Source organism: Lutjanus erythropterus, chromosome 13 (genome assembly GCF_056507025.1).
Source record: "Lutjanus erythropterus isolate fLutEry1 chromosome 13, fLutEry1.hap2, whole genome shotgun sequence".
Lineage (NCBI taxonomy): Eukaryota > Metazoa > Chordata > Actinopteri > Lutjaniformes > Lutjanidae > Lutjanus > Lutjanus erythropterus.
In genome coordinates, this window is record NC_139329.1 from 29515127 (window position 1) to 29576074 (window position 60948).

At 38.7% G+C, this 60948-nt stretch overlaps 3 protein-coding genes across 3 annotated transcripts; 1 reads left to right on the forward strand and 2 right to left on the reverse strand.

Moving 5' to 3' along the window:
• Nucleotides 1–3654: 3654 nt before the first annotated feature.
• Nucleotides 3655–34486, forward strand: LOC146316801 (alanine and arginine rich domain containing protein). Its single transcript, XM_084733819.1, has 45 exons — nucleotides 3655–3792; nucleotides 4902–5190; nucleotides 5972–6086; nucleotides 6221–6394; nucleotides 6855–6961; nucleotides 7071–7208; nucleotides 8330–8490; nucleotides 8611–8646; nucleotides 8900–8936; nucleotides 9020–9089; nucleotides 9208–9259; nucleotides 9636–11950; nucleotides 12960–13155; nucleotides 13473–13534; nucleotides 13619–13718; nucleotides 13972–14076; nucleotides 14732–14799; nucleotides 14885–14954; nucleotides 15592–15636; nucleotides 16209–16478; nucleotides 16582–16680; nucleotides 16769–16839; nucleotides 17918–18859; nucleotides 19918–20093; nucleotides 21410–21625; nucleotides 22285–22315; nucleotides 22421–22559; nucleotides 22690–22903; nucleotides 23065–23248; nucleotides 23428–23574; nucleotides 24258–24720; nucleotides 25138–25643; nucleotides 25788–25940; nucleotides 26151–26326; nucleotides 26787–26880; nucleotides 27057–27083; nucleotides 27487–27564; nucleotides 28509–28643; nucleotides 28751–28863; nucleotides 29496–29643; nucleotides 29776–30066; nucleotides 30291–30526; nucleotides 31422–31653; nucleotides 33872–33917; nucleotides 34070–34486. Exons 2-45 carry the CDS (start codon nucleotides 4991–4993, stop codon nucleotides 34198–34200), a joined length of 9369 nt encoding a protein of 3122 aa, XP_084589945.1. The 5' UTR covers nucleotides 3655–3792; nucleotides 4902–4990; the 3' UTR covers nucleotides 34201–34486.
• Nucleotides 34487–39272: 4786 nt separating this feature from the next.
• Nucleotides 39273–43761, reverse strand: LOC146316802 (myoD family inhibitor domain-containing protein-like). Its single transcript, XM_084734365.1, has 4 exons — nucleotides 43468–43761; nucleotides 42881–42966; nucleotides 41531–41791; nucleotides 39273–40361 (listed from the first exon to the last, which is right to left on the reverse strand). The coding sequence occupies exons 1-4, from the start codon at nucleotides 43530–43532 to the stop codon at nucleotides 40090–40092; spliced, it is 684 nt and encodes a 227-aa protein (XP_084590491.1). The 5' UTR covers nucleotides 43533–43761; the 3' UTR covers nucleotides 39273–40089.
• A 3291-nt stretch (nucleotides 43762–47052) lies between these two features.
• On the reverse strand, nucleotides 47053–60693 carry LOC146316803 (forkhead box protein P4-like). Its single transcript, XM_084734500.1, has 15 exons — nucleotides 60534–60693; nucleotides 57490–57594; nucleotides 56112–56198; nucleotides 55051–55162; nucleotides 53441–53618; nucleotides 52856–52960; nucleotides 52420–52507; nucleotides 51886–52023; nucleotides 50994–51183; nucleotides 50822–50892; nucleotides 49829–49930; nucleotides 49596–49717; nucleotides 48088–48157; nucleotides 47883–48004; nucleotides 47053–47770 (listed from the first exon to the last, which is right to left on the reverse strand). Exons 1-15 carry the CDS (start codon nucleotides 60687–60689, stop codon nucleotides 47641–47643), a joined length of 1776 nt encoding a protein of 591 aa, XP_084590626.1. The 5' UTR covers nucleotides 60690–60693; the 3' UTR covers nucleotides 47053–47640.
• Nucleotides 60694–60948: the final 255 nt, after the last annotated feature.

Sequence of the window (60948 nt, forward strand, 5' to 3'; positions counted from 1 at the left end):
TATTCTCTAGATTGTGTCCAATTTTGTCGCAACAGAGATTGCGATCTTAGAAAGCCCAGCTCAGTATTACAGCAAAAGCTCTCATTTGCAGAGGCATAAAGGGATCAAAACAGGATAAGTGCTTGTCATTCATAATCCTGATTTGCAAAGACATGATAAATTGTAGTGTCAGCACTTGTTCATCAAATATAGGCAACACTGATTAGAGAATATTGTTCCGTGGCATAGAATCCAGGATAATCCTTTTAAAGAGATATGATAATTACTGAGTAATTGACTTAAAATGCTATATTACTAAAACTTAAACAAGTAGATGATTGATGGACCAAGGTGTGTGAGGTATATCTAAGAATACAAGTCTTTTAGAGCAGGTGGTCTCTTTCATAGTCTGTGAGTCAATATTTGATGGTGTTCTCTCACCAAAACACTCTGATTTACTGATGGATTTGGTGGGATTTACTGTAGTGTGGAGCCTTTTTCTATGACATCACAAATAACTTATCATGACATATGGTGTCAAAAGTAATACCGTAAAAGGTCTCAATGAATTCCATTATTTGCATGTAGACGGCGTAAGGATAATACTTACAGTCTGGGGCCAGCACATCTGTTTCACAGAACCAAGGACTCTAAAATATGGGACTAAACATTTTGTAGCAGTTCTACCTAAATCATTTAAAGCAATTTAAATCTACAAAGGATTTTTTTATATCTTAAGTTTTAAATAACTTGATAATGTAAATACATTTACGTTTTTTAAAATCACAATCTCATATGTCCAATGATACAATGGAATGTCTGCACTTCCAAAAATTATTTATTTGGGTATGAGCCAAAGTTGTTGCAGAATCAAATTACTATATTTAGTTTGTCTTATCATTTAATTAGATTGCATATAAGATATGGCTGGCATCATGACGGTGTCCTGTCACAGCAGTTTCTTAATGGTTCACATATAACAGGCACCTGGCATTTGAATTGAATTATGAGTCTGACTCATTGATTCCTGGCTCAGAAATACCCCAGATTCCAGCAACTGACGGCATCAGAAGCATGGATTGTTACTGAGTGTTGACTTCAGATATTGCCTCTCATAACAGGGTGGTTTATCACAATGGGTCTGCAGTGCACAATTCAAGTGTTCCTTAACAGTTGGTATGGTCCTACAGCATGAGCTGTACTTTGTATTTCTATTACATTTATGTTTAAATTTTGATTATATTGTATTTATTTCTTTTATAATTTATTTCTTTAATATATGTATAAATATTTGTATGATTTGAGCCTAAAAAACTTAATTTCACACTCATTACCTAGTTTTTCTAGGGGTTTAAATGAATCTCAGTCTAAAAAGGAAAGATTTATCCATATATTGGGTATTATTTTTCTCTGAAAGCAACAATGGAAATTTCTACCTTCATTAACTGTGGTGTGCATAATTTGTCTAATCTTGTAACTGAATCACTTAGAAGAAGGTTCCTACACCTTTTCCAAAGTCAACTTTAAGCATTTTCAAGCAGTTTCCTGTGAATTTTGAAATATGAAACAATCACTAAACAACTAACTTCAATTTCAGTAAAAGTCCTTTTCCTCTCCTTTTTTTTCATTTTTAAGCCAACGCTATCTGAAACAGCAACCTCCCAGCATGTTGTCGTTTGTCATCACTTGCTGTTCGATCAGAGGGCACACATGAACCCAGACTGACAGAATAAATTAAGTGTGGCCACACATGCAGAGTGGGCTCAAGCAGAGTTGTCTTCATTTTGTGCAAAAGGCAAAAGCAATTAGGTTCTATCCAACTTCTTTTATTTCTTAAGCTATTCAGTCAGAGAGCAACTTATTAGGCGAGTAATGCAACTACAATTTCAATCAGTTTCAAGCATGTTATCACAAATCTGAGCACTTTTTCAAACCATGAAAACACTACATTAAAATTCAAGCATTTGGATTCTCAGCATCTGTAAAAACCGTGTTAGAAACAAAATCCACAATATGCAGTTTCCTCACATGCAACACTGCTTCGCAACACTGAGCCATGATTATCTTATAATATTAATTTTCCAACAATTCTGGTGGAACATGGATGGCTGCGGTACAATGTAATTTTGAACAGCTGTGCTCCAGTGGAGGTGAAAGAACTTTGTGCCAATTTAATGATATGTATCACAATAATCTGTAACATTTTGTTCTATTGTAATTCTAATTAAGGTAAAATATTATCCGACGGCTGAACAAAGCCAGTCAGGGGTGGCTTTTATTATGGTTCAGCATTTGGCTGCAATTTTCAACCTTTCTTTAAACATCCTTAAAGGTGGACATAGCTGAAAGCAACAATCACTTAACTATGCTGCATTCATCCTATCAGGGCTGTAATTGTATTCTCTGTTGGACTCAGGAACTAACCAAAGCACATGCATATGCAAATAAGAATTAATTCCCCATAATGTCACACAATCAGACAAGGAAGCAAACATCCCATTTTGTAAACATGTCAGCAAATAATTGAAATAACAAGACTAAAAATGAATTTAACAATAATCTTCAACTGACTTGGAAACAAAAAAAAACGGCTCCTAGATGATTGTTTTGATCTCTCATATTCAATGGACTTTTTGGTAAGACAGTAGCCATTAACAGGTGAGATTAAAATGAATGATTTGGTTGTTTGGAAACAGTTGATACTTTTGTTACCTCATGTTTCAAGGAAATATCTCCAATCACAGTTTTAAAAGCAGAACATTAGGCATAGTTGACATGAGACAGTGGATCCCTGTCCTGGAATGAATATGAACATTGTCCATGTGGATTGTTAAAAGCAGTAATGCTTAAATTAACCTCCACTTAATTATAATCAGCACTTACTGCTCTGCTTTTAAAGTTGCTTACATGTCATACTTCAATACAATTTGACTCAGCTTCATGGCAGGATAAAAGCAGGGCACTTAATCAGCACAACACAACTTCACTTAGTGCTAGGCTACATCTATATGTGATGTAATTGAACCCATGGAATATGATACCTCTTAATTGCTTTTATCATTGTATATGTTGCAGGTCTAACTCATCTCTTTGGGATTCACAAAGAACTTACTTAATTCATTTGCTGTTATTTCCAAATAATTATTATCCCGTTACTCCATCGGATCAGTTTGAAAAACAGACTCACATATTAAAAAGTAGTGAGCAGACAGGGGCTCTCTTTTTAAACATAAGCACATTAGTTTTATATATACGATTATAGCTTGATGCACATGTTTGTATATAATTCTTGCATTGCACTATTATATATGTTACTATCCTTATTTTCTATTCTTGTACCTGTAATGTCAACAATTTCCACCTGGGGATCAATAAAGTATATTTTATTCTGAAAGGGGTTCACTGTAATAGAAATCAAATTTAGAGAATCTATTAGTCTACTATTTTTGTGCTGTTATCTTTTTTAAGTCACGATATTGATTCATATTCTGCTGTATTTGGGTTTACCACGACAAATGTACGGACCAAGGATCGCAACTGGCAAATATACTGTATGATTTCAAGACAAATGTTACCATCCAGTGGTAAACCTCTGCCATTACAAGGCTTCTTCGCCTCCAAACAACCATTCGTGGCATGTAAACCAACCTTTTACACTCACTGAAGCCGCCTATTGGTCAGTGAAAGCAGTCGTTGCCTCGAGCTAATTACCGATTGGTTCGTTGAAAATCCAGACGCTAGCAAGTTTTACTGAGCATACGTTTGTTAGCTTCTTTAGCTATTTGGTGGTGGTCTGACTCCGACAATCAACAGGTTAGTGTTTGAGTTAATATATTGTAACATGCATTTATTGCACACATGCTTACATAAATTTGAGTATTATAGCCTCACAAACCTCCTTTGCATTCGTCTCACAGTTATCGTTCTTTGTAACTTAACCTTTAGTTAATATCCATCTCGCCTTTGATTTTTAGCGTTTGCTAATTAGCACTGAGTTAGACTAGCAGGGTTAAGTTAGTTTCATTTCGTTACCGTTAGCTAACAACAAGCATATTTTAACCGAAGCGAGTCTTGCACGTATTGCCTTGGTGTTGCAGCGCTGTAGTGACAATCCCCACTGTGCTCGGCTCCGCTTCAAATCCAGTTTAAATGTGGCGGTTTGCATCATTTGTGAAGTGACGACGTGGGAGGCGCAGCACGGAGCCAACTGAAGCTAATGTTGCTAGGCAACATATAATTCTGAATATGAACATAGATTTTACACTTGGGTTAAATTGTTATTTTTGACATGGCAGTACTAGATGTTATAATGTGTCTGTGTATTAACACTAAAAAACAGCGAGTTTATTGAATTCTCAACATTAGCAAATTGGGTAACCTGTGGTAGTTACGTTAGCATACCATTTGCACAGTCAGTTACCATAGTAACAAGCCACAAGCTATAACGCTAAGTACGTTCATATAAACAACGCTGAGTAACGTTAGCCACTTAAGACTTGTTCGGTTCTGTGTATCGTAATCGCATCAAAGTCGGTGCCCTAATGAAACGCTAAAATGCTTCGTCAGTCTAAGGTGCTAAATAACGTTATAGAGGACGTCCTGGTGTAAGGTATGGTCAAAAAATTAGCGCACACGACACGTAGCCTTTACTGAAACAGTGCTATTAGCATGACAGCTGTGTTTTGCCGTCACCTAGCGCTACGTTTATTTAAGTAATTCCATGCCACACATTATGCGTATTACCTCCCCATATATGCATTTGATTATTATGTCTTATGTGCATCAAAACTACTTCACTTTATATTACTGAAAGGATGGGACAGCATTTGTCGTACTTGGTTATATCTTAGATCAAGCAACACCGCAGTGTTCTCCACACGGTTTTATGGGCTCCTAATCCGCTTTGCACGTCTTATTTTTAGGGATGGGACAGCCGCCTGTGGTGATCCTCCAGCACCAGATGAGTGGCAGGTAGTGACGGTGCAAAAGCAATGGTGTGCTGCTGTGTACAATGAAGAAGATATTCAGCTTTACAAAGAAAAAGAAAACCCCGTCCGGTACACCTGACAATGGGAGTGTGCTTTCTGTTGGCTATGAACTAAAAGACAAGGACCTCGGGAAGGTTCACAAAGCTGCCTCGGTGGGTGATTTGGCAAAGTTGAAGCAGCTTGCTAAAAAGAATGATATCAATCAACTTGACAAAGAGAACAGGTAAGTGGAATTAAAGTCATATCCTTGAAAGTGTGTCTTTGCTACATTCATTGCTGTGCACAATATACCTTAGTAATGCAGTCTGTGTTTAATAAAATGCAATCATGCAGATGGATATCTTTTATTCTAGTGCTGTGACAGCAAACTAGCAGCTGCTTTAAGCACCAAGTAAAAATGTTCATGACGCTCATTGTTTCTTTCCTACTTATGTTTCAAGGTGGGGTCTAGTTACCTTTTACAATTAGTATGTCACAAGTAACTGAGTGGTGTAAATGGAGTACTTGAGATAATTTACATAGTAGCTTGTAATGGGAAAAAAAAAGTTAAACATGTCTGAATTAGTGAAATGTATCATCACCCTATATTGATCAAATCATTTGAAATTTAAAGCTGCACAAATGATAAAATCTGTTCTGTGGTTACATATTAGTATTCAAACTGAAATTGTATACTAATATAACAGTTTTAATTTCTGAAAGGAATTCCTTTTTTGGTCACGATTAATGGAATTGTTCTTTATGATGACATTGTCACTGAACTTCTTTTAAGTCACTTCAGAAAACAGTATCTGTCATCATGTAACTGATGAAGAAGATTGAAGAACTCTTGCATGGAAGAATGGCACTCCAAACATTATTGATATATGGCATGTCAGGTGCTGCAGTGAAGTAATAGAACTTTCAAAACAACAAGTTCTTTGTCCTTGGTTAAAAATAGATGTAAAAGGACAAGAAAAAGAAAGCTTGCATATGACAAAATACTCTCTCCTTTACTGTTACAGAACTGCCCTTCATATTGCCTGCGCCAGTGGACATGTTGAGGTGGTGCAATTCCTTGTTGAGAGCAAAGCCAAGCTTAACCTATGTGACAATCAAAACAGATCCGCCTTAATGAAGGTAAGCCAGGATGATGAGACCCTGACACAGTGATTCTTCATCTAATGTTAAATATATAATGAAGATCATTCCTTATACATTGTTTTAAGCCTTGTTCAGATCTCTGAGTACATGTCACTTCTCCACTATATTAGGCAGTGCAGTGCCAGCATGAGCGCTGTGTTAGCATACTGCTGGAGAATCATGCCGAGCCGAACCTGGTGGATATCAATGGCAATACAGCCTTACATTTGGCAGCAAACATCCCATCCATTTCCACTGCTGCCTTACTGTTGGAACATGAGGCTGATATCAATGCACAAAATAAGGTGATTCTGTCTTTTTTTTCTACCATAGTACAACTTTTTAGCCTTAGACCAAACATCAGGATGATAATCAGTTAACACAGACTTAGTATTTTGTTACCAGATGTTTTTGAGGCTTGAGTAGACCCAGCTAAAATCCCAGGGGTTGGACAATATTTGACACACCAGTTTATCTTAATCAGAAAGTATTAGCAGTTATTATGTCATCACAGCTCATATTATCATAATAAGAGTTCATTGTCATAATCAAAAATGGCAATCAGGGGAGGACCTCTTAATGTCTGCTGGGTTTAGAACACAAATGGTATTGTCCACAACTCCAGGCACAGAGAACATTACAGTGAAAAAAAATGGAATATCAGAATTCCACCTATGACATTTGATAATGGGCTTATGATGAGGTATTGTTATTCTGAGGACATCTGTCCAATGAATGACGTGATGATTGTGATCTAATTTTTAGGAGGCATTCACACCTCTGACTGTGGCAGTCCGGGAGGATCACATAGAGATGGCTGAGTTTCTCCTCAAGGAGGGTGCTAATTTGAACTTTATAGACCAAGATCAAAGGTCAGTAGTAAAAAAAAAAAATCTAGCATTCATCACATCTAATATTTTTAGTGTAGTTGAATTGACTACTTACAATCGATCATTTTGCTGTCAATGATTTTACCTGTAGAACCCCATTAATGATAGCTGCCGGAAATGGACAAATCGCTATGTTGCGGCTGCTGTTGCGGTTTGATGCCAATATCACGCTAAAAGATACCAAAGGATGGTCAGCTGATGACTACGCAGTGATGAATGGACATCATCCGTAAGTTGTGCTTCTTTTCTTTGCACTCATCTTCTTAGAGTGATAGAACACAGAACTGACATAAACTAGACAACCACACAATATTTAAAGATTAAATGTGCAGCAGTCTCTAGACCAGAGGAGAGCAGTAGGGCTTAATGATATGCAAAAAAAAAAAAAAGCCATTATTTTGACGGATATTGCAATTGCAGTACTAGTCCTGATTTTAGTGGGAGTGATTTTAGCATTTAATTTTCTCTGAAAAAAAAATATTAAAATGATGATATGATTTTTGCTGCGGTCTGTACCAAACAAACATGTTTCCCTACATTTACAGGATGTAATTTGTAGGCTGGGGTATTTCTGCAGCATCACAAAGCTCCATTTAAAATGGTACATTGTGACATATCAAGTGACCAAGTGCAATAACCGATTAGGAGAGGCTTCTGTTTGTTTGTTTTTTTTGTTTGTTTTTTTTGATAGAGGGAAAAGTGTGAATAGTGAATCATTTTGCTATATCTGCTGAAGTAATTGCAATAGATTTTTTTTTGTTTTTTTGACAGCCAAAACCTGATGCCAAACCTGTAATCAAACATACTCAGAGACTCTATTTAAGTGCACTGCTTAACACCTAATGGTCAGGACTGGTAAAACTTTGAGTGTGATGCATCAGTCAACATGCATGTATCAGCTGACAAAACAAACAAGAATGTCAGTCTAAAGGTCAAAAGACATGGTAGTTTTCCTAGTTTACAAATAATTACTAGCATGGACATTAATGTTTACAATATTCACAGTTTACAATAATTTTGTGTTTGTATGAGCCATGTGGTCAAGGTAGGTATATACACCACTTTTGCCACTTTAAGTGAGCCGGTTATCCAGCATATGAGCTGAGACGCCAATTAAATGGTGTGCATACTCTACCTACTTGGCACAGGCATATGTTGGCATGGTAAGGGTATGGGCCAACTCAGACAGACAGAGAGTAGCTCCTGGCTAGGATAAAGCAGATACAGAGTATATTACATTTATTTCTCCTTTTCTTCTTTTAGTTCCTTGTACATTCTGACACCACATTTGCACAGATGAAACTACAGAAGCAAGCCCATGACATTTTCAATGTCTTGACTCTCTTGTAGTTGTTCCCTCCTGATCATTGAGCACAGTACCCAGAAGAACGATGGGCAATCCTTTTCATATCAAGGTCCAAGCAAAAAGAAGAAAAAAATGCTGTTGGGCAGTCCAGCCCAAGATGTTGAAGCAGGCTTCTCTTTGGGAGGACCAGCCACAGACAAAGATGGTAGGGATATAAGTTTTCATCAAATAATCGTGAATGAAAGTGGTATTAGGATATTATCATTGTGTCTGTTTATCATTGACTTTGATTATTTCATTTATTCCTCATGCATTACCTCTTGACTGGATCTAGAGCATGGAGCAAATGAAGCAGGGGGAGGTATTACTTTGCATAGTGAGCTTTGTTAGCAAAATGAGTCAAAGGCTGTCCTTTTCTTGCCAGTAAAGATCATTAACAGTTACTAAGTATGGATACGCAACCTATTTCTGTTGTCAAGAAATGCTGCTTAGATTGTAGTGTGTTGTGCACCATACTTTTTCTGCTTTTTAGGATTTAAATGCTCTCCAGATCTTGCAGTTTTGAAGTTTTGAAATTCTGAATGGACAAAACAAGTTCCTCTGCTTTGTTTCAGATTTTGAAGACAATTCTCAGTCGGAGTCACTAAGTCGGTGAGCACAGTTTCCTTCTTGTGATCTGCAACTTTCAGTTACAATTGAGTTCCAGGCTCAACCCATTCTTCTTCACACCACAGGGTATCAAAAAGCGCTGCAGATGAATGGCCTTCATCAGAAGACGATGATGAATCAGTTTTAATTGAAAAGGTTGGTGTTGTAGGTGTTGATGTTGGTGGTGGATTTTTTATCCTTGCAAGGTGTGTGTTTTGCAAAGTTTGTCTTTCTTTGTTTTAATCTGACCTTCACTTGATATGCTGTTTTTCAGAAACCTCAGAAAGTAAACCTCAGGAAAATGATTGCATCTAAAAGGGGAGAAGGTACTAAGAATTTTCTAACTTAATTCACTTGTTAGTGTCCCTCCATAGTTTGTGGTTTTTGATAGTAATCTTTTATCCTTGCCTGCCTTTAGCTTCTGCACTGCCTGACAGATCATTGAGCGGTACAGAATCTGAGCCAGAGAGTGACAATAGAGTCCAGAGAATCCCATCCCTCCCAAAGGTTTTACCATCCAACAAAGCTCTACAGCACCCAGTAGATCCCTCTCCCGCTTCCTTCCTTTCCAAAGCACCCCAGATGACTTCCACCCCTCTTCCAATCTACAGAAAGGTAAAACATTTGTTTTAAAGTTTTGCCACGTGCATTTCTGTGACATCTTTGTCTCTGTTTGTTTTCCTCCCAAATGCTTAAAACAAGCAGACAGTGCAGCTGAGCAACCTTCAAGTAGTAAAGCAAGATCAGACTCTCAAGAGGGAAGCCCAGAAGCTGAGGACTCTGAGGAGGAGGTTGGAGAAGAAGAAGAAGAAGAGGAGGAAGAGGAAGAGGAAGAGGAGGAGGAGGAGGAGGAGGAGGAGGAAGAAGATGATGATGATGATGAAGATGAGGAGGATGACGAAGAAGAGGATGATGAGGAGGATGATGAAGATGATGAGGAGGACAGTGAAGAGGAGGATGGGGAAGAGGATGAAGAAGAGAATGAACTTGAGGAGGACAACGAGGACAACTGTGTGGCTTCTGTCGAGGCCAACACTACTCAATTTGAAGATGTGCAGAAACCCTCTGCTGCTGGTGCCCTTAAGATTACTGATGGTGCTGATGCTCAAACCACACCTTCCGCTGACAGTTCTCACGACAGTGAAACTAGTACCGGTGTTGTAGGTGAGAATGTCGATGACTCAGGCAAAGATGCCAAAGCAGAGACTCCAAAAAATGATATTGATTGCCCAGTTGGACCAACAAGTTATGCAATACCAGTAACATTAGATGTAGAGGATGATTGTGTTGTGTCAGCCGTTAGGGTAGAATCCAAATTTTCTGATGAAGATGAAAGCCTCGGGAAGGATTGTATTGGTTCAACAGGAGGCCCCACACCTTCCAGACGTCACCCAGAAACTTCACCCACTGAGGTTAAGGAAGAAGAGTTTGAAGGAGAAGTGGAAAAGGATGATGATCCCTGGAGTGATAAACAAAACAGTGGTGATACAGCGTGGAATGACAGTGACGATGAAGAGGATAATCAAAAGGGGGGATTCGGTCGCAACACTGTACTTGCTAATCGAAGAACTGTGATGGCTGAGGATGAAGTGGAAGATAAGGACGGTTCCTCTGATGCTGAAGATGATGCAGAGTCAAACACAGAAGCTTTCAAAGAAGCAAAACGCAAATCCTCATGGGGCTCCTCATTAGAAGACAGTGACCCTGACCTTCCCGAAGAAGATGGGGTCAACAAGGAGACGCGTGATCAGAAAAGTGATATTGAAGCATCAGATTTACAACCAGAAGCAGCAGCACTGCATTCAAAATGTACATCACCTCGACCAAATGAAGACCATCTGGATACCTCATGGGATTCTTCATCACCAGTAGTACTATCTCCAAAATGTCTCTCACCTCAGGCAGTAATAGATGAACCTATGCCCTCTTTGGGATTATCTTCAACAGGCAATGAGTCGAAAAACATACCAGCAAAAGCAACAGTAGATGAATCAGAGTGGGATTCTCCTACTGAAAATAATGACCAAAATGATAATGGCTCCTTAACTAAAGGTGATACGCTGTCACCAGTTTCTAAAACAAATATTATAACATCGAACCAGACTGGAGAGCAGCAGTGTTCTGATGGCTCTGGGGAAGAAGAAGATAAAGAAAGTATTGAGAAAGAGTCGAATGACCCCTCCGCTGCAGTGTCCCCAGTGCCTGAGGATGAAGAAATAACCAAACATCAATTATTAGATATCGATGATATTGAATCAGTTGGTCAGTCATCACAAATTGAAGGAAAATTAGACTCAGAGAATGAGAAAAGCAATGATAGTAGCTGGGATGATGAAGATGAAATTGATGTGTCAGAAAAGCAGAAGACAACAGCAGAAGGTAACATCTTGAAGACCCATTCTACCCCAACCAAGTTGTCACCAAAGTCGAGGCCTACAAGTGCAATAGACAAGAAGTTAGAGGAAGAGGCTGAAGCAGATGATATTGAAGGAAATGAAGACAATGAAAATATTCTTCAATCTAATATTTATGGAAATGATAAGTCAACAGAGGAGAAAAAGCTGGTGGGTGACAATAAGGATGATCCCAAAAAAGACAATGATTCAAGTGAAGACTCTGACAGCAAGGACCAAAAGCTGCAGTATGATTTCGCCAGCGCCACAGTCAAAGTGTCTGACCCAGGAGATGATTCTGATAACACTCTTGATGGATGCCTGTGTGGAGACAAGTTAGACAATGAACATGAGGCTAGATTAACTGCATATGTTCCACTAGATGATAGAACCGCTGTTGTTCCTGAAACAAGAGTGTTATCAGGTGACTTCAATGACGAGCCAAGCCCTCGCACCAAATATGATGGTGCTGCTGGTCAACGCCGTGATTCTGATGGAAACATGTCTGATGAAGCGTTACCTCAGACTGACATTGATGATGTTGATCTAGACTCACCTGATGAGGCAGAGAGCATAGGCAGGAGAAGTCAAGAGCTCAGAAGCCCTGAAGAGCCTGTCGTTCAGGTAAAACAGGAGTACAACAAGTAGTTTTTAGTTGTAGTGTGACCTCCGTAGGTACTCTAACCCGTAATTTACACCAGGCGCGGCTGCGCCACGGTTTTGTTCCATCATGCATGTGACTTCAATTCCCACCAGCAGCATTTCAGAACCGCTTCAGCAGTGGAGCATTTTGCCTGTCTGATTATGTTTACTTGCTCTGATTTTGTTGATTAAGTCCTCTTTCCTTGCTCTTTGTGCTTCTACCATGGATAAGCAGGCTACGTAGTTAAATTATTTATTTTCCGTCTGTCTTTATGATTGCGAGTCTGCACGGGGTCTTTTATTTTGAAAATCAGCTGAATTCTCCCTACCTTTTCCGTGCCTGACTTCCTACCCGTTCAACCTGGTCTGTGCCAATTGATGCACCAACCGTCAAAAATAGACTTGCTGCGTATTCTCGTATTCGCAGCCGTGAAGCGGCGCAGCTGGGCCTGGTGTAAATTAGGGGTTACTCTGCCAACACTTTTGTCACCTTTGATTGTTTTGTATGCGTGAGCTCTGTTTGCTTAGTGCTTTTTTGTTCATTAGGAATGCCTTGTGGACACACGCACCAGTAGGACTGGACGATTTTGAAAAAAAAATCTAATTGTGATTATTTTGACTGATATAACAGTTGCAATATGATTTGTGATATTAGACGTAATGATAATTTTTACGTCATTATTCTTATTTGATTTGTGTGGTTGTGATATATAATTTTTTTTTGCAGGAATCTGTACCAAATGAAGATGTTTTTTAAGTCTGTAGAAACACTGTAGGACAGGACATCTCTGTCTCACGACACTAATTTAAAAGTTTTTTGACACACATTTTCCCATTATCATAATTTGTACCCCCTGCAATTTGAAAATTACAAAAAGCCACATTACAATTTCAATAAAATTTCGATGAATTGTGCAGCCTTACGCACCAGTAGAAATAGGTTTTAAAGTACATGATTATAAGTTAACAACATTTCTTTCTTTTTACACAGAAAGAAGATTCCACTGGGGATGAGGATGATGATGATGATAAAGAGGAGGAGAGAGATGATGATGATGATGATGAGGAGGAGGACGAGGAGGAAGGAGACATCTCAGATGAAAATGATCAACCTGAAGAGAGTGGAGAGTCCCTTGATGCTGCCTCACCTGCTCCTGAGACAGAAGTCTTTAAAGATAAGAAAAGAGGTAAGGAGCAAATAATTTATAATAGATGTTCTAAACATGGTATGAACAACTATACTATGTATATACTATGTATATACTACACTATGTATATAACTACAAAGTCAGGAAACAAAAAACAAAGTAGGGAAATCAAAAATTTAAATGTATACATAAAAGATCATTTTGAGTTGAATCGTAGAACCATGAATCAAAATTAAAAATAAATTGTGAGATTTATTCTGCATCTGCTGCTCTTATCCAACACATCCTGTATTGCCCTGCAGCTGCCGTTGCTTTTCACTTATATCAGTGCAATTGATCTATATCTGTTAAAATAGATTTCCTGTCTGAGCTGGGTCTAGAGAAAGAAGAGGAAGACCCGCATTCTTGGGACTCAGAGGTAGAGTAAAGGCGTATTTTGATTGAATACAATGTAGGATTACATGTTTGCTGTACAGATTCTGACAGATTGTTTCTCTTTCAGTCCCACTCTGAAAACCCCAATATGCCACATGAAGACAAACAAAGCTTGCATACTCAAGATCAAGAAAAGATTTCCATTGTTGAAGAAGAGGTTAAAGAAAGTAGGTCTATTTTATATATTCCTTTTTTGTTTTTTGTTTTTCAAAGCAATCAAATCATTCCAGGCACCATTTCATGCTGCAGAAACAGTGTGACCTTATTCAATTATAATTATAGAAAACTGTGCTTTAGTGTATTAATGCATGCAGTAATTTTGTCTGTGAGTAATGGTTCAAGCTTTCTCTTTTCAGTCAAAGTATGGTGGAGAATATAATTCCCATCGATCAAAGCCACCTTTGTATGTTTCTTTTGTAGACTTGTTTTATATTCCCTCTTTTTTAAGAGGGGAAGGAGGCAATAGAATGGCAGTGCTAGAACCTCGGAGGAATGTAGGCAGGCCAAGAGGCAGCCAGGGAGAGGGTATGAATGTCTTGACTCATAGAGGCCTGACCATCATCTCATGAATGATCACCATAAGAAAATGCATGTAGCATATTCTACACTACTCCATCCTGTCTGTTAACCCATTAACCCTTTTCCCCACATTTGGGACTGAAAGGGCCACAGGTTCTTCTTAGCTCGCTTGGTTTCGGCAGTTTTTGGCTCAAATAATAGTAGTAAGTGAGTACAGTACTTAACAGCAGGACCAAAGAGAATCTGAAGATTTTCTTTTTTCCTATGATTCAATATATACAAACAAATGCATGAATAAATAGCTGGTAAGGTGCTTGTTAACACTCCTGAGTTTTACAAACAGCATCTCTCCTTAAAATCCACGGAGGTGTCATCAGAATTCTGCAGATGCAGTTTCAATGTGGGCCTGCTTATCAGCTTTCTTGGCTGATGCTGAACTTGTGTCTCAATAAAACCTGTGCGGGGAATCCAGTCGCTTGGCTGATGTCTAACCATGTGTTTTCATGCTGATTAACCATGAGCTCATTTGCATGGGAATGCTTTTTACACTGTTTTGGCAAACTCATTCAGCTTCACCAGAATATTGTTTTGTTTTTTTACAGAAGAAATTGTGCTGTAATTGTGTTTCCCAAGCATGACAGACATGTCTTGTCTCTTGCAGTTGGAAACAACAATACTGTTGATAATGGAGATGAACAGGTTGATAAAGATGATACCATAAAGAAAGAGGTAGGTTCAGCAAATAAATGCCCTACAAGATCAGGTAAATTGTGACCTGTTAGAATGAAATAACAATGTGTTTTCTTTCTGCCAGACTGACAAGGCAAAATGGGAACCGCTTAGTGTTTTGAGCAAACTTGAAGGAGACAAAGACAAAAAGACAGGTAAACAGACTTATCTAGAGAAGTGGTTACTGTTGGTAAGGGATGCACAATAAATATTGGGGCAGATAAATTATCAGCCAAGGATGGGATATTTACATTATTATTACTTATTATTCCGATGATGAATTAATAAAATAAATAACAGCTATAACAATATCTGATTTGGTAGACGATGTCTAATCATTTCATTTGAATTGAACAAAATGCTATATAAGAGCCAAATTTATGGTTTTAAATGATTTTTTTCTCATGTATTTTACTGGATAAAATAAACAAATGTTTGGAGAGTCAGAACTGGTCTTTGTTTTTGTTGTAATAGTGATGTCAGTTTGATTTTGTTTGGTCAGAGCTGTGGAATATTAAATCCTCCATCTTTGCTCACTACATCTTAGCCTTTTTACCCTCAGGAGAGCATAAACTGCAGGTTATATTAACTTCTTTTTACAAAAATACAAAAATGTGAAATTATCAGTTATGTTATCAGAATATTCCATGAGAAGCAGGTAATTGTTTGTTATCAGTAGCGTCTGAAAAAAGATCCATATTGTGCATCCCTGCTGTTGGTCCAAAATGTAAGAATTTATTTGAAGATAAATTGTTTGTAATGGGTGTGTGCGACTTTGTTTATCTTTGGCAGACTTAATGGAAGAGCTCGGCCTGGGTGATGTTGATGATCTTGAAGGTAAGATGACATCTCCACTTCAGTTTAATACTTTTGAGTCTATTTTGCTATACATGTCTTTAACTTTGAAATTTAAAATAATTTATGTGGTCACAAGATAGTTGTTTATTTTCATCCAGTGCCTCAGTCTGCCCCAAGCCCAATAAATACGCATCCTTAACAGGGTCACTTCTAATAAATTGTGTCATGTGTACAGAGGAGCACCCAGTATCACCATTCATTTTGAAATACTAGCATCTTTTTTCTAAAATTTTGATTACAGTGGTGAATCCACATGCAACACTGACCATAAAACCCTTTTTGTTTCTGTTGTCACCCTTTTTGAAGCTCAAAAACCAGGTCAGTAAACATAAACTAGCTGATTAGACAAGGTGAACTTGATGAACTGATCGTGAACTGATAGCTGTAGTTTCTTCTTTGAAACCTTGAAAGAGTGCAACAGCACAGTACCCTTTTTGTATTGTCATTCATGTGTAGTGGTTATCCTAGTGTATCCCAAACTGACTGCCTACCCTCAGCAACATCATCATATTTTGTACATTGACCTCCAGCTTCTTGTGTTCATAACACAGATGCATCAGACTGGGACTCGGCCAGTACTGCCAGTAAGAGAACCCTGCCTGGCCGCAGGATAGCCTCCCCTGGACTTGAGGAGTTCCCAGAATGCGCCAATCCATCTATTAAAGAGCAGGAGGAAGACAATGCTTCAGAAACTCCGCTGACACCTCAGAGAAGCATCACCAACACCAGCAACAGACTGCCCAACACACCCCCTCAACCCATGCCCCACCCTCAACCGCGAGCAAGGAAGATGGTGCCTCAGAAACCAGAGAGTGAAGAAGGTATGGCATATTAAGCCCTTCCATGATTTTCTTTGAATATACCAATGAAACAAAGGATATGATCACAGCATATTTGTCTTTCTTTTTCTGACATGCTATTCAGAATCGGATTGGGAACCAGACAATTTGGCATCTTCCAATACAGCCAAAATTGACACTCAGCAGCAAAACATAGCTGAGCTTCAGGCAGTGGTTAGACCAGGTAAGGCTCACTGCTTTTTTTAAACAGGCATACATTTATTGGTGATCCCATGCTCTGTGCTCTGGATGAAAAATCTCTGTCTCCTTAGGTTCCCCTGAGCTCTCACCAGTGGCAAGAGACAGTAAAAGTGATGTAGAATTTGACAAGCAGCAACAAAAGGTGAGAAATGCCCAAAATATACCATCTCTAGCACAATATAAATTGTGATCTAATTTGTGACATTGTCAAGTTTTTGGGAATCCTCAAATCTCAGAATTGCGGAACTTCTAACCCCTTGTCTAGACTGCAAACATCACACCAGCATCACACTGCTTAGCAAATGAGTGGCCAGACTTTCCATTTCCAGTTTTCCTTCAGTATGTGAGAATAGTCCTGATCTATTTTCCATCAGTATAATGCAATGGTTGTGGTATAATCACAGCAGTGTGTATATGTGTGCGTGCAGTGGGTGTGGATGAACAAAAGAGAAAGGGGGTGAAAAAAGGAAGTGCTGGTGGCTGCACTCAGGAGAGGCAGGTGTTGGTGATCAGAGCAGTTGTCTGATGACAGTAAATGTCTAGTTGGCCCACAAATAAACACTGCAGAAAAGAAATCTTCCATGTCTCTCTTCCTAGCTGCTGGGTAAAGTGAGGAAGAGTATGCTGCTCTCTGGCTCTGGACCACACTCTTCTCTGCTTAAGTTACAAAATGTGAAAAATAGGTTTTTCCTTTTTACTAGGGACCAGCCTTGCGTTTAGATGCATATTTTCAACAAAATGGACTTAGTCTATTAATGGACCAAAAGACTATTAATGGACTAAGATTAATAGATTAATAGGCTAATCTAAATAAAAACTGTTTACACTCATGACATGTAGCTGGAATGTGAGGCGCACAGAGCTGGTGAAAACAGCTGCATGGATTAAAATGAGTGTGTCTATGAGATGTCTGAGCGTAAAATGCGTTGGACTTGCTTGCAGTCAAGACAGGGGGTGAGAAAGATAAAAGCCTACCTGTTTTTGTGGTTAGTTGTAAGTAATTAGGGTTGGTTCATTGCAAATAACATTCTTGTAAACTGAAATGTAATTTGCTAAAATTTTAAGATGGGAAAACATAGAAACATAGGTAAAACATATACAAAAAATAAATATTCATATTTATTTGAATATTGTGTATTGTATGTGAAGTCCAAACTTGTTTTTTTGCATTTTTGTTTTGTCTGTTTTGTGTTTTTCCTTGACCACCCATGCCATCAAAGGAGAAAGATGATGCAATAGGTACATGTGAGTTAGACCTAAATAACCCATGCCCATCTGGCCATGTGGGCTCTGACAGTGGAGAAAAGGATAATGACTTAAGAGGTCAGCGCAGTCCTGAAGAAAGAGGTGAAGCAGATGATGACGTCCCTTGGGAGAAACGTTATGAGAAACTCTGGGTGGAGGTGGAGAAAAGGGAGGTAAAATCCACTTTCATGAATGTTGCTGGTGAATTAAAAGAGAAGTTTGGAGAAGTGCTGAAATCGAGATGTCCTGCAAAAGATGTCACAGAAGAGGAACAAGCCTCTGCGGAAGAAGAGTCAAGTGATGAAGAAGAAGGGGAAGTCATTGTGCGCCCAACTGCCAGAGCGAGGAGTACTGTCCTGCTCACCATACCTGAGCAGAGGGAGTCTGGACTTGAAGACTCTGTCACAGAATCAAGTGACAAGTCTGCATGTGAAGACAGGATGCAGGCCTATGAGCGACCAGCTAGTGAGAGCAGCATGTGCCGAGAGCCAGATCCACTCACTGATGAAGAGTGCAGATCTCCTTCACCACAACTTACCGCAGCTCAGAGAGACGGCAGCATAGCTCAAGTTACCACAGCTTCCACTAATGATCACACCATACCCCTGTCTGATGTTGACACATTTTTAAAAGATGAGGCCAAAGTTGGGCCAAACCAGAAACCACATCTGGACTTAATCTGTGAGGACAACACTGCTAACCAAGATGAATCTGAGAGGAACAATGCAAGTTCAGAAGAGGATCCTGAGGAAATCACCAAGTCTCGCCCCCCCTCACTAAGCAGATGTTCAGCATCTGTCCCAGGTGTTTCTGATGAAGAACTAGAAGAGGACATGGAAAGGTTTAAACTTGAGGTAGGGATGCTGAAGGGTGTCATCCTGGATTTGGAGAAAGAAAAAGCCCAACTACAGAAAGAGGTAGAGGATGGCCGCCCCTCCCATAGTCGCCTAGATCGCCTCTCTTTCTCTTCATTTCATCCATGTACCTCATTTCAATTCTTTTAACCAGCTGTTTCAAAGGGCCCAAACCTGCCACCACCCTATTTCTTTCTCTTAAATGTTCATTTCCAATGTCTTAATATTTATTTTCTTCAGGTCTGAATTTTTTGGGTTGATCTTGCATGTTTCTCCTTACATGTTTGTGTCTTTTTAACTAACTGTAAAGATGTGTAGTATTGAACTTCCATTTGTTGAAAGTCATTTGCACTGCAACCAAGAACACTTTGGTACTGACTTGGCGTTAAAATAATGTTGGATGTTTGGCATTCCTACTAAGTTCAGTCTTGTGTTCTTTAGTAGTAACTTGTCCTTCATCATGCATGGACTTTGCATGTATTTTTTATGTTGAATAAGTTCGGTTGTATAAACCCACTCTTTTTAGGTGATGTGGTGTGAAGATTGCTAAAATAATAGCCTTCTTTTGCCTAAAAAGAAGTGCCTTTTTACTGTTTGCTGTACTTAAGTTAATCTTTGTACATGCAGATGTCTCTTTAAGAAGACTGGTCTCGTTGGGATTAATAGATGTATTTTTTGGCCAGCCTTTTGAGTTTTGGGAAGAAAGCATATTAGGAAATATTAATTTCTTACTACGTTTCTGCTACCTAGTTTGATTCATAGGGAGAAGAAGAACCGGTATCTACAATAGTGAGTGAGGTGGTGATGTAAATAACTTGTATTATAAACTGCTAGAGATAGTACTTTAAGAATAACAATGAAATTTTTCTCAGTTCGAGCTTTTGAAAAGCATTGGAATGTATGGAATTGCATGTCCTTGTAATTAACTTAAAATACCATGTCAAATAGAGTAACCACACTAAGGTGTTAGGTCTCCGAAGGGAGGGGTGACACTAAATTATGTATGACAAAGTGTACAAGTCCCTGCTCCAAAAGGCATCTTAAAAGGCTGGCCCCAACCTGTTTTGGTTATGAGCTGTATCTCAAGTCCAATTATTAAATATTTACCCTTTTCTTTTCAGGCTAGCAAAGAGACGATAAAGACTGCAGTGGAGATGCAAAAATCCAGTACCTCCTGGGATACTGGTGGAACGGCATTGGAAGAAGTGGGTACTGAGAAACCTGAGACCAGGTTAGGATGCCTGTCAAGTCAAGCTGGAGCAATTCACCAGGAACAGCAGCCTGTGGCCACCAAGAGGTATGCCTTATTTTACTTTTGTACATTTTTAGGCCCTGACACTTAATAAGTTGCTTTTACAATTTCAGACCACCTGGCCCACAATCATCCAGTAAATTTAGATGTCAGATATGGAAGAAAAGATTTTATTTTATTTTATCTATTTTTTTTTTTTTTTTTTTTTGTGTGTGTGTGTGTGTGTGTGTGTGTGTGTGTGTGTGTGTGTGTGTGTGTGTGTGTGTGTGTGTGTGTGTGTGTGTGTGTGTGTGTGTGCACGTATGTGTGTGTGTGTGTGTGTATGCGTGTGTGCAAGGCTGTTCATACCTGATACTGACTTGAATCATAGAAGATCCAGTCACAAGTGGACAGCTCTAACAGGTCACCTGGCATTACAGTGTGTCTCAAGTGGCTACTTGTGATCGACTCTCTCTTGTCAGCACTATAGGGCCGCTTTGTCAGTTGAATAAACATTTGGCTGTTCAGTATAGATATTCAACTATTTGTTTTATCTGAACTCCCAGCAGAGTGACAGGAGAGATGTGGTGCGCTCGGATTTTCTAACTTTACTATGCACAGGATCCACACTTTTACTTTTTCTGACTGTTGAAATCTGATGTTTTCACATCACAGATGATGAAGAAAGGCATCAATGCAATGTTTTTTACAAGCAAAGAAGGTACTTAATGTTAATGCTGAATTTACAAGATGGCATGAATGATGAAGAATTTGCTGTAGCCTTTTCACCCCACCCCACACCTTCATTTGCAAAAAAAAAAACACATCAAAACCATTAACCCACTGGGACAAACAGATGGTTTTTAATTTTTTTTCAAAGAAAGAAAAAAACTTGATGTATAACATTTGCCAAAGAAACAAGAAGGACCAAATAATTAAGAATTTGTCATAGTGTTTTACAAAGTTTATAAAGGTTCTAATCTCTCAGAAATTTTAAAAATAGGACAACTTTTTAAAGAGAGTCTGGGGATATTGCAGTGACTAATGTACATGGTTGGTTGGGCTGAGTAATTTAATTTCAAATGCGTCCTTTAAGCATCTTGGTTGCATTCATAACTGTACTTTCCACTTGTGATTGAATCACCTAGGATGCTGATTAGTACTGGAAATGAACAGGGCCTCTTTGTACCCTTAATCATTTTATAGTGTTTCCTCAGCTAAATTAATTTCTCAATGACACATTTAACAGAAAGAACCCAGTCTAAGCTTTGAACCTCTCTTATTGATTTCATTTAATGGGGTCGTTCTTCAGCAATACCTCCAAGGGCCCCAAAATGTAGATGTCACAGCTCATTGACTGTCAGGTTTATTGCTCTCCATAGCACCAGCGGGGCACCAGTGCAATTGCATCTCCCAGTCCAGCAGACGTACAATAGCAACAAACAGGAGGGGCAAGCTGTAGAGGAGAACTTGCAGCTGGAGCTGGTCAGAGGGGCCCGGCACAGCAGAGCCCCTCAGACCAACACCCATGTTAATGGAGATCCTCTCTCAGTGTTTGACGATAGCACTTTAAGTGAAGTGTCGGACGATGAAGGAAGGTATATATGCAGTATGCCACTTTTTTGACCTCTCTGTCACTAACCCGTACGGTGTGTTCAGACTGAATGCAAAGTGAATAATCCAGGCCGCCTGATTGCTTTCAAAGTCATCTGACAGAAGTGCAAGTGGATGTTATTGGTCACAAATTCATTCTAGCAAAAGAAGGTCTTGGAACAAGTGAAAAAAATTTAAGATGGAACAAAAAGAAAAAATCATGATTATGCTTATTTAAAAGATGCAGTACTGCATTTAATGAACGTACAGATAAAAGAGAAAAACAGGAGGAACAAAAAAGAAACTACAGAAATTATTGTTAAATCATAAAATCATGTTTCTGCATTGATCATTTGTGATGGATAAATGCAGACTTCTACAACACTCCAGTGGTCAAATTTTCATGAATAAACCAAGCTGGAAATTTGCTTTGTGTTCAGTCTAAACAAACCTTTACAATATTGGTGGTGGGTGATAATAAGGATGCAGTTTTTTTTTTCCTTTCTTACCCTACATACTTGCATGACTAACCACTGATCCAAGTATACTGCATTATACCATTATACTTACAACTCTTCAATGTCACTGTCATAGTTTGAGAATAAATTCATCAGTTTTTTCTAAATAACCCCTGTCTTTTTGTCCCTGGGTTTGTTGGACTCAGGTTGTCAACCAGTGGACAGCAGAAACACGAGGTAAAGCACAAATTCTGTTAGTAACTTAAGTATGTAAACTTTGAGTACACAATACACACTGAAAAAATGAATGATATTAAGACCACATTTTGTTTTCAAATTTAGAACCCTGAAGTAGAGATGGCAGAAGACTTCGATGAACTCACTCAGTCATCAGACACAGCCACAGATGACGTTGACTCGCCAACTTCAGGCTATCGCCATGCATCCCTCCTCATTCAGAAACTGGACTCAGCCACTTTTGGTACTGATTCAGCTTGTTCAAATGTTAATTTATGTCTCCTGTGTCACTTGGGCATAATTCACCTTTGAAAGTAAGATTTGGTCATTAACTGGTGAGATTCCCTTACACTCTGACATATTGTATCTCACAGACTCGAGAAGCATGGTGAAACTGCAGAACATTTTCCACGAGTATGAGCGCTCTATTCAGAAGGCAAGAAGTCGCCATGGTTACCTGGCAGACAAGGTGAGCCAGCTTGAAATGGAAAGGACGGAGTTGAAGAGCTCTCTGGAGGAAGTTAAAGATGTGAAGTCTGGCTTGGAGCGCAACCAGCTGGAATTGCAGACTGAAGTAACAAACCTCAAGTGAGAACTACTTTCTTTTCATGAAAGCTAGAGAACTCTGCAGCATTTTTTTTTAAAAATGCTCTTCTATTGTTTTTATGCATCATTTGATTAATTTATTGATCTTTTTTCTTTGCATTTAGATCTATTGACTTGATGTTTCTGTCTTACACTTGGTATAGATTTCAGCTGAAACAGGAGCAAGAAAATCGCCGTAATGCCACCATGATGTACAACACCACCAGAGATAAGCTGAGGAGGACAGAGGAGCAGCACCAGATAGAGGTTCAGGAGAGACAGAAAGTTGAACTCACCCTCAGGAATCTGGAGCTAGAGATGAGAACACTAGTCAACAACATGAAACAGGTACACTGCATTAAACTTTTTTCTTTTTCTGTCCAAAGTGTGCAATGAATTTTGCTGTTTTCATTGCATTGATATTGGCTAGTTTGCTTCTGAGTATTTCATCAGCCACTGCCTTGTCCAGTTGTCATCGTCTTGTACATATGACTGTTAATTTAGTGGGTTATATGTCAATCACCCAGCTTGAAGAGGACCACAGTGAGACTCAGAGATTGCTGGCTCAGGAGCGCAGTGCTCGGACGCTGCAGGAGAATCTGCTCAACAGCCACCTCCGAAAGCAGCAAGAAATCGAAGACGAGAACAAGAGAAATATAAGCAAAAGCAACGAGGTATTCCTCACAAAGAGGCATCTCATTTCTGAATATGGTTTAGATGTAACTTTAATAGTTTGTACTCATTGATGGCGATGTTGTGTTTCTTAATAAGTGGCTGGAAAAGAGCAAAAACATACTGAACTGAACTACTGCATGGAGGGGCAAAACCTGTAAAAGCACCCTAAAGTCATTATGCAGTAAATAATGTAGGATACTGAAAACACACTAACTGTTTTTAAAGTCACATGAGTCATGGATTACAAATAATGTACAAAGCAAGAAATAATTTACTGTCTCACAATATGTAAAATGCAAAAAATTAAAATATTTTATTTGCATTTTAAAAGTATGTGCATATCAATTTGTGGTGTGATTTTATGGAATTATGAATTGGGGGAAGAAATTAATATTGATATTGTGGGGATGGTTGCTAGGGCAGAGAGTGGGTTTTTGAGATTGAGTATTGATGGATTAATATAGAAGAGGCAGGACTATACAAACATGATGTTTCTTCATACTCTAATTAAATCAAATCAAGGTTTTGAAAATGTCAGGAATTGTAAAGGATGTTAAGTACAATTAAGTAAGTACAGTATAGTAACATTTTGGGAATGAATAGCACATTTTGAAATAAAATTTTTGAAAAAAATTTGTCCTCAATAATAATTTAAACATGTTTTCTGTCCTGTTGTTCACAGGCCTTGTCTCAACTCACTGAGGCCAGTGACAGGGAGAGGGAGTTGCTCCAGCAGACTGCCACCTTACAGGAGCAGCTGACTGTCCTGAGAACAGACCTCGAGCGTTCGCAGGCCAACAGCAGTCTGAAAGAGAGCCACCTTCTGGAGGAGAACGAGGCCCTCAAGGAGCAGCTAGAAGATGCTCGGCGAGATCTCAAACTCAACAGTGAAGCCCTGACCCAAACGGTCTTCAACTGCAACAACCAGGTGACCGCCCTGAAGTCTGAGCTGGCTATTACAACAACCCGCCTGGAAAATGAGCGGCAGACTCGTGAAACACTAGAGACGGAGAACGAGTCCGCTCGTACCCGCCTGGCTGGAGCCGTGAAGGAGGCTGAGCTTTGCCTGGCAGCTCACACGGACACAGAGAGAGCTCTGCTGCGGGAGAAAGAGGAACACCAGCGTGTCAAAGACAAATTCACAGGTAGAAATGGACAGCTCCATGCATAAAAATTGTTAAATGTTGAAAAATACTGCTACACCCATGCACTCAAGTGTTTTGAGCTTTGCTTCAGGCATATACCATGCTGGGCACACCAGCAAGTAATGGTTATCATTAGGATTTTTTACCTGAGTTTCTCTGACTCTAGAGGGGAGGCGGCAGGGGGAAAAACTTGCTTTAACCATAGATCATATATTAAATAGGGATTCAAAATATTTTTTATTCAGTCTGTGGCTCCAACTGCCTGTTTAGACTGCAGTACTAATTTTTGCACATACAACTGTTACATACCACTCCTTTAATTCTATAATCTTTTTTTGTTGTCTGCATCTTTATTTCCTGCTATATTTTTGCTCATCTGGTAACTTGTTTGTAACTCCCAAATATTTATTTCAACAGCTGAAGCAGCAAGTCAACGCGAGGCAGTCAGCAGCTTGTCCCAGAAGCTGGCCAAGGCAGAGGCTCGTGCAAACAGCATGGAGAATGAAGTACACCGGGTCACGCTGCAGCTAACAGAGAAAGGCTTACTGCTCGAGGTGCTGCAGCGGGAGAAGGACCAGGCGGGTGCACGTATTAAGGAGCTAGAAACGACTCTACAGGCCGAGAGGGAGCAGGTCAGCCGTTCCAGTGCACGCCAGGAGGCCACACAAGAACGGCTAGCCCAAGCCCAGAGTGAGGGCATGTTACTGCGGCAACAGCTAGAGGAGGCCCAAAACAAAGGTGTTGCAAAGGAGCGTGCTGTGACAGATGCCCAGGAGCGCTTCAGTGACATCTTATCCAAGCTGCGCTCCGACTGCGAAGAGAGAGTGCAACTGGTGGAGGAGAGAAATAAGGAGCTCGCCAGTAAGGCTGCTGATCTCCGAGATCAGATCTATAAGTTGGAGGAAGAGAAGAACGAAAGAGAGGTAAGTTTAGAACTCTGAAGGGGTAAGAGGATTATCTCACCTCTTCCTCTAGTCCCAGTTTTAGCTGTTCCACCACATGCTGGTTAAGGATCTCCCTTTATATCTAACCCAAACCTGCTTTCTCTGGATTCTGTCTGAGCATAGACTAGTCTGAGGCAGCTGCAGCAGGAGCTCGCTGACTCACTCAAGAAGCTGTCAATGAGTGAAGCTTCTCTGGAGGTCAACACACGCTATCGCAATGACCTGGAGGAGGAGAAGGCTCGGCTCCTCAAGGACTTGGACAGGCTCAAAGGAAAGGTAATGGCAGGGAACAGTGCCGCCTTGTGGCAGCCTGTTCTCACCACATCTCTGATACCAGCTGTGTTGATGATTATGAAGGAAACACTTCAAGCTCTGCTTAAATTAGATGTTCATTATCACTGTTTATTTAGGTGATAGAGCAGAACTGACAGTTGGGTCCACTGTTAACATTGCTGATGAGATTGATGTTTTGTCTCTGTAACGTAGCTGGAGGAGAGTGAAGACCAGTATGTGCAGGCTGAGAGACGTATCAACAGTATAAAAAGCATTCTAGATGAAAGGGAAAAGGAACTCACCACGGCTGCTCAGAAACTCCAGGAGGCGCTGTCTGCCTCAGCAGCTACTGATACCACCATCAAACAGCTGGAGGAAGCTGTGCAACGGTATGTACAAACACATGCTGTCCACACACATACACACATGGGATTGAGATTGTTTCATTTCATTATTTATTTTATTTCTATTTTATTAGATACCACATATTTAGATAATCCTTTAAAATGAGTCATGTTAAAAATGTAAAATAAAAATATCCAACCCCATAACACAGAAATAATTATATGTTCAGGAACGTGTACTGGAAAAAATTGCACCTTTGTAGTCTTGGACTAGAATAGCTTGTTGTTTTAGTACACACTCTTGCATTAAAATCTTTCTTCATTCAGTTTTACTCTTGTTAATTCCCTCTGCTACAACAACTTGAGTTAAACTTTTTTCCCATATTTATAAATGATCAGAGGGCCGGATTAAAGTTGTTAAAGGGCCAGATTTAACAATTTAACATCACTGATATACAGAATATGAATGACTGTGATGCAGAGTGTCAATGTCATGTCACATCAGGCTGGAGATCGAGAACGCCCGTCTGGAAGCTGCTGCAAAGCAACAATCCAACAAAATTGATGCACTTCAGAAAGGAGCTAAGGAAGCTGCCATGGTGAGTGCTACAAACCTAATTCAATCAACAGCACACACACATTTTACACAAGATCTCGCCATATCACATGGAAAATACAATGTGTCAATATTGTGATGCTTCTCTTGTGATGTCAAATAGCCGACTTAATATTAAGACGTCATTATTAGATTTTAAGGTATCCAATCTTTTTCCAGCTATCTGACTGCTCACCTGAAGGAGGGGTTGGTATTGTGGATGTAGGCTTAGTTTCTGTGTGGGTTTACTTCTGCTTTCTCAAGAATAAAATAGATCGAACAAAATCATGCTGTGCGTATTTGCAAAATGAAATGCTCTTGGGCTTTGTGGGTTTTTTGCACAATCTGCTGGACCAGGAATCCAAACATATGGAGAAAGTTGTAGCTTTCTGTCGGTTTGGGGTTTTCTTTGTGACGTCTAAATGTGTTTTCTCCTTTAAACTTGATCTTGGTATGTGGGGTCTTTCACTTCTTTTTGTGTTCAGCTGCATGATGCATGTTACATGATTTAGTCTAAATTGTCTTTTCTAAAATTATAAACAAAACAGAACAGCAACATAAACAAAAACATCTTTAATTTATCTTTACAATGCTTTTCTTATTTTTGTAGGTCAGAGGTCATTTGGAGGATTTGGTTACAAATCTCCAAAGCAGTAAGATGACTTTGGAAGACCAACTCAGTAGAGAGGTTGGTGGCATGTTTTGTTTCCTTACCAAGAATACTTTCAGCCTAGATTTCCATTTTCTATTCTCATCCTCTTTTCTAGTCTTGTATGTAAATCAGTGAGGACCAGCTTGGTTGCTAAATTTTTGAGTAGCTAGAAAAATGAGAATCAATCTTTATAAGTCATGCTTTTGAAAAAAGAAGACAACTGAAATACCATACAATTTTGAATTCATACCTAAAACAGAAAATTAAAAAGAGGGAAGCCTCGAACAAAGTTTTTATTATGTTTCTTTGTGCAGTGCAGAGTACAGCACTGTCAGTAAGCAGTGCAAAACTTTTCCTCTTGCACATTTCAAATGTCCACATACTGTGAAATTTTGAACTTTTCCTTGATGAGTACTTTGCACATTCCTGCCCTTTCATGTAAATAATGTGTTGTACAGTTTGTATTATTTTCTATTTTTTATTATATTTTTAATATCTTAATTTAATACTGTCAGTTTTCAATTTGTGGTACTTGACTTGAAATACTCTCTCTTTATCTATCTTAAATTTTTCTACTTACTGTGTCTTCTGTAATGCACTAAATTCACCAGGACAAATTTCATGTGTGTAAAAACCTACATGCCAGTATACCTGATTCTGATTCTGAGCTATTGAATAGTATCGCTTTCTCTCTCTGGAAAGTAAGAAGCAAGTGACTGTTTTGTACTTTTCAGATTTTTTCATACTGGCACATTCAGTGATAAACACAATGACAACATTTTATATCAATGAATATAAAATATTAATAAAGTTATTAAATTAAAAAAAAAAATTGTGCAGCATATTTGAGTTGAGTTTTACCAAGATAAGATTAAAAGCTGGCTGTTTAGCAGATTGTCTGAGATGTGATCAGCATAAGAAGCTGAGTGAGCCTTTTGTGTGGAATAATAATTTCTTGTCTTGGTCTTTGTCTTTCTCAGGTCCAGAAACAGAGCATGCTGTCTCACACAGCTCAGGACTCTCAGGCCTTGTGGGAGGAGGAGCTGAAGAGCCGCTCTAAGTTGGGACTGCGCCTGGCAGAGCTTGAAAAGGAAAAAGGAGAGCTGAGCAGCCAGGTGATCACAGTGATGCAGTCATGTGCAGGCTAATGTTATTCATATAATTAATTAAGTAGCCATCTCTCCTGGTATAATGAGTTGTCGTCCTGTTGCCTTTGTTCCAGATGGAAATAGAAAAGAAGAAAGCCAAGAAAATAGGGGAGCAGAAGAAGGCTGTAGACGCCCGGCTGGATCAAGAGATGAAGAGAAACACAGAGCTTCAAAAAGAAATGTACAGGTGACTCCTAAACTCCTCCTCGCACCCTCCTCACCTGTGGCAGTACCTCCTCCTTCTATGTAGACACAGCTAGGATCCAGTAGAGCGCAGTCTTTCCTGGCTTACGTGGCTGTGGGGTGCCAATGTGTGTATCTGGTGTAAAGTTGTATTTTTCAGTTTTTTTATATCTATTAATGTATAATAAGTTCCTGCTGTCCTTGTGTTTGTGTAGTATTTTTGCTCTGACTGGGTTTGTGTTTCTTATTGATTGATGTATTTTGTTCTGTTTAAGTTTGCCTTTAGTGAGAGGTAGTTTGTGTGTTGTATTGATGTTTTGAATCTGAACTTGTCACATTTGCAAGTATTAATTATATATGAATAACTATATATATACAATAATAATACAGTTTGGAATTATGTTTATATAGTATCTGTATGCTAGTGTATAGTTTATGTAACTAACAACATAATAAACAATAATGTTTGCATTTCATTAGTTAAGATGATATACTACATAGTCGCTGAGCATGCTTACTTGTCAGGTCATTACTTCATTTTCATTTGTTAGCTGGTCCTCAGGTTTGTACAAGATACTCACTTTGTATGTGAAAATTTAATTTATTTATTTTCATATTTGTGCATATGTGTTTAAGGTTGCGTACTTTACTAAAGACTGCAAAGAAGAAATTGCGGGATCAGGACTCGGGTGGAGCTGAATTCAGCTCTCCTATGAGTAGTCTGCGGGTGGACGTAGGCAGACACAGCCAGGCTGATGGTGCCTTTGGACGAATGAAAGATAAGGTTTGTGTGATACAGCACTTTGATTTCAGTATAAACCCCCCAAGTAATACACTGCTTCTGTAGATGTATTGTTATACATCAGTTGTTGGACCCTGGCCTCAAACCTTTCCTCCACGTTTTTCACGTCACCAGGTAGACGATCTGCAGGTGCAGCTGGAGAAGGAAGTGTCCCGTCGCAGCCAGCTTGAGAAGGTGAATGGGGATCTTAAGGATCAACTGGCCTCCCTGAAGAGCCTGAACCGCAATAATGACCAGCTGGAGAGGAGTAAGAGGCAGTTGGAGGAGGAGGTGCTGGACCTGAGACGCCGCATGGAGGCCTCTCAGATGGAGCAGAGCCAGGTGGAGCAGTACCGCCGCGAGGCAGAGGACAGGGCACGCCAGGAGATACAACAGAAACTGGAGCAGGTCAACCTCTTCCTGCAGGTAAGAACAGAGAGCACACACATTACTCAGCAAATCTTTTAATTACTCAGCATTTTTTAAGACAACTGTTACAGAGAGCACTGAAACAGAAATATTCAATAATAGTAATAATTAGGAGTTAGGAGTGAGGTAATTTACTGAATTAATAGGTGGTTTATAGGTATGCATGTGTGTATTAAAACACAAAGACTGATTACATATGATTGTGTTTGTTTGTCTCCCAGTCCCAGGCAGCATCCCAAGAAGCATTGGATCAGATTAAAGCGGCCAATGAGGCCAACCTGCGCTCCCAGCTGGAGCAGAAGATCCGGGAGATGGAGGGGGAACTGGGCCGGGCCCGCTCCAACCAGCAGGACAGCCTCAACCAAAGAGACTCCACGCGCACGGAGCTAGAGCGATACCGCCAACTGTATGCAGAGGAGCTGCGCCTCCGCAAGTCCCTGGCTGCCAAACTAGAGAGGCGAGACCAGCTTGTTCTTCACTTTACTGCCAGTTTTTTTTAGAGGGGTCAATCAGTGTTTTAATGCCTGATTTCTATGGTGTAATCAGATATAGACTGTATAGTGACAAATGCATTCTAACTGTTACCTCTGAAAGGGCAATTTAATTGTATTATATAAAATAACAGCACTGGGATTTTTAGCCACATGTATCACTCTGCTTTGCAAGCATTCTAATAACCGTTAACATTAACGTTATGAGGTTTGTGTGGCCTGTCCAGGTGAATGTTTGTGATTTTTTTTTTTTTTTTCATTATTTATGAGTGCTTTGTATGCACTCATTTCCATGAAAGCAAGGTTTCGACATTTGTGTAGTTGTCTGGGGGAATTATTAGAGTGTGACACATCTAAGGCCCTGATTGATTGATGCCTTATTTTTTGGCTACCTGCATTCCAGGAACTCTGTCTCTGATTGGCTAGTATTCATTGCCTTCATTGGTAAGGTTGGTTATAGAGGGTATTTTGCACAGATATGAATACAGGTGTGCCCTAAGATTTTGGATTACCCCTTGCTGTGCTTTGGGCAGAAAACTGTATTAAACTACCGGTGTGCAGTAAATGACTAGCTTATTGGCAGTTTGATTTTGAGAGTTTCTATTATTATTTAGCCTATTCCTGTCACTTTCTGACTGACTGATAATAGCTGACAGGAGAGATTGAAATAGCAAACTGAATGACAAGGAAATGATAAAAGTAAATAAAAAAAAAAGAAAAACTAGAGTGATCAGAGCTTATTGACCTAATGTTAACTCCCTCGATCACCTTGTCATTATTTGTTTTGCACTAATATTCAGTGCAACAGCACTCCCTCCCATGTGATATTGTTTTTAACCCTTTGCTGTGATTTCTCCACAGGGCCAACAGTCGACTCGCAGAAGCTAATTCCAAGTTGCTCAACGAACGCAGCAGATCTCTGATCACCACTAGCCTTGGAGGGCCCTCGCTGGACGTGGGCTCCTTGGGTTCACCAGCACACTACGGGCACACTACACTGGGGCCTCTCAACAGGAGCCTAGGCCTGGGTCTCTCCCTCCTCAGCCCTGTGTCTGAGGGACAGAACAGCAGGGTTGAGGACTACCTAGCCAAGGTCTGTACAGTTACTAAGGAAAACTCGTTCCCTCATTACATGGAAAAATTCTTTATGTAGACAAGTTTGTTTTCTTTGGGCCATTTTCATTTCCATAGCGTCATGGTTGTCTGTGTTGTTATTGTGTAGCTGGTGGAGTTTTGTTCAAAGATGTTGCTTTTTATACACAGCTCAGTGTGTTGTTATGTTGTCATGGCGGCATTACACATCAGATATTTCAGATTGTGGACAAACATACTTAAAAAAGACAGTTGAAGGCTGAATATTGATCTAATGGCTTTCTAAATTCTCTTAACAATCAAGATTATCAAGATTAGGGGTCGACCGACATGGTTTTTCAGGGCCTGTACTGATACTGATGTAATTAAAGAAATCGAGAAGTGAATGGTGACTACTGGCAGGAGATAGCTTCATCAGAACCAAGGTAGCACATTTTTAAATTAATTTATCTAAATGGCAATTGGATTTTGAAATAAAATCCCAAATAACGCTGAATATTGGATCCAAAAATTGGCCGGGCTGATAATCGGTCGACTCCTACTCAAGATCACCTTCGAAACTGAAATGATTTTTTTTTTTTTTTTTCAGCATTTTTTTCTTTCTCCTGCACATTGTTTCTTCTTCATTCTATCTCTGGTCTTTATGGTAGTGGGACTTCACTTCTAACCTGTCTTCTATTTCTCACTCTTTTAGCTTCTAGCTCAAAAGTCTGTCTCTCATCTTTCTTCTCTTCAGCCAGACTCATAACCAGGTGTGTAGATGTGTTTAGCTCAGTGTCTGATTGGCTGCTGTTCCCTTCACCCTGCTGGTTGGCCTTTATTTATGGCTCCGTTCACATGCAAACCACAATGTGCAGGGTTGACACAGTGAAAAAACAGACTGCAGATGTAGAATGTAAGAGTTTATACACAGCAAAATTACAGAAAATGTGTCTGTTTAGTGAGCTTTCTCAGTACTTATATTTATTTTTCAAGTGGTCCTGTATGAAACCAAAATCCTAGGCTCATTGTCATATCAATTATCTTGAGTTGTAGATTAAAGCGGATGTCACAATTGTATTTTTAATCTTTATTACAGTCAGTGGTCCACTTAGAACAGCACAGTTTTTTAATTAATCTGGAATTTCCCCACATTTGGTTTTATAACTGACATAACAAAAGCTATCATAATTTAAAGATTTAATGGGAAAACGCTACAAAAACTAGTTGAGAATAATATAGAATTTCACTGACAAATGTGTAGGAACCCTGTGTTTGGCATTGTGTTGTTTGTTACCTAACCGACTATACCAGCTGAAATCTCAAACTGTCCTTCTTCATTGTCTGCTTTGAGTTGACTTTCTTCATGCTCTGAAGTTCATTGATACAGCAGAGATTGATTTTAGCAGCAAAGTTGAACACTATCACTTGTACTAAGTATTCCCCACATTCATGTGCAGATCTTATTTGAAAATCAAATTAATTTTTTTTAATCATTACCATCCTACTAACTATGCCAAAACAAAAAAAACTACAAAAGTTGTGTGTATTTTGGTTCCACCAGCCTAATGCCTAACATTATACCTATGACAAAGACAATGTGAAGAGAAATGTTGTTCAGGAAAAAAAAATAATTTAACTACAAAATAGTAATTATCTATATGTATATAATACTATCAGTGAACATCAGTGTTTGTGTATATATTATACATAGGTATGTATATAACGTGTGCATGTTGGTAGCAAAATACCATTTTCCTTGATACGCTGCATGCTGACCTTTACGATCTTAATATAAGATTTATTCAGATATTCACCAAAAGGCACCCATCATCAGGATATACATCTCGTGCAAACTGTTTGCTTCAGGTGGTGAGAAATCTGACATCAGTTGGCTATATTGACTGATTGATTTAAAAGGCAACATCAGACAGCGTGCAGAAACTCTACACTAAAGCAGAGCTCGCATGCTTGTCCTGCTGTGTTTAACATAAGAGTCCTGATTTTCTTGCAGTGTGTTTTTCTCCACTACTCAAGTATTGTTGATTGCTATGTGTTACCATGCACCATAGTCTTGTGTTTGGTGGTGAAATATCATCCCTGTATCTTTTATCTGTAAAAACATATAAATAATTATTTTAAGGCCATGTGTTTTCAATGTATGTTTGCTGATATTTGCCACCAAAACATTAGAACTCAAATCTAACTTCAACTTCACCTTTTTACACCTTTTTTTCCAGATGCAGAGTGAGTTGGATAGAAACATATCAAAAGAATTAACCAATGGTGAGTTCACTGAAGGTGGAAATGTGGCACAGATCTTTGCTGTGTTATAAAGTCTTAATTAATTAATAAGTCTTGATTAATTAGCTGGTAGCGGTATCAGACTTGTGGCTCTTGCTCAGTGATGGTGACTGTGGTCTCTCTCTGGTCCTCAGCCACAGCAGAGCTGGACGTTGCTTCGGCCCGTATGTCACCGGTGGGCTCTGCCTCGAGGATGGAGCTGGACCCCGTCAGCAGGGCGACACAGCAGTACTTGGAGGTACTAAAGAAGAACAACATGATTTGAACACACCACAGCTGCTGCGGTCAAACGTATTTCAGCCATTAAAATCTTTAAATCCTGAACGATAAGGCCAAAGCCAGCAGTCAGTCAGATGATATAACACTTTATGAAAGAAGGTAAACATTACGCACATTGCACTTAACCACTCAGGAGCAAAGGGCATGAGTCATATATATGTTGCATCGTTGATGGGTACATTTAGAGCGAACCTCGAAAGTATTTGTTCCTTCTTACTAATTCTGTTCTATCTGTAACCATTTGTTTCTATTAGCACAATATATATATATATATATATATATACAGAATTGTGGTTTGGATTTTTATTTGTGCATATTGGTGTTGCTAAATTTAAATTTCTAAGTATTTGATGTATAGTATGCATCATGAATAATTTTGCCAAGATATTAACATTTGGTACGTGCCATCAAATGGTGCAATATTTGTCTTGGTCTTACTCTGTTAGATTCATTTGAGTATTGTGTTTATGATTGTTTTATTTATTCATTTTTTATGAACATGATATACTTGAATAAGACGAGCTGGAATACTCTCTGGCTATTCAAACAGGGTGGCTACATTTGTACAACTGTCATTTCAGCTTTTGGTCGGCTTGGTTTTAGGGCCGCCAAAAGTTAAACACACTTTTTGTGCGTGTGTGTTTGTTTTTATTTGGTTTTGTTTTTTTCATTATTCATAAATACTGAAACAGAATCCATATAGGAAAACATTTATGACGCCTGTACATTACAGAAGAATCTAAAGTTGTAAATAAAACTAGAAAACCCTGAACTCGAGTGAACTGTTGATGTTTGGATACTGAGCACAAAAACAAATACAATGACCATCATTGTACCAGCTTTTCATAAATCCATCATTAAATTTGTGTGTAAATACATTTCTTATTAACTTATAGCTACTTTAAAATAGATGGTAAAGACTTACACTGGTGATATGTAAACCCGTCACTGTAAGTCAAAAGCAAATAAGTATGTAAAAAGAAGCATTTCAAGCTGTACCATTTAAAAAACTTAAGAATAACAGTGTTAGTAAACCAAATGATTATTTAACTGCTTAATTAGCTGTCATTTATCATTATAGATACAGTGTTTGTACAAAGTCTTTTAATGCTTAATTTTAACACATGTTTTCAAGGTTAGGAATATGCTTAAATTTGAATATAATTAAAAAAAAAATGCTATACAAATATTATATTTACTGTAACAAAAGTTTTGTACATCTATTTTTATCTCTAACAGATTTAGAGTGTCTGACTAGGTATAAACAGGTAATCAGTGACCAGTGTGAGCAGAAAATTACAGTTCTGTGCATGTTTTCCTTATTAAATTCAGATGAGCTGTAGACAGATTTCTTGTTGAGCAGTATATATTTAGTACTGACCTCTCTTACGCTTGAATCACCCTTTATTCTGCAGGTATTGTGTGCAAAACCTGCTTTAGATTCCAGGAATCTTATATTCAAGATTAAAATGCAGCTTGCCATCAATATTTCATGCACAGCCATTTTTAACCTAAGCCTCATTAGCTATGTTTTGATGTACTTCACTTCACTCCCCGCCTCCTCTGGCACTCCCAAACACATGAAACTTGATGATGCGTTGGTTTAGAAACCATTCCCCTCACTTATTAAAATGAGACAATGTGTTTATGATTGCCCCCCTCTGCTGTGTCTCTCTTCCCTTTGATCCGTCCTCTCTGCGTCAGCCTCAAATGTTAGATATTCAAATCTGGTTACATTTATTTTTGTTTCCTTTACAGCAGATGGGCACATCTGACAGACTGACTATTAGGTGTTATTATTTCCCCTTTTTTCAATAGACAGTACTTCTTACACTACCCGTAAACCTTGTTTTGATTGAGGAGGTTACAACCATTGTCACGAAGCTTTGGAGGCAGGCGAGAATACAAATAGACAGATTCTGAATAAAAAAGTGTTGAAAGGGTTGTTTTTGAAAAGCAACTCAGGTTTAAAACAAACCGCTACTCGCTGGGTCAGCTTCCATCTATGATGCCCAGTCTTGTTATCTCAGACTGCCAGTCCAACAACTGTTAAGGAAAAACAAGGTGTCGGTTTTCAACCTCAAGCCTCAGACGCCTGATGAGGTTGTCAACTGAACAACAGACTATTTTATTAATAAATCTTTCTACAATGATCTGAATGTGCAAATGCTGTCTCCCAAATGAAAGCATGACACAAAGTAACAGAGGAAAATCAACATTTTTAAAGCCATGTCAATAAGCAAAGGACTGTATTAATTTAACTAGCTTCATTTGTACTTGATGTAATTTCCCAGCATGAGGGTCTAAATCAGGGGTCTTAACCTACAGGACCATGAGACAATTTCATAATGCCCTTAAATTTTTATATTTTACATTTAATCAGTTGCAAATTTCTGAAGTTTTCAACATTTAATGTTTGACCAAGAGCACACTTTTCTACAAACTGCTTGACATTGAACTGTCTAAGTCTCTTTTTAAAACTAAAACAAAGATTGGACTGGAGGACTGGCTGTTGAAAAGATGGACAGTTAATGTGACTGTTTTCCTGTCTCAGCTACAAGGAGATCAAGTAAAAATCAGAGTCAGAAATACTTTATTGATCCTCCCATTCAAGAATAGAGAAATATATAAGCATAGAGCGATTATAAGAAAATAAAAAAGAAGTAAAAATATGTACAAATACTACATTATATAACAACATAACAAACATACTAGCAATGATATAACAGAAACATATACAATAAGAAGCATGTAAAAATACATTTTCCTGCAATATATATAGAAAAATAGAAAATAAAATATTAAGAATCATAAAGTATTAAGATCATGTGCGAAACATACATTATGATACTATATATACACACATATCAGTGTAAGTAAAAATGCTGTATACATGTACACAGTTGATTTATTGCACAAGTTGAGTTACTGCAGTGTTCAGTTACTGCACAGTATTATTATAAAGTCAATCAGTAAAAAGTAATAAGAAACTAATAACACAATCACACAGAGGTGTAAATCAATCACTTGAGAAAAAAAAATTCTGTTTTTCTGAGTGAGATTAACAATATAATTATATCAGAATTACGAGATAAGCGTGTCGCTCCTTCTCCCGACATTTTCATAGCTAACGCAGTGAATTAAGGGTTTATTTCAACCAAACCAGAGATGGTGAATGTTGGAAATTACTGTCCCCAACTCAGAAGTATGGGAAAATAGGGTCCTAGCTGAAACATATCAATTCTTGTCATTTTGCAAGAGCAGTAAAACAGCTGTTTCTGGTCAAACACAACATATATTACTCTTTAAAAAAGTGTCTCTCTCTGCAGTAATCCTCTTCATAATGCTGTCAGACAATTAGAGTAACAGTCTGCAGCAGAAAAAAGGTTTTTTCATGGATGTACTTTGATAGTGTGCAGCTGCCTGGAGTGATTACGTTGTAGCTTAGCTTAGCTTCTGCCTTTTGCAGCCCTCTACCTCAAAACTGTACCAATTTCAAAAATTGTTGTGCCTATTAGTCCTGCTGCTCTGTTTTTTCTGAATAAACAAGATACCTCCAGCAGGCTCATCATGCCCAAGGCCAACTCTCTGCTTCTGTATGATGATAGCAAAAGCTGCTAGTTTTCATTGTTTTTACCACGATAAAATGCAAAGCGATGCTGCTGTCACCTGGTTTATTTAAGTGGTTATTTCATATCAAAGGTAAATATATACATCCAACCGAAAACAATTTATTGCTGCATGGCTGCACCATATGTAGGCTGTGAATTCCCTCTGACAATATGAGCTGTTAGTGATTTGTGGAGGTAGACATCAGCTGTGGTTAAAGGGTATAACAAATTGAGGGGGACAAGTGGAACAAACCTGAGTGTTTATTTGTTGGTGTATGCTCGCCATGCTCTAAATTAGACGTCACCGCTGTTTCTTGTCACCAGCAGCATCCAAATGTGTTGTGGGCAAAACAGATACTTAAATTCGATTTACTCGCTCTAACGTGATTTAAATGAGCCTCTTGGCTCGCCCGGACAGATTGACAGCGTTGTCTTTATCGCCGCTTTGTTTTATTTTTGGCTGTTTACTCTGCCTCTCCGCTGTCATCTCACACGACGACTTTAAAGGAGCCGGCTTCGATCTTCCAAGATCTGGAGAGAATGAGCATCCTTTTATGTTCTAAGTGCTTTATATGACAAATATGAAAAGGGATTCAAGAGAAAGCTGACAAGTTTTTTGTCGCCCTGTTCCTCAGCTAAAGAGAGCTGCGCAGGAAGAAGTCAGACCTGCAATCTTACAACATGAGAACCTGAACAAAACTGAGCGTAGAGGTCGACCCGCCTCATTCAGGGTCTCGCTGGGTCAAAGTCATTAAATACAAACAAAAGACATTTCTGTGGAATAAAGCCTGAGGCTTGAATGCACCATAGCTTGCGCACACTGCAGTGCAGCGGGTTTCTGCATTTGTTTATTAAACAAATGACCATTTGATTCTGCAGAAATGTGACCAAGAACAACAACACTAAAGTATTAAAGAGTCCCGCGTTGGCTTCAATGTTATTCACTCAGGATATCCAAAGAGATTTAACAAGCAGAACAAATGACCTTGACAAATTTCCTTTAATATTTCAAAAAGGTCCTTGAATCTATTTTCCAAAAAAATCAACAGGAGATAAATAATGCATCTATTCCTTTCTCTTGTCAGCGTGGATGCAATGAGCTGAAAATTCACAGATGTTAAAGGAATAGTTTGACATTTTGAGAAACGCACTCTTACTTTCTTGCAGAGAGTTAGATAAAAAGATTGACACCACTCTTATTATGTAGACTGGAGCTAAAGGCAGAAGGTGGTTAGCTTAGCATGAAAAGTGGAAACAAGGGAGACAGCTGTCTTGGTAACCTCATTGTGACAAGATGACTCCAGGAAATCGATGCTAAGAAATACCCCAACAAATAACCCAGCATTAAACCTCACCTCCTTTTTACACTTTGGGTCAATTAACTAATTAAACAACAACATATAAATTTTAATTAGTGATCTGCGGAGGTGCTGGTGGGCAGAGCGTGTTTCTCAAAATGTCGAACTGTCCCTTCAAGTATGGGGCCAGAGGCAATTAGCTTAGCAGAGCAAAGGCTGGAAACATGGGGAAACAGCTAATCTGGCTTTATCCAAAGTTTAAAAAACTACCTCCCAACACTTTTCAACCTCACTAATTAATAAACTGCATCTAAAGTGTTTAATCTGTACACAAACGATGCCTCCACCAAAGTGCTGGGCAGATGTGACAAACTGTTGTTTGTTTGTCAACAAATATTTACAGCAATATTTAGTCCCACTGAAAACCCGGTTTGATAAACATGTTCATTTGTGTAATTTAGAGATGTCGGTAGTTTTATTTATTTATTTATTATTTTTTTCACTTTATTGAGCTAAACTAATCACCTCCTGGCTCTAGCTCTTTACTTCAGGCACAGTGATGAGAGTGGTACCTCTAATTCTTGTGAATTTCCCAAAAATGTTGACCTAATTACTTAAATGTTCTGTAGCTCATAAAGGCTCATAAAATCCTCTTTTACTGAAGAAGAGTATGAAGCACTAAAGTCAAATCTTCCCTCTCTGGAAAGTGATTGTGTGGGTTGAAGTCAATAAAGATGTTTTATTTTAGCAGCATTTGGCATAAAAAATAATTAGTAGATAAATTGGTTATTATCACAAAGACTTGAGTTTGTTGTTGTAACTCTGATGACCACAAGGTCAATGAGATGACGTTTATTCACAAGAAATATTGAGCACAAATGAATCTCACATTGGTTGTAACGTCCGTTGTTTCAGTCTTGTCACATGTATCTTAGTCCCCCTCAGGCCTCGAGGTCCAGCTGCCTTCTAGCCGTGATGGCAGATGTCGCAGCAATCCAGGCAAAACTCGAGGCACTCGGTCGGCTCACAGCAGGACTCGAACAGCACCGAGTGGCAGTGCACGTGGCAGTTGAGCTCCTCCACGGGCACCTCCTCGATGGCCGAACAGCAGCGGCTGCAGGCGTGGCAGCAGGACGAGCAGAGGGTGTGGAGGCAGGAGGAACAGGCCTCCAACAGAGCCACGAGCATCACGGAGCCCCGACACGACAGGCACGCCAGCAGCAGCTGTAAACAGCAGTCTGTGGGGAAAAAAGAAGTGATTTAGCAACAAATATCATGTGCGAGGTCACAGAAAAGCTGTTCTATGTTCTAAAAGCCTGTCAGATCCCATCAGAACTGGGGATTAACGATTCTATTAACCCTAAATTAATCTCACACATTTGTTTGTTATGCCAAGTAGAACTTAAAAGAGAAACAAGTCTGCTGCAGTGATCAAGTGTGATTGTGTTTACTTAATCACAGAGCTTCGTTCAGCCCTCGAGGGAAAATAAAAAAGGCCACAGAGGCTGCCGGTGATGAACAACAACTAGGAAGAAGCTGTCACAACATAATTGCTCTCCTGCTTAAATTAGGTGCAGATGAAATTGCATACATTAACCCCAGTGGTGCGTTCAAGTGCATCTCTCGTGATCCTAACCGTTGTGTTATTACTCAGCTACCGTTTTTCATCCTCACACGGACCAGATAGTGAGTGAGCTCATGCAAATCAAGCTGTTTTATCCTGTTTACTCAAGGAAGTAAATGAAAAGGAGACGGCAGAATTCCCTGGGGAGTGGGGTCCAACGTTTTCCTGCTTAGCCGCTCCAATTATACACCCCCCGCACATAACTTATGCTAATATATATATATATATATACGTGTGTAGATGAAAAAGGAGCATTATGTGTGGCCACTGTATTGATTTAATGCGTAACTTCATAGAGGTAACAACATGAACACAATGATAAACAAGGAGTGGCCCTCTGCATGCTTTGATAAAACTGGAAGAAAGTGTTTGAAAGTCTTCAAGGGAAACTTTTTAGAGCTCCTTTTGTGTAAGAGGACAGACCGTCTTTGGTGGGAACAGAAAAATCGTTTGAATGTACACATTTTTCAATATTTGTTCATTGTAGCTGATTTTTCCAGAAGATTGGATGATAAATCAAATTTATTGAATTACCAATGTTGCGAATTGTCTCATAATCAGATACAGAAATACAGTCTCAACTCCATGAAATTAAATTGATAATTGGTACAACAGCCGTAGCCCAGTGTGTGAACAGTGCAGGATGCTCCTCATCCCCAGCTTTTCAGCTTAAAAGTAAACCAGTTTGAGAACAGAAAGTATTTACCTACTATCATTTTCAAGATAAATGAGAATTTATCAATAAATCAGTCCTGTTTGAACAGCGTGTGAAGTGAGCCATACCAGCAGGTGTAGCAGAAGGTTGGTGTGATCCAGCCACATTCTCCCTGCTCCTCCTGCTGCTGCTGCTGCCGCCGCTCTGCAATGTCAAACTGGATCCCTGCAGTCGGCTCAGGCCTGCGGACAGAGGGGGCAGTCTGTGGTCTGGGACTGTGAGCCCACATCGCGGGCAGCTGGACCTCTGCAGGTCACACTGAGGCCTCAGACACCCTGCAGACTCCTGTGAGGCCTCTGCTGGTGCAGCTGCAGCAGGCAGAGGCTGAGCTGGGCAAAAAAACAAACAGACAGTGAAGACTGGCTAATTTGATTGACACAGAACAGAGATAGAATGGAGATTCTTTAATAATAAATCATCAGACAGAATTGTGAACTCATTGAACTCCATCAATCAGTCAACTTTGACAGGTTGAAAATCCTAAAACCCATTCATTTTAAAAGGACCACTTTCCCAAGTAGTCATGCTTCTTTAACTGCTTTTTCATACAAATTAATGCCAGCAATGCAGTTTATCTCTCAGCCATTAGTTGAGCATCCTTATGTATCCCTCATCCCTTTCCCATTTTTCCAACTCTTCATATTAAATTCAAGCCAGCAGTTCAGCATCACAGTACAATATCTTCAGAAATTAACCTTCCCTAGTTTTCTCCAAATGTTTTTTTCAAATCTGCCAGCTTTTTAATTTCGTTAATATATTGTATTTTTAATTGTTGTTACTACAACGACCCCAAAGTCTGGGCCAGTGGATGAGGGATGTAACAATACTTTAAAAGTAACCAGTGGAAAGGAAAGAAGGGAAACTGAAGCAAATGTGCAAACAAAGGTTCTTTTTATTCATAAATTAAGGTTCCTGAAGTCAGTCAAATGGCCCACTGGCCCTGTTCTGCTGCACTCTGATTGCTTTTCAGCTGATTATTCCTCTCTGGGTGTCGATAAAGGCTCATCTATTCTTGTCTTATAATTTGAGCATTTGAAAATCAGAAACAAGGCTGTTTCCCTTTGTGTTTTGCTAGTTTTGTACAAGTACAATATAAAGTAAGGGAGCACTAATAATCATTAACTAATATTGTGCTGTATTGCAGAGGAGCCCTATGTCAACTCCTTTATTTGGGGGTTGCAGTATATTTCTCACGGCCTGAAACAGCAGACATAAATACTTGATTTCTCAAACAAACTGTGATAAATGCACACGCAGTGTGGCACAATAAGATGATGTGGTCACTGTCCTGCTTCGGCCTTCATACTGTTCATTCTTGTTTGTCTGCTGTCCTTGAATCAAACTGATTTGTTTTTCAGTCAAACCCCTCGTCGAGAGTCACAACATTTAATTTTTGTCGCTGTATTGTTTCCACTTACTGCTAATGAGGTCAACGGGGATGGTGTTTCCTCTGCTCACAGGGTCACGTGCTGAAAGGATTTCCGGTGCTGATTTTAAAGACGCACTACCTTCACATCAAAAGAAAGTTACGTTAGCTGAGAAGCTGTCAAATACATATGACAGATTTCTTACGTACCACGCCTACAGAAAAAGTTGTAAATCCAGGATTTCTTAAACAATTTGCTTGCTTTTTGGGGGACATTTGATTATTTAAATTTTTTTTGTTCACATAAACTAGTAGACAGTAATAATTTATCAAAATCATAGGTGTAATCCTGCCTTGTAGAGCTTTTATGCTCACATAATTAATAAGGCGTTTCAGTGGGAACTTTTTGTCCCATTATGTTTCAGTGTTTTTACGGCCCTGCCCAGTGTGAAGTTAGAAAAACACTGCAACTTTTCAATACTGCTCACATAAAAATTGTCAACTTTGCAGGTAATAAATGACAGCACAAAATATAGGGCCTCTGTTTATCAGTTGAAGATTAAGAACAGGTGGCAACATGCATATCTTAAAAAGAAATAAACTGCTTTTACAGCTTCTTTCAGGCGAGATCATGAGTACTTGCCTTTAGCTGTGTTGCTGTGTTCCTCCGTCCCATCCACGGGTACATGGTCTCCTGGTAACATGTCTGAAACTCATGACTGCTCGGGGACTCTGTTACATTTTCACCTCGTCCATCGTCCCGCGTCTGTCCACACCAAGAGGTCAGGAAACCTCCAACAACACCCAACATGCCGGCCTGAGTCACCGCTCAGGAGACTCTGAGCTGTGCTGTGTGTGTGGGTGTTTTATTGTTGTTCGGTGACTTAATAACACTCCCCTTTCCCAGCAGATTCCTGAGTGGACGCTCTGAACATGCTGATCACAGAGCAGCAGAGATGACTTCAGGTTGCCTTCTCTGTTCTGCTTTTAGTCACCTAACACAATGGAGACACATACCCCACAAGTGTGTCAGCTGAATACTGGATGTATGCAGGCGCTCTCATCTGCATACACACACTCACTCAAACAAAACTGTCAAAGCTGTATTTTGTCTTTTATTCAATTCATGCAAAGAAACTCAGTTTGCTCTGTAATGATATAATTCATTCTTACAGAATACGATGTCACTATTATAACATACAAAACTAACACACACACACACACACACACACACACACACAAAATAAAACATTTTCAGACGGGTTCAGAGGTTCTCAAACTTTGTCATGTCAAGGGTTCCCACAATAGATGCACATCGGTCTTAAGGAATCCCCTCTGAGTATTTTTTTTTAGGTTTGAAGATAATAAAGTCTTATAGTCAATCAATAATCAAACCATGCAAAATAAAACAAAAAGAAAAAAGGGACATTATGTCATACAGTACATTCTATGCTTTGTTTGATGCCAGACCTTGGTGGCAGTTCTATCAAAGCCTGTGGATGGAGAAGCACAAAAAAAACAACTTATCTATGTTGCATGACTTTTGATAAAGAAATGGCCCTAAAGGGGGGATTAACAAGCTTCTGAGAATAGCATGCTGACCTGTATTTTCCATATGTGCTCATTTGTTTATTTGCTGGCGCAGAATTGACAAAGAATTTTCCATAAGCTTTGATAGTACTGGCACCACAGTCTGGAACACTGAATGTTCCATAGTGACACAAAGCTTCTTCCTTGGATCAAGCTAGGATCACTATAATTTACAATCGAAATGGGCTATTTCTTCCCTTGTTGTTCCAGCTTCCAAAAAGTGTTATAAAAGTTCAAATAAAACCCACTCAAGGACCTTTATTGGTCCTCAGACCAGGATTTATAATAGTATGTATATATTTCTATAGACTGTTCATTCAAAAACATATTTATGTGCAACATTTAAAATAAACAGTTAAAGCGTAGAGATGTGTTTTTGCCACAGATAAGGCCTTTATGAGGAGATTGGACACATGGGCGACAACATCATCATCATCATCATTACACGCTGATGAGAAGATGAACAGAGAGCAGCCCTCTCACAGGGGCTGTTGACTAAGTGCTGTCAAAAGTGCTGCGTGGAAAAACATGTTGACTTGCCCGCCTCTCGCTGAGTATATGGCACATCAAAGCAACACATAAGTGAAGCTGTTGAAGTTGTCGAGCGCCATGCTAACTTTCAGTCAGTAAACATGCCGTGTGGAGAGGCAATCAGAGGAAAATGTCATCTAATGGGCTGACAGCGAATCAAAGGAAGCCCTGAGAGGCAACAGCAAACTTAAAGCTAACTCGTTATCAGCCGAGACAATTACTGACATTAGTCAAAACAGGGAGCCTTTGTTCTGTGTTTGGTTGTGAAGTCTGCAGAAACGGCTTCACTTCATGGTGTTCATCAGTGGATCAGACCATGTTGGGACTATTTATCCATGAATTTCATTTTAGAGTTTTACATGATGATGATGATGATGATGTGATTAAAAAGAGGAGGATGAACTGAAACCTTCTTCTAGTGATCATCAAGGGACAAAGTCATGAATATTAACAAATTTTGTTTATTTGTAGTTGTTATTTTCAGGTATGGCACCTTCAGTTCATTCATAGTTGTACATGTATTTCTACTGTCCCTGTATGGCCCTAATTTATTATTTTTCCACCTACACACATTGCCAAATATTGTTATGGACATTAAACTGAATATCTATGTGAATAGATTTTGAATTAGTTCAGTTTGATTAGTACGGGAGAGTACAAAAAAACATGCATAAGGAAAAAAATTATGACTGGACTTTTGTAGGCATAAGAAAAAATAAATCAGAGGCAAAGGATCTCTGTTTATTTATATATGTATTTATGTATGTATTTATTTATTGCATTTTGAGAATAAAGTTGAAATGTTGATAATATAGTGTCAGGCATAAGAAAAAATAAATCAGAGAAGGAAAATTTACATTTTTTATTTACTTATTCATGTATTTATTGCATTCTGAGAATAAATTTGAATTGATGAGAATAAAGCTGAAATGTCATTTTAAGAATAAAGTTGAAAAGGAATCTCAACTTTTGAAGTTTAACCTCAAAATGCAAAAATACAATAAAATAAATGACTAAATGAATGAATGAATAAATAAATAAATATCCTTTTTATTTATGTTTTCTTATGCCTGCATTAATGCTGAAAGTTCAACTTTCTCGACATTTCAGCGTCATTTTCACAGTGCAAAATTTAAGAAATCTTTCTCTTTTTCCCCTTAATGTGGCCCTGATCCACTGTTGTAAAATAGATAATTCTAATTTATTTTTTATTAATTACCCAATTTAAAGACCTGACCAACATGACCTTGTTACAGTTATTGTGAAGCTGTTATGTGCCGTCTCATGCTGCTTATACAAGCAAGAAAACATCGCGCTACAATGAGAACGTTTACCCAAAACAAGCCAATTTTTTTTTATTTTCCATGTAAAATTCCAAGACACCCAACATAAACTCTGACAGTTGCAACAATGCAGGGTTATTGCAGTATATACAAAAGTTAACAGTGCATATTAAGACTTAAATTTTGTCTAAATGTAGTTTTGCATCCAAACACAAATTCTTTTTTTAATGCCATTAATCACAAGTGTGACTATGATAAAATAAATACCATTAATTGGCAAACAATTAACAGGTTTACATGTATTTATTACAATGTAATCCAACACTTTGGACATACAGTTACAGACAAATACATTTTTATAAATACAGACAGTGTTTTGTACACAACATCTATGTTATAAAAGTGGAATGTTTGGAACAATAATTCATTCAAGTGGAAACACAGTGCTGTATTAAATATGTAAGTTACACACAGGAAACATTGATAAAACACTGGTAAAACACGTTTCAATAGGCAGATGTGCATCGTACAAGTATTTTTAATGTACAAGGACAACAAAGAAGCCACAGCACAAACTATACATGTTTTCAGATATTTAGAAAAAAAAGAAAACATTTTGTTTCTTTTTTTTTTTTTTTGCTCTAATGTAGTGTTTTCCAACCCTGGTTTTAGATGTTTCGCTGCTCCAACACACCTGATTCAAATGATCAGTTCATCATCAAGCCTCTGCAGAGACCAGACAACAACCTGATGATTTGAATCAGGTGTGTTGGAGCAGCGAAACATCTAAAACATGCAGGGCAGTGTGCCTTGAGGACCAGGGTTGGGAAACACTGCTCTAATGTAACAGTCACATTCACCACATTGTAACAGATATTTATGTCATTTAAATCACTTACTTTGGCCTTTGAATTTTAACATTTTGCAATGGAAGGACGTGGTGTTCATGGTGAAAAAAGAAAAAGGTTTTTGACAGTGTACATTTTTTTTACTTTAATGCTTTTGACTATTTTCTTGGAAAGGTCACATACAAAGAAAAAAAATCTTAATTTTCTTATCTGGGTAGTAAATGGAAGCAATTTTGAGGCTGAGTTTCACATTTAGCTTATATTTTAAAATCTCTAGCTGAAAATAAGTATTAGGTGACACAAAAACCACAGGTGGCGCTATTTTCCACTTCTTTTTAGGTTGAAATGTCAAAAGAAAAAGTGAACTGCGGCAGACATCCTCAGTCAGAACAGTTTTCATGTGTATGAATTAATGAACCACACAATGAATCGCAGCTCTGAATCCTCCATTCTGATGTGTTTATGATGGTATAATATAAACTGTGGTGTCTACATCCCTGAAAGTTCATTAAAGTTTTATTTTAATGCTGATTATTTTTAAGTCTGGAACCTTTCATTCGTCATTCAAGGTCGAACAAATGCTCTTCGTCATCTTCAGTCCCGTCGTGCTGCAGACCAGCTGGTTTTACTGTTGGCATCACAGATTCCGGGTCATTCAGATTCAGCGCTTCGTCTTTCAGGAAAAGAGACCTGCATGCGAGAGGCAAAAGACGTTGACATTTTGACTGATGACCGCAGCACATCAGCTGTTTCATTAGCTCAGTCTTGAACTTTTGGAGTTCAAAATAAAGAAAAAGCTCACTGCTGGACTCGCGGAGAGAAGTTTTGTAGACTTGTTGCTTTGTTCTCCTGTATTTGATTCCTGGAGTTTCTGTTGACACTTTCCTTCTTGAATCCTGGCAGTGATGCCTCAGCCATCGCTGTCTACAAAGAAGAATAATCAAAAATCAAGCGATGATCTCAGCCAGTTCAAACTCAGGAGGCTACAGCAGTGCTGCGGGTCTCACCTGTAAGCCGGCATTCAGAATGGTCCCAAAATCCAGGTTGGAGGACACATTTTTTATTAATGATGGACTACTGTGGACAAACAAAGGTAAGAGAATTTCAATCCATGTCTGATTCATGGCAAACACATCAATAACGTATATATTGTACAAACCTCAACATGGTTAGCAACAATAGCTTGAGGCAAGGTCAGTTTTGATGACAAATAATTCAGTCGCATGAATGATCAGGAAAGAAACTTGAACTAGAGCCTTGAAACTGTCGCCAGGATCATTTCAGTCATATTTATAACTAATTTACAGAGTCAGGCCTATAATCAAAAAGCAAACATGTACAACACTGCAGATGTAATAGGGGGCCTACTGTATCTTGGCAACCACTGGACACAGGAAGTACAAAGACAGAGCTGAACACTGGTCCATATACTTCGTCCATCGTCTTACAACCCAGTGGTGTCATAACAGTTTACACATGCAGTCTTAATTTTTGTTTCTGAAATCTAAGGTCCAAAATAGAGCTGCACAGAGATGTCATTATTTATATTTGTATCTGTTCAACCAACAAAATTATCTGTCTCTGTACATGTACACAGATAGAAGTGGACGTGGTTTATATGGGAAGTAATGGAAGTAGAAACTCTACATAAAGACATACATGTATATAATAATATAGATCAGTTGAAGGGATTTATCTTGGTGCATTGAATGAAGTGATTGTTCAAAGTAGATGAACCTTTTTAAACCACGCTGAGGTAATCATGGAGCAACTTCGACTGGAACGTTCCATCGCATTGTTCGTGCTTTCCCAAACAATGCATTCAGATTCAGGTGCATCCCGAGTCTAAAAATATCTTAAAATGTATGAAGTTTATGATGCTGTAGCTTTTCTGTCATTATTGGTACCATGTTAGTGCTGATTCACTGGAAATCTACCAAATCACCATCACACTGTAAATAAGTGATAAATAAGGAGTGTAAGTTTTATGGCACATCTCAAGCTTGAAAAACTTAAGTAATCCACAGGGGGCTCAGTAAAGATATTTTTAGCTATGGAAGACTTTTGTCTTCTACTTGGAACAACATTTTGTCTCCAGACAGGTTCCCTGAATCTCTTTCCCAACACCCAGAGTTTTTAGCTTAAAAAATGTTTATTTATTGTTGCTTCATTTTGTAATTGTGTATATATCTTTGTCTGTTTGCATATTGGACTTTGTGTTTCTTATCAAGCTGTGATTTGTGTTGTGTGGTGACAAGTTAGCTAAATATAAAGCTTTTTTTATTAAATGTATTCAATATCTGAAGAAAGAAGGAAGAAAGTTGCTTTTCCATTTTTCTACTTGGAGACTGACACAAATAATTCCTTGAGTATCTTAAAATATATATTGTAAATTGTGTAGTTTATTGTTTTGGTGGAATTAGAGAAATGTCTTAAATATTAATATGTTTGAGCTGATATATATTCAGATACCCTGACAGCAGCACTGGGATAAACAGGAAGTCATCTACTGTACCCTGTGATCTTCTGGGATCTCCTCCTCTGGTATTCCACCTCGTCCACCGTCCACACGGCACCTTTCACATTCTCCACACGCACAAAACACTTGTGCAGGCTCAGGTTGTGGCGCACTGCGTTCTGATCCAGAGAAAATCAGAGTGAAAGAGAGATATTACTGAATACATGCTGCATAAATCAGGTATGACGCACACTGGGATCACAGGAGTTAATTATGTGGGGGAGTGATACCTTCCAAGTGGCAGCGTTGCGCCTGAAATAAGCAAACGTCCGTGTGAACCAGTTGTATATCTCATTGAGTGTTAGCTGCATGTCTGATGTTTCCATAATAGCCTGTAGGAGGAAGGAAATTAAAAAAAACTGCAGCACATTACAGGATCAAATTAAAGCCCTGATACAAGGAAGGAGGGGAAAATCTCACATTTACAAGTGTGAGGGGGGGTGCAGATGACCAGGGGAGAAATACAGAGTGAAACGGAGTTAAATGAATATGATTTATGTAGAGAAACCTTCATTTTACTAAAATTCAACTTGAATCCTTTTTTATTAGTTGCTTGCCAAATTATTGTTATTGTTTGATTATACAGTGTGGGGTCAGGGGTGTTAACTTTTTCAGCCTCTGAAGTGGGAGCCTGCCAGAAAAAGTTTTGGGAACCACCAGAACCAATCGATCAGTTGACTAATTGTTACAACTCTAATTCTGTGTATCAACACTTTGGCAGAGATACTGTCTTCTTCAGGATAAGAGACGAGGTATCATCTCAGTGACACAAAACAGATTTGATATCAACTGATCTGCCATGTATTGTCTTGATTAATCAATTATCATGCATATCTCATATCAAAAAAAGCCCACAGGTGACCTGTTTAAACTCCTTTTTGCTCCTGTTTTTGTCCGGTATTCAGTTTTCTATCATAGGCCACTAAGAGAACCAGCAACTATTCATATTTATTAAACAATTACTGGTTTAACATAATTATTCTATCATTAAAATTGTTGCCTTTTATTTTCTTCATAGACACAAGAAAGGCCTCCAACATGAAAATGCTCAAATTCTATGGACAAGTGGATACAAAACAGGAAAACATAAAGTAAAAATGACAAAGGAGAAAATATAATTTTGGCACTTAATCGCAAATTCTGCAATTAGTCCACAAAGGGATTTGAATAATATATACATATATTACATCTGAGTTACCTACAGTCTGTTTAAAGTCAAGTACCTGTCTTATGAGTGTCGCGTAGGTAAAAGGTGGTCTGATATCAGTGTTCTTGTAGAGCTCATATTCATTTTCTGAAACAAGACAAAACATAGTAAGTGGAAACTGGAGCAGAAAATGTGCTACAATCTATTTATTTGCTGTAATCTATAAGTGAGTACAGTATTTGGTTTACCTGAAGACAGCGAGTAGACCAAAGGGTGATGACGACGTCTTATGGCCCCAGCGCACGATGTAAGAGGGGTCGACTCCTCTTCGCACCCCGGGGAGGGAGAGCTGACACAGACCAGAGGTTGAGGGGATGCCTGGGCCGAGTGTGACGGGCTCAGGGAGGGCAGGTTGCTGGTGACGGAGACTGAGCTGAGCTGAGAGCGACACGAGCAAATGATCCAAGTTAACAAAGGAACAAGTGGAGTGAAAAGACTGACAGGGAAACAAAACAGAGAGCAGGAGTGTAACAGAGCGATTTGATTCGCCTCTTCAGAGGTGATTCCACTAATATCGCAATAAGAAGGAAGCCAATTATTGTTAATTATAGGGTGAAATTGTTTGGTGAGTGTTTTGATTATGGTGCAATATTTGCAAGATTAACAAATGATTAGCTTCCACGTTATCAGAGCATGTCTGCTGTCTGAAAACACAATAGCAGCCATCTGGTGCCAACAGCTGAGCAACTCTGAAAGGATGGAAATCGCTACAAAGGAAAAGTATACGAAGAAGTTGAAAGTTATGATAAAAAGGCACAAAATGGTAAAACTTTTACAGTATATTTATTTGTGATGTGTATTTTTGGTTCAAATGACCTTTATCTCATGTTTTTTTTTGTTTCTAAGAAAATGGCAACATATCTTTGCAGCTCATCCAACTGTAAAAGTTCACCAGGTCAATTACACCTTAGCAAGATCTTCATCAGAGCTAGAGAAGATGAGATTGCAGCCAGAGACGTGTTATTTTCACTCTCCGCCGCATATTTTTGGAGTTTCCTTCCAGCTCAGACATGCAGCACAGTTTATGGCTCATTTCCTTTGTGTCTGTTGTTCACACAGAGATTACCGCACGATATCTACCTGTGGGCTGCGTGGGTCAGCAGCCGTATCAGTCTGTGGCGACTGTAGACTCGCGGGTGCAGAGATCGACTGAGCCTCTAAAGATGGCAGATGCAGGTGAGCCATCATCGCTCGCAGACGCTCCCGTTCTTTGCAGAGCTGTTAAGGCAGGGAGCGGAAATCAGAGTGGACGGTGTGGCAGATTATTGAAATGGAAAGCTGTGAACCAAACACATTTTGCAAAGTACAATTTCCAGCTGTGTCAAACATCAGGAAGGAGGCGGCATTGGCAAAACATTTCATGAATATTTACCGTGAGCAAGGTGTTTAGGTGGTGAAATTTTGGGAAAAAGAATCCAGTTTTGCAGACAAAGTTTGCTACTATAAATATCATGTTTTAAATTGATAAACAATAATCGCCTGTGCAAAGAAAAAGCTCAATTAGGTGTTCTTTGTGCAGAATACAACAATCTTATCGAATTTCAGGTTTACATGGCCACTTGGAAACATCCACACAGCAGTTATAACCTTTATCTGTACAGGAGTCATTCCTACCTGAAGCTCCAGCTGCTGAACCACCTGCATCTGGACTCTGCACTGCGCTGTGCTTCTGTCATCCAGTGTGTGCTCACTGTTCATGTGCCTGAAACACACACACACACAGGGGAATTAAAGGAATGCTGCACTGAAAATATGTCCATGCTGTATCAAATATTTACTCCCAAAGGAGCTCTGAAAAGTATGTAGTTTGCTCTTTCACAGAGAGAGCAGCTGTGGTCAGCTTGGATTCACAGCAGCTACACTGGATTCCAATGGTCGCAAAAAATGGTGAAAAAGTCTTTATTACTGTGCAGAGGACAGAATTTACCCAGAGTCCTTATATGATAGTATAATATAATACCATATCAACTTTGTTAGTATTCAGTATTTGACATTGTCACTGGGGTATTCCTTTTAATCATAAACAGAGAGAGTCAGTGTTAAAACCTACTTGATGAACTGGCTGAAGTTTTCACACACCGACTCACATCCAGGCCAATTACACACACCGTGGCTATAGAGAGTGTGTGTGGCAGCACGTTCAGCTTTAACAGCGCTAGACGAGGAGGAGGAGGAGGAGGAGGAGGAGGAGGAGGAGGAGGAGGAGGAGGAGGAGAGCGATGATTAAAAACCACAGCAGCCAGACAACAGCAACAACAAAAAGAGAGCAATAAAACAGATATAAGCGTGTTTTGTTTTCTTTTTTCAGGTGGCAGAAAATGACAGAGAGAGGTGGCAAGGAGCACTGCAAAATAAATGGAAAACTATTTACTTTTGATTTGGGACATGTAGTCGTGTAAACTTTTTCTTTGCTGAACCACTTCAGGTGGCGGAACACAAAGCAAACAAACAAAATAAAAAATATATCGTCCCGAGGGGAATTAAAAGTGAAGTCTCGCTGCAAAAGCAAACAGCTCCCCACCAGCACCTTGAGAGGAAGAAAATATCTACAGATGACACGTCTTTGATGTTTACAAAAAAGCAGTATCATCTCAGCACTAACAATCTGTTCACAGCGTGAGCAGACAGATCGTACCATTCTGCCCTGCGAGGGGAAGGAGTCTGCTGGTCGCTGGCCTGTCTCGCTGTGACTTTTGTTGACATTATGTTGTTAGCAGAAGAGTCCTGATTGCCCTTCGATGTGGTTTTATCTTCAGCTATCCCGTTTGTGAGCTCTTTCCATATCTGCTGCATCTCTGCAGGGCCGAGACCACCTAAAACACAAAAAGACATATGGGATATTATAAAAGTCTGTATCTATATAGAAATGTTTTCCTTTACAAGTGGATTAAGAAAACCACAAAAGAAACTGTATATTGTACATTAGAGACAGGTGACTTGTGTAAGTAGCTGATGACATATTTACTACATTGAGTATTTGAGGTTTTTTACTGTTCACACCTGCACTTTTTTGTCTTTGCTTCACATTTTACACAGTTCCAGTCATTCCAACCTATAAGAAAAAATCAGGACAGTCTTGAATTACAAGCACATGTACCGAATCCTGTCCTATTTGTCCAAACAAATTAACTGGTGGACTCAAGGAGGGGACAAAGGGGGCAATCATCTCCTCTGGTGCCCCCATCTTTGTAAAAAAAAAAAAAAAAAAAAGGGCAGAAATGCAAAAATGCCCTCTTGGATCTCTCTGTGGCAGATAAAACATAATAAAGTGTATTTAAGCTTCTGCAGCATAATGACAATTTTATCATCATCAATTTTACAAGACATTTGGAATGACTGTAACACACCTGTCACCTGTTCAGGCATCTACTGTGCTTCCAATCCTCAGAAACCGATCTTCATATTAATAACAAATTATCAGAGTTACAGTCTGGTTTTACTCTTAATTATTCTTAACATCTGAATCTTTCTAACGTGACTCGGTCGAGGGTGAGCGAGTCATGTCAGAAATCTCGCCATTTCTCGTCTGGCTGATTCTTGAGAGACCAAGTCTGTCTCATGACCTCATGTTACCTCTTCGCTGTAATCCAGGAATAATTATCACAGCTAGAAGATGAGCACTGATGAATTTTCTACTTTTAGATTTCACTTTCATCATTGTGTCTTTTAAGTTTAGTGCAGTTATATAACTGAACCTAAAATCAACAAGAAAGAATTTTTCCTGTGCTCTGCGAAAATCCATGTTTGTCAGATCTGTTTGTTTTTGTGTCTGTGTGATATGATACAACATGGTATAGTAACATTACAGCTGATTCAATCTTAAATTTGTAAGCATGCTCTGAATTACAAGACTAAAAACACTGATACCAGAGCTGCAACAATTAGTCAATGAATCATTTAGTTGTCAACTCTTAAATCAATCACCAACTATTTTGATAATCGATTAATTGTTTTAAGTCCTTTCTTAAGAAAAAGTGTTTGAATTGTACCATTTGAGCTTCTCAACACATGCTGTATTTTCTGGTTTCTTTTGAGGACATTTATGGACCAAACAACTAATCAGTTAATTAAGAAAATGATCAACAGATTAATCGATCATAAAATAATGTATAATGTATTTGCTGCACAAACTGATACTGTAATGAAGCTGGAAATGAAACCGGCATCACCGGTGTTTTCATTCTGCTCCAAATAGGGAGAAGAAACACAGATAAGATGTAAAACCTCTGTGTCAAATGTAAAGACCTGGAGACAGGGCAGGAGAGGACAGGACCGGTCTCTGCACCCGGAGGAGATGCTGCTGCTGCTGCTGCTGGAGCTGGAGGAGCTGCTGGAACACAAGCTGCTGTGCAGGGAGCTGGAGGACAGCGCGAGAAAAAATGAGACATTTCACAGAATAGTGAGGCAACATGCATAAGAAGCCTTTGTACTCACACTTTCTTTTCTCTTGGTTTTTGTAAGCATTAATCCTGAACTGAAATCATTGGGATATACTGCATCTGTAATGGCATCTCACAACAAATACTTTGAAATCTCACCTACCAAACCAAAAACTCACCGCCCACACCACCAACATATCAGCAACGAGGGCTAGAAAACATTGTTCTCAAATCCCAAAAGTAAGTGACAAAGCACATAAACATGTTCTCTCGTGATTGGACATTTCTGTTGGATCTCCTTCCTTCCTCCATCTGTCCTGATAAAATAGGTTTTCATTATCTGGCCACCGTAAATGGTCCGTAGTTCTATATAAGGATACTGATATTACTGTGATTTTGGGATATGCTGAACATTGCAATGACAAATATTGTGATTTATTACCTGTTTTCAATTGCAAATTATGTCTGCAAAGGAATCTGTTTTAAAGTTTTAAGACAATTCATCTCACTTCAATGATTTATTTTAGACAGACCAACACTGTCATAAAAACCTGCCAATCCCACTGACTGTGACCTCTGCTGACCTCACCAGAAAAATACTCTGCACCATCTAGTGGACTGAAAAAGCAATCAATTTAATTATTCTAGTATAATCAAGTTAAATTTGCATTTGCAATATTAATAATGTATATGATAAATGTACCAATGCAATATTGTCACACAAAATATTGTGATATTATGCTTTATCAAGTCCCCTACCCCCAAAGATTGGTTATCAACCTTAACAACATAAATTAATTCATTTATTGATCTTAATTGAGAGCTTTTACCACAAGATTGATGTACAAACTCAAGTGCAAAAACAGCCAAAAGAGCTTTAAAATAAAATAAAATTGAAAAAGACCACATAACTACAGCTGTACTTACCTCTTTGACTTTCTTGTTGGGCTGCTGTTGAAGCAGCTTAAGGTGAATCTGTTGTTGTTGCTTCTTGTAAAACTCTTTCAGATGTTGCTAGAAAAATAGTAACAGACTATTTTTTATACCATTATTAGGATTTAAATTGTATAGACATTTACCTAATTAAAAATATATTCAACTAAGTGAAACAGTAGCTCTTAAAATAGAAATGACCAAGGTTATTTTTTTATGCTACTCTTGAGTCTGTTGACGGAGTGGTTGTTGCCAGGTACCGTTTGTTAGCTAGCAGAGCTAAACTGAATGCAGCCCTTAACTACACCTGTTGTTTCCCTGCCATGAAGCCAAAATGTTTGCTATGGAAAACCTTGGACTTGGAAGGTCAGGTAAGTCATTTGTATTGTATTATTTTAGTTCATTTCTACGTCAGAAGAACAGTAGGCCCAAACTAACTAGCCAACAAATTTGCTTATCCTCATACATGTAGCTGTGAGGCAGCTGGTCTCCACAGTGGGCTAATGCTAACTAGGCTAACTAGCTAGTGGTTAAGTTTGTACTGTAACTGTCCTGTGAGAACCACAGTCTATCTCTAAAACTTTTTAGTGTTTAAAAGAGTTTATTTAGCTGAAGAAGGAGGAGAATTTTCAGTTCAATTCCATAAAATTTACCCTTTTTTTTTTTTTTTCAAATCAAACCAAATGTGGAGATCCATACTTCTCACTGGACAGGAATATTACAAATAATACAATATTTACCTCGGAGATGTAGAGCAGAACTTAAATGCATCAAAATGGAAATACTACAATAACTTAAGTACACTTGACTAAATGGACTTAGTAACATTTCAACATTGTTATTAAGCCAACTAGTTAATCTTACAAATAATTATCATTCAGCTTATAAATATTTATGGGAATTGTTAACATTATTTTGCATTCACTTCCAATGAATATTTGTACACATGAAAAATTCATTTTATTTGGCACAACAGTCCAGTGTTATTAAAAGAAGTACTGCTTATTAGGGCTGCAACTAATAACTATATTGATTACTTTGACAGTTACTTTTTGTTTGGTCCGTAAAGTATCAGAAAAAAATGTGAACAATGTCCATTCAGTTTCTCAAAGTCCAAAGTGATTTGAAAAGGTCTGGATTTATCAGTCCTGAACCTAAAAATAGGTAATTTAATATGATATAGAACAGAGGAAACCCAGGAGTATCCATATTTGAGAGGATGAAAACAGTATTTTCTGTCTTTTGCATTAAAAATTACTTTAATGATCAATCGATTAACTCTCAAAATAGTTGGCAACTATTTTTCTGTCGATTGACTTATCGACTAATCATTGCAACTCTAGTTATTATAGTGTTAGTATGGCATAAATACCTGCTGGAGCATAAGGGCTTGTTGCTTCTGTTGGATCAGAGCCTGCAGCTGGTTGGGTGACAGAAGCTGCTGCATTTGCTGAGGAGCCATCATAGCCAGAAACAGCTGTAAGAAGAAGACGAAGGACACAGTGACAAAAAGACCACAGTCAACAGAGTGAAGGCAGGAGGACGAGTGAGTGAGACCGAAGGCAAGTGTCAGGTGTTAAACAGTAATAACCATCGAATGGATATCTTTCCAGTCCAATTACAAAACAGTGCTGTCAACCTTTTTGTGAACATCATCATGCTGGATTGTGTCATTGACCCTAAATGAGATGGGAGATAGGCTGACCAGTTAATTAGCAACACAATTACATGCTTGTTGTGACTCCTAATAGAAGTGTATGGGTATTAATAAAGGCAAACACTCACAGAATAATAACCAATCTGCACTGTTGCTGCTTGAGTGACAAATAACAGAGGGATTGTCTCCTTTTATATTCAGACGGAAGCAGCAGCAATTGCCATGACTGCATTAAGGAACAACAACAAAAGCTCTTACAAATTCAACATATTGTATAACAAACAATGCATAAAAATAGTACTAGTGCTGACAATTGATTGTAGGGGAAAATATTATTATTAATTTGAACAGTTTTCTGGTGAATATGTCTCATTTTCTACATATAAAATGCCAACTGCTGCACACAGTCATGTGCAAAGGCTATGACCTGATGTTCTTCATGGGGTTCAGCAAAGACTTGTGTCTACATTGAAGTAATATCTTAGCAGCTTGCAGGATGTAATGAAAGAACACATGAGGGACGTCCAGTTTGTCATTTTTGTCGTCTGTCCTTTGAGGTGTTTCTACCAGAGTGATAAAAATGCTGGGACGCTAAGAAGACTGGAAGTTAGATGAAGAATTCACATTTTGCCGCAGCAGGTTTAACAATCTACATTGCTTGTAGGCACATATGATTTTGTCTTATTTAACAGTGGCTAGATTAGGCGATTAATCAATCAATAACAAACTGAGAATTTTAAAGAGTTACACTGTTAATGATGTGCTTTTCTGTTGTATGGCATTACAAATTGAATATCTTTGTTTTTTGACTCTGTCACATCTGCGAGATGGACTAGAGTCTCTATTCACAAACTGCGGTACACGTACCTCCAAGAGTACCTAAGAAAAAAAGTAATTTGCAAAATTTAGGCAGAGTCTGTGTGTGGAAAAGAATTTAAGGCTCAGACTCTCTTAAATTCAGCCAAACACTGCAGAGTTATGTGCGTCTTCTCAAGCAGACCCTTCTCATAAACATGTCAAGTGGATTTTATTTTAGGTTGAACGTGTAGACGAGGATTTCAAACTTGAAAAAAAAAAAGATATAAGAGCAAATGGGCGGGTACGTAGCTTGACGTTGAACATCTGAAGGGGTATGGGATGAGAAAAAGTTTGGGAAGCACTGGACTGGAGGGACAGAAACTGATGGCCAACATGATAATCAGAGCAAAAATGGCAGAGACAAAATAGTTGGGGAATAAGAAGAAAATGTACTACATTTTTTCAGTTATTCATTATTATTTTATCATTATTAAAATCATCATTATTTACATTACAGCTGCAATCATTAGATTGACTGGCTATTTTTGTTATCGATTAATGGTTTGAGTCATTTCTTTGAAATAAACAAAAGTGTCCAAATTCTCTTTTTTCAGTTTCACAAATGTGAATATTTTCTGGTTTCTTTACTCCTCTGTGAAAGAAAGCTGAATATCTTTGGAGTTTGGATAAAACAAAACATTTGAGGACATCACCTTTGGCTTTGGGAAACTGTGATCAGCATTTTTCACAATTTCAGAGAATTTATGGACCAAACAGCTAATTTAGTGATCGACAGATCAATCAATAATGAAAATAATTGTTAGTTGTAGCCCTAATTTACATACACAAAAGGCTGTCTTAAATGTGGGAGGAACAGGACAAAAGTACTTCTGCCAAAATTAACAAAACAAAACTTAGTAAACCCAAACAAAACACCTAACTAATTGGTGCACCAGCCACTTAGCTAAGTAGGTAATTTACCTTATTATGATGAGGTACTATAGTGCTGCAGAGATGCCCTGACCTAAAAATCTTGTTCTTCAGATGAAAGACAACATGTTTGTTTGGTACAGAAATGTCACACCATCACAATTTAATAGTTTTTTTCCCAGTAAAAATGAAAATTGGAAAATGATCATTTCCATTTATCATATCACATATCTCAGTTGCTTTTTTCAGTTAAAATAATTGCAATATTTATATTTTATTAAGAGAAAAACAGTCTTCACTATATATAGTCCTCATTAGTAGCATTTTAAGAGTCTGCATTTTGAAAAACTTTGATATCACAATCTCTGGCAGACAGACAACATGGTAACACTGGAGTCACTTACTATATTCATTATGTTTGCTGGAGATTTCAAAAGGATAACATGTTCTGTTCATACAGATGCATACTGTGCTTGCAGAGGCTTTGCTATGGACATTTAGTTGTAAAAAATTCTATATGTCACAAGCTGAGTGCCTTCCCCAGGTTTATAAAGTGAATTAAGAGAAAAGAGCCGAGCAAACCTGACAAGATGAGAGAGCAGACTGAAGGAAACGGTGCTGACCAGGCGTTCATTATCTTGGTTGTTTCATTGATCCCATAGATTAAGATGCCCAGGGATGGAATCGCAACAGACAACCATAAAATTATGTCGGGCCATGCTTATTTGCCTTTCACTTGCATCTGTTTGGCCTAGGTCTGCGGACAATTATTCCTCCCTGGTTCAGACTCACAAACTAATAATGAAGGACAAACAGAGTTCTGTGTGTCAACTCCCAACCCGGATCAGATCTCATATGAAATCCCTGCCACTGTCAACAGAGCTACAGGCTGCGGGTTTGGTGTCCTGTCAGAGGACGTCCAATATGGAGCCGACTTGCTGTATTTCCCTTGACATCTGTTTGCCTAAGACTGTTCTATTTCCCGCTTATGAAGAGGAGGAGGATGAGGAGTAGGCGGAGGATGAAGATACCTGTTTATGGTGGAGACTCTGCCAGTTCTCGCCACTCACTCCACTGCAGGAGTCCCCATTAGCTACTCTCTCTCCTGCAGCATTGTCTGTGTGACTGAGGAGGCTGCTGGCTGGGGTTTGACGGGCTGCCGTGGGACTGAGAGGAGATTCAGGCATCCCAGCTGAGGTCCTAAAAGAAACCAGTCAACACTAAATGAGCTGTAAGACTCAAATACCACAGATACAATTCAGCATTGCTGCTAAATTATACCTTTGTGTAGAAGAAGAAAGAAAGCTAACTTGAGAAAGAAGCAATGCAAGGCTTAATGAAATTCTTTAGATGCAATTTACAGAACCACAGACTAGATAGTTAATAAATCTGTGATTTCTGTGTAGGAATTGAATTGCATGTAGGTGGAAACAGCAAAACAGCAGG

Coding starts and splice junctions, on each gene's coding strand:
- LOC146316801 (XM_084733819.1), top strand. CDS start 4,991: ATGAAGAAGATATTCAGCTTTACAAAGAAAAAGAAAACCCCGTCCGGT. Junction 22,904..23,064: donor ACTGAAGTAACAAACCTCAA/GTGAGAACTACT, acceptor CACTTGGTATAG/ATTTCAGCTGAAACAGGAGC. Junction 30,527..31,421: donor CTGGCTGCCAAACTAGAGAG/GCGAGACCAGCT, acceptor ATTTCTCCACAG/GGCCAACAGTCGACTCGCAG.
- LOC146316802 (XM_084734365.1), bottom strand. CDS start 43,532: ATGTTACCAGGAGACCATGTACCCGTGGATGGGACGGAGGAACACAGC. Junction 42,967..43,467: donor AGCAACACAGCTAAAGGCAA/GTACTCATGATC, acceptor ATGTGAAGGTAG/TGCGTCTTTAAAATCAGCAC. Junction 40,362..41,530: donor ACCTTCTGCTACACCTGCTG/GTATGGCTCACT, acceptor TTTTCCCCACAG/ACTGCTGTTTACAGCTGCTG.
- LOC146316803 (XM_084734500.1), bottom strand. CDS start 60,689: ATGCCTGAATCTCCTCTCAGTCCCACGGCAGCCCGTCAAACCCCAGCC. Junction 55,163..56,111: donor CCAACAAGAAAGTCAAAGAG/GTAAGTACAGCT, acceptor GCTGTCCTCCAG/CTCCCTGCACAGCAGCTTGT. Junction 51,184..51,885: donor CTGACCCACGCAGCCCACAG/GTAGATATCGTG, acceptor TGTCGCTCTCAG/CTCAGCTCAGTCTCCGTCAC.